Genomic DNA, 70,861 nt, shown 5'->3' with positions numbered 1-70,861 from the left:
CAGAGGCAGTCCACTTTCTATAAAAGAAGGGATGGCTTGTTTAAAAAAGCCAGGGAGCTCTCCATTCTCTGCGACGCCGACCTCCTCCTCCTCCTCTTTTCCTCTTCCGGAAAGCTCTACGAGTATCACACCCCTTCTGTGCCCAGGTTATCTATATATTAAGCTTAGCTTAAGCTCACAATGCTTCAATAATTCCTTCATTTCTTACATTATTTGTTGATCCAGTGCCGAGGAGCTTGTCAAGAGGTACGAGGTTGCCACCCAAAATAAGATTTGGAGGGACCTCCACTTGGTACATACACACACACTCTCTCTCTCACACACACATTCTTGTTCTCTGTCTGCCTACGCCATCTTAGTTTTCTTGTATATAATCTTTTTCATGCAGGAACGAAATGCTGAGATGGAGAAGGTCCAGAAGTTGTGCGAGCTCTTAGAAAGAGATCTAAGGTAACCACCAACCACTGACTTGTGCTCTTATTTAGCGTTCCTGAGTTCCCCTAATGTAGTTATTATTGTCTGTAGATTCATGAAGGTTGACGCAAGCCAACACTACTCGCTGCCAGTTCTCGACGTTTTAGAGGGCAATCTGGAGGCAGCCATCAACAAGGTCCGGTCGGAGAAGGATCGGAAGATAGTAGGAGAGATCAACCACTTGGAAAACATGGTTTGATATCTCAAACAATAATAAAGAATATATAGTTTTCATCATTTCTTTGACTAATTTGTCAAACTTTTGGATTTTTATACATTGGCTGATGCGTTTTGCTCTTTGCATGTGTTATTGAAGGTAAGAGATCGCCAGCAAGAGAGGTACGATTTGGGCGACAAGGTAAGATTTCCGTATCCAAAACTCAAATGATGGCTAGCTCAAATGGTTCCTTGAACGCTGGGTGTTAATTTGCACCACTTTCGACCTCCAATGAGTGTTTTCTCTGAGAAGAGTGGCACATAGCAGTCATGTGTTGTGGATTTTAGTGTTGGAAACGGCACAGGCCTCTGTGCCGACTTGTCTGCGGCTCAGTTGATGGAGATAAGATGGATCTCAAGTCATTTTTAGTATGATGGACCCTGACATTAGGACTGTAGAAGCTGCAGCCACAAAGACTACTCATGGCCCAGCCTATGCTTCATGGTGTAGGGGGAAACAGTTAACAGCTAGAGGTTCATCAGACTTAGCTGATTTCATTATGTGTGCAGGTTGCCCGTGCACAGGGTCTTAAAGACATGGCAGTACCACTCAACCGACTGGATCTGAAATTGGGTACTTGTGTTTCCTAAGTATAGCATCTTGTTAGGCTTTTAGTTGAGAAAGGTTGGTCATTGTTTCACCCTCTGCTCACTCTTAATGCAGGGTTCAGTTGATCATGGACACCATTGCTGACATCTGCATGCTGAAACAAGTGGGAGAAAGCAATAGGGATTGTGTGCTATGAATGTTCATGTGTTTCTTTATATTTTAAGAGCAGAATGTAATGCCTACCAGTACAATCAATGTACCAGAACGAGATCTTTTCTAGCACTTGAAAGCCCTGTTTGACAGCATTATGTTCATGTTTTCCTAATCCTCAAGCATTCCCAAACTTTGATCCGCAGTTCAATATGAACTTTGCTCGCAATGTTCCTGCAGAAGTTTGAATTAATTAGAAAGAAAGGGAGATTACAATTTGAAGCTAGATATTGTCGTCCACTTAAGCCGTAGTCTCAATCCAGCTTCAGAAGTAGAACTCCTAGGTCCCAAGTTCCCACCCCATCTCTGCCCTGCTTTCAGTAATGACCTCATCTCAGCCTATTGGAGTATCAGCAAAAAACTGACAACTACCGGCATTATTGCATCTCAGTACGAGCTAAATCCTTAACCTCCCTTCAGAACTTACACCGAGAATAAACTGTGCCAACTCCTTGCGTGTGCATTCCGAGCTCGCCAAGGATAAATAGTTTTAACATGAACAAAGTTCGATTTTTCTCATATAAGAAAAACTTTCCAACCACATTTTTATTCACAATATTTTCACAAGTAATGACGGCCAAAGACAAATCTTGCTCATTATTTGTGCAAGAAACTATTTTGGCCAGCTAATTCCAACCCAAAAATCATTTAAAGAGACCTATCCGGTTCATAGACCTTTTAACATCATTTTTTGCCCCAAAACAGATATAAGAACTTCTTTAATAACTTACGATTGGGTCTACCCAAAAAAAAAAAAAACTTACGATTAGGTATATACCAGTGACATCTGGACTGTCAAAAGAATTTGGGCGAAACGGCCTCCTATTTCCTTGAAGAAAATAAAAGAGGTTTTTGGGAAAAGAAACTCAATCTTCAAACAGATCAAGGCCAAATCGGGACTAATGGAATAAAGAAAAGATTAAAAAGGGAGGGGTTAAACATAGCGATCCCAGAGATAAAACAAAAGCTATGGATGTTTCCGCAGCTAATTTGATATATTGAAAGAAAAAAAAGAAGAGAAGCAATGGTTTACATGCATAAAAAAAGATGATAACAGGAGATATTGGAGAGGAAATTTTAAAACCAAAAAGCGATAAGAGGGGACTCAGAAAGAACGTAGCGATGATTCGTTAAATAATAATCATAAGACAAACCACATCATTTCAACTAATATCACTTCATCATCGCCCCCTCTGATCAGAGAATAGTCTATTAACAGGAGAACAATAAACAAGAAAAGCCAGTTTTTTTGAAGAGGTTGGATGGTAGAGAAGTCTTGGTAGCACAAAATATACATCGACGCCGCGCAGGATTGGGAAAGCCAGCTCCCAAGCGTGTCAATTTATAAAAGAGTCAAAAGGGAGAAGGAAAACCCTAGAATTCGGATGAAACCTAAACCGTCCGATCACAGGTGCCACGGTCCAAGCAGACCCGAGCCCAATCAGTCTGGTAGGGCTATGCGGGCCTTCCGTTCCAATTTGATCCACGGGGTGGGAAATTGGGTGTGTCACGTTTGTGAATCTAAACCAGTTACCTGTCAGTGAGTCGGGGCATGAGACTCGGTTTGGAGCTCCTTTATCGGGTTTGTCTATTTTTATTGCCCACAGTTTGTATTGATAGTTTTAGTAATTGCAGAATAGTTATGTGCCCTCCTAAGATAACAAATTTAGTCGCGAGCTTCTTAGTCCATGCGCTAACATTTTAATTGGATGTTAAACCATGTGCCTAAGTAGTAGGCTCCCTGGAAATTTCAGATGGACTATACAATACGTATTGAGGATTGGTTGTAAGAGTAGCTTAATGGCATGTCCATCTGCAGCTAACCATCGTTCAGTTCAATAGTATGAGTGGTTCGAGTGATTCATGCTTGGATCTTGCAAAGGAGATTTTGATCTAAGCTCAACTTCGAAAACATAAGTAAAAGGCTGAAATTGGATCGGACCAACCTGATTTTAGATCAGACTTCGGAGTAGGCCCAAAACAATTCAAATTAAACTTGGGCCTAATTATAGGACATGTTTGTCTTGTGGATTAAGCTGGGATATACATTTGATTGGACAGGAATTCGACCTATTCATGGCTCAAACATAAGCCCAATTAGAGGCCCAAATCTAGGCACGTTCAATTCCACTCAACTCCCCTTCATCCTTTTTGGGTGAAGCCCTTCTTTAACTTAGCTCCTTTGCTCTGCTCCTCTTATCACTCTTATCAAATCATTAAGAGAGGGCTCAAAGGCTTGAGATGATGGAGTTGCCATCGGCATCACCTCTTGGTTCTCTGATCTTCTTTGATAGGAGCTAGCAATCGCATTGACATCGCCACCGTCCGTTCTCCCATTGTCTTTAAAAAGTTCTGGAAGATCGAAATCATCCCCCTAGATGGTATGCCGGAAGAAGGCTCGTGCATTGTCGATGGTCATCGCTGGAGACTCAGTAAGCCCGAACAAAGTCGTCCATCGAAGAGGGAGCACCAAATCAGAGGTTGGAAATCAGGTGATGGTAGCTTTGGAAATGGAGATGGCCAGTTGGGTTAGGATTAGGGGTTTAGAATTTTTTTTTCTTAAAAAAATTTTTAAAATATGAGAGAGAGCCTATGTGGTTGAAAATCTAATTGAGGTAGTCCAATTGGGTTCAAAGCAGGCTCAAGTTAAGCTCGAGCTTAAGTCTTTTAAAAAACTTTGCAATTTAAGTCCAATCCAAAATTCGAAAAAAATTTTAGGTTGGAATTGAGAAAGGGTGTAGGGCAACCCTTCCAGCCTCACATGGATAATTTTACTATTTACGGACTTAGAAGGTTGTCTACACTCTTTTTATATATTCAATCGATTAGTTTATGATAATCGATGTAGCAAAAAATATTGTATATCACCAATAAAAGCAAAAAGAATGCACGGTTCAAACGTTGATGATGGTATGGTGTCACCATACTACTCTTTAAAGAGGGAAAAAAAAAACGTTCATAGGGCCAAGACTGTGAGAAATGTCTTCCTTTTCTTTTTTTGGGAACAAGAGAAATGTCTTCCTTTAAGATATGGTACGTTACAAATCTAGGTTCTGGGGTCAAAACCAAACGGCCGTCCAAGTTGCACAAGAAAAACCCCATTCCATGCCTAATCAGCAACTCCATCGGTCTCTCAATATCCGTGAGATGAGATGTACTTCCAGAAATAATATTTGACGATCTTACCAAAAGAAAATAATAATAATATTTTAGGACTCTACGGTCAATAAGAATAGTCTTTAGAGCAGTTGGGACATGTTCATGAGATTTGGGAGGATTTGCTAGACCACGTGATAATTGGATCCAGTAATAGTTCGGCCGAAACCTTCTGTTTGGCGAGATTTAAGACATCTTTGATGGCCCATGCTTCAGTCATAAGGGAGGAGGATGTCAGCATCGGTGCTATTTTGACTAATAGTATCCTTCTTAAAGCAACTCTAACTATATGTCTCTGAGAAATTATTAGGTAGACCAGTTTTATCATGGAGTTAGGATGAAATTAGTTTAGGTGGATTCATTTCATCTTAGCATGAAACTATCAAGTGGATTAATTTCATCTTAGGTTCACGATGGATCTGAACCATCTAATAATTTTATGAGACCATGTGGTGGGAAGATGAGAGTGGTTGAAGGGCTGTGATGTGAGCCATACATTTTTATTTCTATCTTTTACCATCTTTCCTTTGAAACCCTTTGTCAATGGCAAGTAACTTAGTTAATTCTAGTTCAAATGGACGTGGGCTTGTGAACTCGACCCAATTGCTAGGTGGGTCACTACAAATTAGACGGGTTGGGCTTCTAAAGCTGAACCTATGTGGTTTAATAAATTAGTTGTACATGTCAACCAATTTGCTACATGAACCTATAAAATCCAAGCTGATCCTATTTATTTTATGTTGGTTGTGGATGGGGTCAAGTATTTCAATCCTTATATGAGACTGCATGCCATTTTGGTTATAACATCATCGTAAGCATATGATCTCATTGTCTCCGGACCTAAATGAAAGATGTAAATGTGGAATAACTAATATTATTTTTACCATAAGCATAGGTGTAAATTGTCATGTCAAAATGTACCAGTTCAAGAATGGTAACAGGCTTCGATATAATTTTGAAATGATGTTCTGTTAAATATTTCTCCAGGCGCCACCAAGACAGAGCAAACCGGGAAACGGAACGCATCCGGTAAAAAAGCGGCTTTTCAAACGAGACGCGCCTGTCGACCGAAACCGGCTACTCCGGGTTCCAAAGGAGAACGGCTATTTCTCCCTCCGCTCTCCGCTCTCCGCTCTTTCAAATTCCAAATCTCTCAATCTCGCTCTCTCTGTTTTTCTCCCTCTCTCTCATGGCGAGCTCGACCCCCGTGAAGACTCCAAACACTAAGACCCAGTCCTCCTCCGCTCCTAGAAGAGCACCGCTGCCCAACGCGATCGATTCCTCCGCCACCGCCGCTGCGGCACCCGATTTCAAGTCCCGATTCGAGGCCTACAACCGCCTCCAGGCCGCCGCAGTCGCTTTCGGGGAGAAGCTCCCAATCCCGGAGATCGTCGCCCTTGGTGGTCAATCCGATGGCAAAAGCTCGCTTCTCGAAGCCCTCCTCGGCTTCCGATTCAACGTCCGAGAGGTCGAGATGGGCACCCGGAGGCCCCTCGTACTCCAGATGGTGCACGATCCATCCGCCCTCGAGCCCCGCTGCCGGTTCCAGGTGCTCTTTCCTCAGATCTTGAAGTCCATTACCTCATTAGGCTTGATCTGCTAGGTTTTTCTTTATAGGATTAGATTGTAGATTGATGCTTGAATCTGATGTTAAATGAAACCCTAGTGTATCAGTTGATCTATGATTTTACCTGTTATGGTTTTCCTGTGAGTGCGTTATAGTAGTTGTGATCAGAATCTCACTTTTACTTGTCTTAAATGATAAATGTGGATGTTTAATTTCGTAGTTTTTGCATTGCAGTCATCGTCGTATCGATGCTCTATCCATAAAGATAGCATTTTTGTATAATTGTTATGGTAGGTTTATATACAAATTGCTTTAAATCACAGGAGGAAGATTCGGAGGAGTATGGGAGTCCAATGGTATCGGCTTCTGCCATTGCTGATCTTATTAGATCGAGGACAGATGCGCATCTAAGAAAGATTCAGGCTGCTGTTTCTTCAAAGCCGATTGTGATGAGAGCAGAATATGCACATTGTCCTAATCTCACGATCATTGACACCCCTGGTTTTGTTCTCAAGGTGCTTTTCTTGGTTGAAGTCAAGAAATTAAAGATATATCAGCAACATATCTATCTTATTTAGAATATATTGGGTTACTTCACAATCCCCTCTATGCAGGCAAAAAAGGGTGAACCAGAGTGCACACCGAATGAGATTCTGTCAATGGTGAAGTCATTAGCAAGCCCGCCTCATCGCCTTCTCTTGTTCCTCCAGCAAAGTAGTGTGGAGTGGTGCTCTTCACTTTGGCTAGATGCTATTCGTGACATTGATCCCGCTTTTAGACGGACAATTATCGTCATCTCTAAGTTTGACAATCGGTTGAAGGTATCACTGAATTGCTTCTTACAGATCCATGCCCATCTCTGTATGGGAAATTGTTGTTTTTCCATTTATTATTCATTTCTGTGTGGGTATGCCTGTTTTCTTGGGTTATTATCCTTACAAATTGGTGTCAATATATTGATCTAAAAATGAAAATTAACAAATGCTTGCAGGAATTTACTGAACGGTGGGAAGTGGATGGTTATTTGAGTGCTGGTGGATACCTTGGAGAGAACACCCACCCTTTTTTCGTGGCTCTGCCTAAAGATCGGGGCAGCATCACTAATGAAGAATTCCGCAGGCAGATCTCTCAGGTAGATGTGGATGTCGTGCGCTATTTGCGTGAGAACATCAAAGGAGGATTCGATGAAGAAAAATATGCTCGCTATATTGGTTTCAGCTGTCTCAGAGAATACTTGGAAGCCGAGCTTCAGAAACGATACAAAGAAGCAGCTCCAGCAACACTTGCCTTACTAGAACAACGCTGCAGTGAAGTGTCCACAGAGCTAGCTCGGATGGAATCAAAGTTAAAGGCGACTTCTGATGTCGCCTATCTTCGGAGGTCAGCCATGTTACATGCAGCTTCTATTTGCAGTCATGTGGTATGCAATAAAGTGACCTTCCTTTTGTTTATCATTTTCTGCTTAGGCTTAACACAGTTCATCAATGTTCTTTTGAAAATATTATTAAACTTCGTTGTTGAAGGGGGCATTAATTGATGGAGCAGCAGATCCTGCTCCAGAGCAATGGGGAAAAACCACCGTTGAGGAGCAATCAGAGAGTGGTACTGGGAGCTGGCCTGGTGTGACTATGGCTGTAAAGCCTCCTAACCATGCCCTCAAACTCTATGGTGGTGCAGCATTTGAGAGGGTAATGCATGAGTTTCGTTGTGCTACATACTCAATTGAATGCCCACAAGTGTCTAGAGAGAAGGTAGAAATGAACCTCCCATTGCTGAATACTAGTAAGTTTTACAGCAACTGTCTATTGGTCAAAGGTTGATATATAATTTCTGTCTTTTTTGTATCAGGTTGCAAACATACTACTTGCTCATGCTGGCAGGGGTGGGGGTGGTGGAGTTACAGAGGCAGCTGCTGAGATAGCTCGTGCAACCGCACGGGCATGGATTGCTCCTCTTCTTGATACTGCTTGTGAACGACTTGCATTTGTTCTAAAAAGCCTTTTGATCTTGCTATGGAGCGCAACCGCAGTCAGGACTCAAACTGTAAGTAGGCATTTTGCGCTTAATATTATATGATTTGGTTAAAATATCAAAAATTTGCTTCCCATCTAAAATATTAGTTGTTTTTATGTGGATCACATACATAATTCCATCTTTTTGAGAGATCATGGCCGTCTTTGTTTTCTGAATAATGTTGGGGGGAATTAAAAAAAAGGTTATATGAGTTCTGTAGAAGGGATGGGCTTATTCCCTCCCCTTCCTTGGGATAAGTAGCTTTTGGAGTTTGGTTGAAGGAATAACTGGGGGGGGCTTAGGGGAGGAAAGAGAATGCATTAGATGCGCTTCGGATTCCGTGATGATTGGATTTTTGTCGTAGCGACAAAATTATCTTCTACTTTTTTTGTACTTGAGTGGATAGAAAAGTGAAGGGGTAATATGGTAATCGTATTATGATGTAAGAGAGAATAAGCTATTCCATTACTTCCCACGGATAGACTTATCCTGTACCTGGGAGGGATATCCCCTCAAACGTTATAGCGAGGTTGTGGACTATCCCCTTGGGCCAAGAAGGCTGTTTGGCAGGATAAGGGAGACAATAGGGGGTTATTCCCCACTTAGTCCCCATAAAAACATGGCCTATGGGACTTGGAATTTTATCAAAGGAGTGAAGGCTGGAAGTTTATAAATGATGAGGGACACCTGTACAATAGAAATTTCGGATCCACCTCATCCTAAACAGAGGGCTACTACTATTGCTTGTGCTTCTGCTCACATACCCGGTCCTAATTAGATGAACTAACTCTCGTCTTTCGCTCTCTCTCCTTCTCGACATCCATAAAATAGGTGAATGATGGATTCTTCAAGGTACCCTTCCCCATGGTGCAAAATGTACCACTACGTGGTTTATTGGTGATCTGATGTATGGATTTCAATATTATAGTTTGTATATAGTTGAATTTTGCTGGAACTTAGAGTTCAAACTTAGCCACCTACATTTGTTGGAGTATTTACTAAAAGAGTGCAGGTTTATTATTTTTACTCTTTTGTTTCTGTTTATTTGGACACATCTTTTTTTTCCTTTGATTGATCTAAAAACACATTTTTATGTTTGAGTGTAGATCGGCAAATGAATGGTGACATGGATGGTTATGTCGGATTTCATGCTGCACTGAGGCGCTCGTACAATAACTTCATCCAAGATCTCTCCACACAATGCAAGCAATTGGTGCGGCATCACCTTGATTCAGTCACTAGCCCCTATTCCCAAGTGTGCTATGGAAATGATTTCCTAGCTGACAGAGGCAGATTTATCCGGTTTCCCTCCGCATCATTTTTTCTTGACCTATCGGATGGTTCAATGGCACAAGATGAAATATCTGGTATGGATCAGGAGAATGTACCACCAAAAGATCAACAACATACAACACCTGGTAAAGCATCTGAATCCAAGGAAGTGCTCAGAGAAAGCCAAATGACAGTTCCTGAGACACCTTCCCCTGATCAACCAGGTGATGTTTATGGGGTTAACAAGAAGGAAAATGGGAACTTAATGGATATTGGTGGAAGAAAGCGACAGGCAAGAATAGCAAATGGTGGAAGAAATTTAGATGCCAACCGAAATCAAAGTAGTGGTCTTTTGTTTAGTGCAAATGATGTTGGTTCAAAAGGAGGGTCATCATACTCTGAAATCTGTTCTATGTCTGCGCAACATTTTTCTAGAATACGTGAAGTCCTCATTGAGAGAAATGTGCCGTCAGCCTTGAATGCTGGATTTTTAACACCATGGTAGGCTTCTCAAGCCATTTTTGTAGTCACAAAATAATAATACATGCACCTCATCTAGCAACTGTCTGCTACTTCTCTTCCCCTCTCATTATCAATCATTCATTTATATGTCATTAGGAACCGTTTGATGGCACTGGGTTATGCATTCTGCCGCTTATTAGAAGCAGAATAAATCACCATGCTTGAAACGTCATTTGTATTCTCTACTTGTCTGCATTATTCTTTGTGCTGATTTTCATAATCTTCCATTCTTGCAGTCGAGAGAGGCTATTTGTGGCAATTGGCCTGGATTTATTTGCTGTGAATGATGAAAAATTTATGGACATGTTTGTGGCACCTGGTGCAATTGATGCCCTTCAGAGCGAACGACAGTTTCTTCATAAGCGCCAGAAGATTTTGCAATCTTGTTTGAATGAGTTCAAAAATATAGCTCGGGCACTGTGATGGAGTTCTTTTTGATTGGAACACGGAGGATGTATGTGATCTGCTTGCAAGGTTTCACCTATGCTAAACTAAGCGATTTGGCAATTAAACCCATTAACGTGTCGGTTATTTCACGGAAATGTCATCTTTCATGACTAGTGGGGATGTTTCTTCTTTTGATTACCGAAACCTTGCAAATTAGAAAATTGCATACATAACAAAGATATGGAAATGCATCTTTACAAAGGTCCTGTCTTGTTAATATATTAAGTCTCAATGGATGGATTTATCATTCTCTTATTGGTTCTGGAGAGGAGAATTCAGTAATAGCAAATGTAGATCTGATATGTAGGATGTAATCCCCATGGCAATAAAAGTTTCACCTGACGTTATATTTCTGGTGACATATAGCAAACCTTGTCAATAGGTTTCTAATCTATCACATGCTAATTATAGATGGTATGCATGGTAAACAAAAGAGAACCCTAAGCATGATATTCTAGCAGAAGACTTGACACATCGAATGTGAGGCAAACAACTACGGTTCTATTTTCTTCATTGCTTATGGTAATCTGTTGTTTTTCACTGATTCAGTTCATCGCAATTTTCAGAACTTGAAATTTGAAATCGTACTTTCTGGTGAATTGGCAATGGTGCAGCATACAAAATAGAATCGGGAGATCAAAATTTATGTTTGCCCAGAAATTTGAAGATGATTTTAGCTGTCTTGAACAGGGCCTACGTTGAAAACACTCTCTAAATAGTCTGGCCACCTTTACATTCGGACTTCATGATGGTGGGAGGGGTGTCAACTTGTAGTATTGCTTTCATCATCCTTTTGGAAACAGTCTCTCAGGGGAACTTCTCAGAAAAACTGTGATTTAAGAGAATAGTTTTTTCATGGAGAATTTGAATGTCTCTTTCATATCAGGCTTAAGGCATCTGAAACAGTGTCAGATGTAGGACTTGTTTCAAATTTAAATCCAACAATAATAAGTGGATATGCAATGGTCAGTCTTTAGGAGACCATTATGATTGCTATAATAGTTTCAGTAACAGAAATATACAATATAATATGAAAAGTTAGAAAATAAGATAGGGTGCCATTGCATAACAATGCTCATTCATTGCTCGAGTGAAAAAGTTTTCTCATATCATTTAATTATTAAACATTTGAAACAGTAATTAGAAAGTAGTTATGTAAATTGGAATCCGATACCACTATGTAGATTATACGACAATCAGTTGAATATGAAATAATTAATGTTTGGAAGAACAGAAATTTACAATAATATGAAAAATCAGACTGGTGATGGGGTTTGGTTCCACAAAAGTGTGCAATCATCACCAGGAAGATTCTGTCCTCCCCACTCTGTGTTTATCACATTTTCCAAGCCAAAAGAAACATGTATTTACATATGTTTTTTGAAGAAACCTCATAGTTCTTGGTTTTTTCAATAATTTTTTTTTGAATTATACGAACAATATTTTCCTTTTACTTGGAAGTAAATTGAGATATCCATTATTTTTCCTTCTAGTCAATTATGTGGGTGGTGTTGGACTTAGATTCTTCAGTTTAACATTTTGCAACGTTTACAACAACATTTTTCCAGATAATATTCCAGGAAATCAATAAATGGAGGGGAAAGAATTGCAATATGTTGATCCAAGAAGCCAGGATTGTTTAGTTGCTGTTTTATGATGTACATTGATGTAGGATTCATCTTTCCAACCATTTAGATTGGAGTATAGTGGTGAAGAGATTTAATGGTTCCTGGAACTTACAATGTGGTTAATTAAGTTGAGATTACTTGGCTAGCTGTCAAGCCCTTAATGCCTCAATCTGTTTTGATGATTTCTCAAATATACTATTCTGATGAAATGGAATTAGAAGGTGAGGGTATTGGTGCAACGGTTTGGTTGCTCTATTATGACTTAGGTGCTATGGTTTAGAAACATGAAAACAATCTCTTCATATACGAGGGTAAGGCTGCATTCACCCTTCCCGGACCCAAACCCACAATGGTGAAAGCCTCATGCACTGGCCTGCCCTACTATTCTGATGGAATTATGTTCTGATAACATAGATTTACTATAGGATCAGATGACATTGAAAAAGTTCCAAAGAAGTCTTCCAACTTCCAATAAAGGAACCTAATCTTTGAGAATAATGGTTTCGCACAGACATGGGCACATATGAAAAGAAAAGGTGGTTAGACTTGTACATTGTTATTTAAGTTGCCTAGGGTTAAGTTTGTCTCAAGTATATTTAGCGTTATCTGATTGTTTGATGGCATTTGCTCCATTAGCTGCTTTATGTTTCTGCTCTATTAATAAAGGCTGGGTGGCAGTTTTCTAGGCCTACCTTATAATAATAATAAAAAAAAAGTTTTTGTCAGCTTAATTTGCTGCAGAAAGACAGAAATTTATCTTCTATCAGCTTAGTAGATGTTCTTGGCCCAAGATTTTATGCTGGTAACTTTGAGACCTTATCAAACTATTTATGCTTTTCCAGATAGAGTTCTGACTTCTGAGCTACCTGATGTTCCGGAATATTTGAACAACCGCTAGCATCATGCTTGTTATTATTTAAACTGGTAATGAAATTCACTTGCTTGCTTGCTGCTTTATACTTTTATTCTTGGCTGCGTTCACAGGAATTGCAACCAAAGTATTGTTTTCTAATCCTTGGTGCATCAGGTTAATGTTATACATAGACATGGGCAACGGGCCGTGCCTCCCATTACGCGGCCCGGTCTGGCACGAAACAGGCTGTGCCTGGCATGGCTTGTTAACTACAATAAAAGGCTGTGCCAGGCACGGCCCATTAGAAGGGGCCGGGCTGTGCCAGGGGTTTGTGGCCCGCAGGCTAGGCACGGCCCGCGAAAGGTTTTTTTTTGAAATTTTTTATTAAAATAGATGTGGGATATTTTTTGTAAAAATAAAAAACTATCTTGTAATGGTGGAGGGTTTGACATAGACCCCTACCGATCTATTAATATTAATCAAAATGGTACAAAGGAAGGAGGAGAACTAGGCCTTACCTTCAAATATAATGAGGAAGAGAGAAGAAATTGAGGTGACTCACCTCAATAATTAAAAAATAAAATTAAAAAGTTATAAATATGAGAAATTAATAATTGAAAATCTTACTAATCGTCATACATTATAAGTAGTGTTTGTTTCGTCATTATCATTGGGTGTTATCTTATGTCCACCTTTATCTTGACGTCTCGCTTCGGCATCCAACAAATCTTTGAAGCAGAGCAGCATCTCAATTATTTCGCCGATCATCCTACTCCTCTTTTCATCCAGAATTCATCGAGCTATACTAAAAGCAGATTCTGATGCTACTGTGGACATCGGCACAACTAAAATGTCACGTATAATGACGGACATTACAGAATATTGATTTTTAATATTTTTCTATTATGCTCGCACATCAAGATTTTCTATTTGATTTTCATCATATGCAGATTAAAAATTATTTCGTAAATAAAATTCAAGTTTACTACTTAAAGATGAAGATGAACTTGAAGAAATATGCGTATGTCTCCTATGTGCAATAAATGAGAAAACAGATGATGAACGAGAAGCACTAGAAGAAGAGGCGTAGGTTTGTGAACGAGAAGCACTAGATCTATGAATCTTATCATCATACAAAACATAAATATTATGAAAAAGTTGGTTTACTTCAGCTCTAGCGGGTTCAGGACTTAATTAATGTTTTCACAATATGCATTAAGTAAAATCAAAACACCACTTAATTTAATACGTGGATCAAATATCACAGTTAAGTTATACATAGGACATATCCTATTCCAATACTCATTCTATTTAAATTCTATTTCATAAATAATAGGCTTTAAAATGTCATCATGTCTATGTTGTGTAAATTTTTGACTAATAAGATATGTTTGTTGTAAAAATGAAAAAAGATTGGATAATAAACATCAGAAAAAATTTCAATGGTATTATAAAAACTAACTAAATTTTTTTTCAAAATTTTACCTTTATTCTAATCAGTTTCAGTCAATATAAAACCTAATCCACGATCATTAATATATACACTTAATAAACTTTTATATGGATATGCATCATGTATCATTGTATATGTCGAGTTTCAATGAGTAACTACATCAAGTTTAAATTTTTTAAAATATTTACCATGATCTATACACATTTGCTTAAATTTTTGAAGTTTTACTCTTGAAGTTTGAATAAAAAAACTGTATTTTTAGTTTTCATAATAACATCTTGAATCATACCCATACCAGATTGAATAGAGAGATTTAAAATATGATATACACATTTAATATGTAATAAATTTTTATTTAAAATGGGATGCAATGAGTCTTTCAATAATCTAATAGCAGAATTATTATTAGATGTATTATCATAAGTAATAGACATAATTTTATCATTAATACCATATGTACATGCAGTTTGATAAATAGCTTAGAAATTTATTGTCTAAAATATGAAAAATCAAAAGTACAAAAAGCAAAAATATATTTATTTAATAGCCAATCATTATCAGTGAGCAGTAACAGCAATAAAATAATAACTACCAATAGATGTTATCCAAATATCAGAAGTTAATAATATTTTTGAATTTAAGACTGAGAGAGTTCCAATTAAACTTTATTTCATTACTAAAAAATTAGTCATAATTACTCTTCTAAATATACGTCTCCTAGTTTTTCTGTAAGCGGATTGTAGGACTAATTGAACATACTCTTCAAAATTAAGAATCACATAAGCTAAAAGGTAATTTATCCTTAACTATCCATTTGACCAATGCTTTTCTTTAATTTTTATGATTATATGCAAAACTATCTATAAGACTACCCTTTTGTATATTAAGGATGCTTTGAAGACGAGAATCACTCATAATATGGCTCTCTTGATGTCTGTTCAAATGGCCAGTTCCCTTACTACTAGCACAACTATATAATTTGGTACATTTTTTACATTTTGCTTTTAAAACTCCATCTACCATAACTCTTTAAAAGTCATTCCATACGGCACTAGTCCTCTTACAGAAAGAAGAGGCAGAGCCTTGACCTTCAGTATTGATTTCAAAGGGTGTAGGAATAATAGTTTTTTCTTCCTCTGAAATCAAAAAAATGTCAAAATGACTCTCATCGAAGGATGCCATATCTAACTATAAGTTATGCAAATAAAAAAAATTTATCAAATAAAAAAATTGAGTAGAGGTAGGCCATAGGCAGAAACTTGTGAGCTTCCTTTTGTATTCATTCCTCCTTAGGACCTCAATAAAAATCTCCAAGGCTCCAATAGATGGACTAATCCTCCTTTTGTATAGCACTTGATCACTTGCTAATTGTTAATTGAACACTTGCTAATATTGCCAGAAGAGAAGTAGTAGTAGAGAAAGAGAGGAGAGTTGATTTGGTGTAGTGAAAATGGAAGGAGAGAGGTATTTATAGGAATTTAATATTTTTATTTTTCCAAAATATCTCTCAAATTAGCCGTTTTATGGCTGTTGGATGGGTTAAAATAGTCATTTTTTTAAAAATAGCTGTTATCAATCCAAAAAAAAAAAAGAGGATTTAGCCGTTACGGGCCAGGCTTGGCCCGTAACGGCATTAAATGGACCATGCCAGGCATGGCCCATTTGGGCTGATTTTTTTAAAAAAAAGAAAAAAATAAAAGGGCCGCCCATTAGACCCGTGGGTCTGACGAGCCACGGGCCATGCCAGCTACAGCCCGTTAGACCCCGGGCCTAGGGCCGTGCCAGGCCGGGGTTCGGGGTAAATAGATTGTGCCAGGCACGATCTGTTTGGATCCTGGTCTGATGGGTTTGGGCCTAAGCTTGGCCCAATGGGCCTGCCCTATTATTTTGATGGAATTATGTTCTGATAACATAGATTTACTACAGGATCAGATGACACTGAAAAAGTTCCAAAGAAGTCTTCCAACTTCTAGTAAAGAAACCTAAACTTTGAGAATAATAGTTTTGCACAGACATGGGCACACATGAAAAGAAAAGATGGTTAGACTTGTGCATTGTTATTTAAGTTGCGTAGGGTTAAGCTTGTCTCCAGTGTATTTAGCGTTATCTAACTGTTTGATAGCATTTGCTCCATTAGCTGCTTTATTTTTCTCCTCTATGAATAAAGGCTGGGCAGCAGTTCTCTGGGCCTACCTTATAATAATAATAAAATAGGTTTTTGTTGTCTTAATTTGTTGTAGAAAGACAGAAATTTGTCTATTCTTTGGTTTGTCTCTAAATTTGCTTTGCTTTGGACTTGGATGAGAAGTTTGGGTCTGGATTCTGTTATATATCTAACGAAGCTGTTCATTTCCAGAAGGATAAGCATGTGAACATTTCAGCAGCCATGCAATTTTCCTAGTTAGTTCTTTCTGAAGTTTGATGTATCATGACCTATATCAATTTTTTTTGCTTCTGAATTCAAGAGGTTGTTGATTGCCTTTTCAAAACTTGATTGTTGAGGAAGGAAGATGGCCATCCCCATGTATCTCGTCATGTAAATGTTTTTCTTTATGTATAGCTGCAGCTGAAGCACTATCAAGGATTGATACTGGTTTGATGCAAACATATGGTAGTCCTGAAAAAGGGTCTACTTCCATAATCTATCAGCTTAGTAGATGTTCTTGGCCATAGATTTTATGCTAGTAACCTTGCGAGCTTATCAAACTATTTATGCTTCTCCAGATAGAGTTCTGACTTCTGAGCTACCTGATATTCGGGAATATTTGAACAACCGCTAGCATCATGCTTGTTATTATTTAAACTGGTGATGAAATATCATTCATTTGCTTGCTTGCTGTTTTATAGTTTTATTGTTGGCTGCGTTCACAGGAATTGCAACCGAAGTATTGTTTTCTAATCCTTGGTGCATCATGTTAATGTTGTACAATGGACTCCAGAAAGAGCCTTGGCTCCTGGTGATAGATTGCATGTCTTGGAAGAATTTACCCGTTGCTCTGAACTTTAAATATCATGTTTTTGACTAAGATTTCGTCATTATTTATGACTTTTCTCAACCATTTGTTTCTTTGAAGATTGTGACTGCGGAACATTATAACATCATGATTCGCCACATTTTTTTGATTACCTTGCAGGATAACCCAGAGGTCCATATGATTTGACTTTCTATGCAATTATCGGCATCAACTTTCCGATTAGAGAATCACATTCCCCACTTCTTACTTCACCAATGTTGGCAGAGGTGACTCCTGAGTGCGATATTGACAGGATTCCAGAAATGAGTATATGGATGGCAATTGGATTTGGGCAGTGGATCATCCATTAGAACCAAGCCTAGTGTTTTTTGTCGCCTTGCCATTCCCCAAAAGATCCTAAGATGATGGGTTCAGGACCATATCATGGTTGTTTGACATGCCTAGGTGCAACTTTAAGATCATGGGACGGAACCTTTTTTCTCCATCGTTAAAATTGAGATTCTTGAATAAAATGTTTAAGTGTTAGTTGATTAAATTACTTGCTTATCCGTTCTTTTTCTTGTCATCTTAAACACATAATGGATAGCACAGTGGACATTTGATTGCACCTTTCATGTTGAGGGATTGAAGTTAGCTTGCACATCAAATCAGGTTTTTATAGGTTATTGAGACCGACAGACTGGTCATACAGTTCGCTGAATTATTTGATGCAATCAGTCCCACGGAATCATACAACTTTTCTTTTTTTTTTTAAAAAAAAATTAAGGACAACTAGTTTTGTGACTTCAACTTGAAGGCTCCATATTGTTTTCAATTTAGATGTAAACATTAAATTAAGTCCAACTATTCCGTTTGTAGAAAATGCTCAGAAATTCACGAATAATTAATTCAAAACTAAGATATAAATACGCGACAGGAGTTGATGATTACTTTTTCACAAGAGACGGCGGTTGTTGCCGCTTTATTTGACTTCGGCGTGTTCAGAGCTCGCATGGGCCTTTCAATCTGGCAACAGGTTTGTGACATTGGATTCTCCCATTAGGATGCATTATAAATGAGAGAATAGCTTAATCCAACCAAAACGAGCACAAGGAAAAGACACGTAGTGTCTCCACCAGTTCTGAGCATCAAGATTCTTCACCTATTTGCATGGTCCCAATTGCCGCACTAAAAGGAGGGAGGAATTTACCACCACAGTCTACAGAGGATGGATCTTTTGTAAAACATAGAAAGGATAAATTTGGGGGAAATTTTAAAGATGGTGTACGTAAAATATTGTGTTATTGAGGATAAAAATCAAGTGCCTGTTGAACTTTTCTAAGATTGTGGCCAAATAATAAGTATGCAAGACCAACATTGTGCTGTAAAAAAATAGCTGGTGTGTGTGTGTGCTTACATTTATGATAGTAGGAATTGGTACTGCAATTAGTTGTTTCCGGGGGAGGACTGGCGCTCCTTTTTTTTTTTTTTTAAAAAAAAATATTTTTTAAAAATCTTTAATTCATACATCGATATAGTTGTATCCGTATAGCTTGCTAAATTCCTGCTGGTTGATTTTCTTTTTTTTTTTTTTTTTTGGTAAGAAACTGCTAGTTGATTTTCTTCGGATGTCACCAACTGTAGGAACCATCCAAGTACTTACATCCCTCTTGTAAAATAGAAAAAAAAATAAAAATAATGCACTTTATGGTACAGCATTCTGATAGCGTGTTGTGGGTTGATTATATGATTGTGTCATTCTCTTTCCTTGATATTTTATTTTCTAATTTTATTGGATATATTTATATTAAATTTATATATCTGGCCTGTTAATAATAGTATCAATGAGTTAAGAATTATAGAGAAACACTGCTTCCTTTCATAATGCCATCTTGGCTGAGGTGAGCTTGAATTGATTTGATGAATATCTGGTCCATTCTATACCTGATATTTTGTCCACAGAGCTCAGCTTTTGGTAGGGTTGGTTGTGTACTTCTTGTCCGGGCTGGTGATGATTTAGTCAAAGATGATTTGTTGGTGGAAGGAGTAAGCTAGGTTATGAAGACAGGCTTTTACAAGTAAGCATCTTTAACACCACTTCCATGGGTCAGGAATACTAATCAATGGGACTTGGTCTGAGAGAGAGAGAGAGAGAGAGAGAGAGAGAGAGAGGAGGACCTACAAGTGATAGAATGACTAGAAACAAACATACCGGGTCCAGGACAGGGAGGATTTGGTAATGAGGACCATTGGAGGGTTGCCAAAATTCAAAGTCTAGGCAACCCGACAGTGTTGGGTGGCTGGTGGTGTGACTCTTAGCATGCAAAGGTCTCCCTCCTTTAGGTGCACAGCAGCCCCACATCAAATTGACTGGTTGACCTAATAGTGTTGAATACGATTATAGAGAGAATAGGCTGAAAAAAAGGAAAGAGATCCATTCTAGTGTGGACCCTCCCTTTGATTGGGAGGAGTTGGGTTTCATAACTGAGTTGGCTGATAAGGGTAGGATATTTTTTTAGTATTTCTCAGAAAAAATGAGTTTGAACTCGCCTTACACTCTAGGCAGGGGAATAGTACAAAATTTTTCTAACGAACAGCATCTTATCAAAGCTTTCACAAGGTCCTTAGTTTGCTTAGGGTGTTGGCTTGGTTATGATTTGGTCAGGAAGTACCCGTCTAATGTGCCTTAAAGAAACTGTTCTTTTATTAAAGAGACAAGAAAATTATCCTTTGATTTCGTAACGGTAGAGAAATACTCAACTTTTCTTTTCTTTTCTTTTTTTATATGTTTTAGAATTATGGTGGGATTGTCGACAATCAGTTAATAGAAATATTAAAGAAATTAATCATTATGGTCGAACAGTTGAGAAGAAAATTATGTTAAAATAAGCCAAGTATTTTTTGCCCTATTCTAGAAGGGAAAAGAAAATATTGATGATAATTGATTTAGTTTAAAAATTTGACTTTGATATCCAATAGCATATGATTTGGCTTTTCTTTGATATAGATGCTAGCAAACTAGTCATCCAATTTGCAACGTTTACTGGTCTGACGGCTAGACACATTTTTTTCCATGCTTTTTTCCTTTAAGAGTGCAAGTATAGGACCTAGTCTTCCACACTCATGTTGGCCCAATTTTCTCAAATTATATTACATGCATAAATCATATGGTCCAACATGCATAAATATATTCTGTATACATGCGTGCACGCTTGTACGTCTGATACTTTGTTTCAGTCTTTTAGTGCAAAAAAAATTCGACCAAGCTATTGTTTTTTATTGCCTCTTTTTGTTCCCCTCTCTTGTCCATGGATGGTGTCTTAAATTCTTATGATGAGCAATTATATTTTTGCTTTTATGATATTTTGTTGACCTTGTGTTGACAGTTCTTGTTTTCCAACTAGATGCATGCATGCTTTTAAAATAATGATTGTGGATTTATCTTTACATCTATGTAATCATGAGTGGTTAAGATTACCTGAGAATCCCATATGTCGCTACCCATCTCTTACTAGAATAAATGCACAAAGGGACATTTGGATCACAATCCTATATTAAGAAGATTTGTTACATGGAGAGATGGCAAGGGTGTCGCATCAACCATGATTTAAATTATGAAAATAAGCCAAAGGCCTCCTTATTAAGAATTGCCAACATCAAATTACCATGGTTGTTAACCACAAGACTCATAAATATGTTGATTGGATTGGCATAATATTTTGATGCTAGTTCTAAGAAAGAAATAATTAAATGTGCTATCATTTATAATGTTCTAAATGATCCTTCCTTCTTCAGAAGCAAAATGCTTGTTTTTTTCTAACAAAACTCAAATATTTTGTGAAACAAGCAATGGGATTTAATATTTTTCGGCATGGAGATGATTTATGAAGACCAGCTTTCGAATTTTATCAAAAAAAAAAAAAGACCAGCTTTTGAAACTTACGCTTAGCTATTACTTTTGCATAACAATATTACAGTGAATAACGGGTGAAATTAAAAAAAAAAAGGATAAGAAAGGCAAGAATGTTAATCAACAGCGAGTGTCTTTTTCGTTTGAGCGTCCAAATTTTTCTAATAATAAAATAACAATGCGGGTCACCCGACGAAGTTGGACGGTCCCTACAACTATTAACAGCGAGTTGAATGTCTTGGGCTTTTGTACGCTATAACAAGAAATAACAGACCATAGCATTACAAGACAACATAAATATTCAAATAATATTTGTTATCTATTTAAAAATTGAAGCTACGATGGGTAGGAAGAAAATAAAGAGATTAAATAATAAGTTGTGGTTCACATTCTCTTGTGTTATAATAGCTAGGTCAGTGACGGGAAAAATAAGATGAGAGAAAATCCGTTAGTTACTTTTGAGATATATTTATTGAAGAGAATTGGATTTTAAAATAAAAATAAAAATGGATGATCTTTATTTCAGATATTTCGTTAGCAGAAATCTTATTTTTATTTTAATTACAAAAAAAATAATAATATTTTAATTATTTAAAATTTAATCTAAATTTTTATCTAATATTTAAATCTTATTTGAATTTCGATTACGAAGCAGATACATTAGAGAGTACGTTCATTTCAATTTTTATTGCAATCAATTACAATTGTAATTCCACTCATCAATCAAATACATTTTTAATTTGAAAATCCTTTTATATACCTGTTGGCATGCTTTAATTTATTTTTTTTCAAATCATTAGAGATAAAAATTGGGCAATAAAGTTTTTTTTACCGTCCACCTGTACATGCATACTCCGTATTTTGAGCGTGGATGCAGAAAAACAGAGAAGGAGAAAATAAGAATTTAGTAATTGGATAATAATGAGAGTTGTGAGAAAACAATAATGCGCTGCCGGGTCCTGATGTAACAAGTCCTCCAACACTGTCTGATCCCTGAGGGCGAGGACTTTGGTCCTCCACCCCCACCCCCCCCCATCCATAAACTATTATTTAGTACATAAATATTCCATCCATTTGTTCCCTTGCTCAAAAAAAAAAAAAAAAAAGAGAGAGAGAGAAAAAAAAAAAAAAAAGGAAGCATCAAACCAGAGTCGGCCCAGCGGAACTTTTGGTAATTAGCTTAGGGTACGAGTCTTCATCATTGATAATTAATACTATATGAGGTGGAATGGGTTAAAATAGATGTGTAATATTTTCTACCAAAAAAGTTTATGTTTGTTCAAAGGGAAGCTGGTAGACATACATGGGCATGTTTGCCCACGCACCATGGGAGTCACATACCACCCTTTACATGGGTCCTCTATCCATTTATGGGGCGCAATGTCTTGAAGAGAGAAAGCTGTGGTATTAAGAGGGCGAGCATCTCTCTCTTTACCTCGCAAATAGTTATCATGTCTGGGTACAAGTTTAACTATTTTTGTAAGATTGATGGTGTTGCTTGAGGGGTTGTCGTAAAAATCATGTTTGATCTTCTTTGCATCATTTCTCAAAGCATTTTAATCTTTTTTTCTCCATCTGTTTGTACTGATGTTGAAGTAGTTATTGCACGATCTAACATTTGACGTTGCAAAATAAGGTAAACATTCTTTAACACGAAAGATGCAACACAGACCCTTGCTTGAGAGACTTCACTTAAGCCCTCATTGAGTGATGACTCTAGATTATTTCATCTTGAGAGGTGGCCTGATTAAAATTCCAGGGAAAGAATAGGCAAAAAAGGAATAGAACAAGTGGTCGGTTGGATACTTGCCCAGAGTCATGTTTAAGGCAATTGTACTTTAGAGTTTCGTAAGATGTTCTGAAATTTCGAAATGGGCAAACACATTAATGTCTTGATTTTTTGGTAAGGTATTCTGAAGCTTCAACGTGAGCAAATACAATAATGGGTTGGGTATTTTGTAAGATATTCTGAAGTTTCAAGATGGGCAAATACATTAATGGCTTGGTTCTTTGAATTAGGCAAGATTTGGGCATGGTTGGGTTGGTCTGCATGCAATAGCCTACAAAGTCATGTAAAAGAAAAAAATGGAAACTGAGGAACCTCCACTCTTCAGGAATAATAAGTGGACCAGTAATCATGACATGCAACATCTGCTGTTGTTAAGAATTCCATAAATGCTCATAGATGCCTTCAAACTTTCGACTTACTGATTGATTCATATGTTCCTGATCCTTCGATGTAGAAATCGAATTCACTTGGTTGGAGAGAGAAATGTTTCTCCCATTAGTACTGACAAAGATTGGATGCTCTTTTCCTTTCTCCATCCTATCCTTCCCATAGTTGCGATTTCAGTTGATATACTTGTAAAGCCCCTGATGAATTTTCTCAGCGACCAAAGTGCTTTGGCAGTGCATCAATTGCAGACCCTCAGAATCAGTTAATCATTTATCCGCAAGATGCCCATTCACTAAAAGCATTTGATCCACTATCGAAACACAGTTGAATTTTAGGGACTGGCTGGCAAATTTTCATGATCTATGGATCCAACGGAGAGCTAAAAATAAAAATTGTCAACAATTAGATAGAAGAGCAAGTGATCTATTTCTTGCAGCCATTTGTTGAAAAATATGGCAATGCATGGATGTTTTTTTTTTTTCAAGGAATGATCGAATTCAATCAATCCTTCAAATGGTAATTCAGACATTGCATAGTGTCTTGTACCAGGAAAACAGCTTTGAAGGGGTCTTGTATCTTTGGCACCATCTATGTCATATTTTCTTATTCTCTTCCTCGTCTCTCCTGTGTTCTTTCTTATCTTAATAAAATCAAGGGAAGCCGCTGGCTACATCCATTCAGATGAAAAAGACATGGACACACTGTGAACTATATTTTTTTTCCCCCCCAAGATCTGCTGGTCTTCCATGACCGTTGCATAGCAATATTTACCACCACGACCCCCATGATTACCTTCGGAGTTCGGAACACACATACTGCAAAAAAAAGAGGGGCAGAGTAGGGAATCCAAATTGAAGCTACCATACAATTACAGTACACTCCCCCACCCCCAAAACCAACCGAGGAAGCGGCTCTGAAGTCAATGGCCCTCAGCCTTTTTGGAACGGCCATAAATTTCCAATACACCCATTAGCCTGGAACCATAACTCTCCTCCAAGAGAGAGAAAATAAAAAAACAAGAGGGTGGAAATAGAGAGAGAGAGACTGCCATTCTTTTCATCTCATGCTATGCAGCTCTAATTCCTTTCCTTCTCTGTCTTCTTTCCTTCTTTTCCTCACTTCAACCCAACTCCATCCCCACCCCCCCTCTTTTATTCCTCCTCTCCTCCATCTCCTCATCACCCTGACCTTTTTTTTCGCCGTCTTAACACCACAACCAATGGAAAACCACCACCGAAATCCCCAACAAAAAGATAACCCACCATCCCACTCCACCTCCCCAAATACCTCCACCAGCAGCAGCAGCAGCAGCAGCAATGGAGCAGCAGCCACCGCTACGGCAACGGCGGCGGCGGCAGCAGCAGCGCAGGTTCCATCTCCTTCGATTCCACAACCCCCAACGCCGAAATCCATGCCGAGATCCATCGAATCCAACCCATACCCCACCACCTTCATCCAGGCCGACACCTCGTCCTTCAAACAGGTCGTCCAGATGCTCACCGGCTCCGCCGAGACCGCCGCCAAGCACGCAGCTGCCGCCGCCAACCCTACCCCCCGCAACCCAAGAATCCGATCCCTCCCGCCGTCAAGGCCACCGGCCCCAAGAAACCGGCCTTCAAGCTCTACGAACGCCGCAGCGGCCTCAAGAATCTCAAAATGATCAGCCCGCTCATCCCCACCTTCCTCAATTCCACCCCCATCTCGCCGGCCGGCGGCTCCGCCTTCTCCCCCCGGAAGCAGCCGGAGATCCTCTCGCCGAGCATGCTGGATCTTCCCTCCCTGGCTCTCAGCCCGGTCACACCGCTGATCCCGGATCCCTTCAACCGTTCGCCGCACCCGAACTCGACGCCGTCCTCGGCGATGTCCGCCGAGGAGCGGGCGATCGCCGAGAAGGGTTTCTACTTGCATCCGTCGCCGAGGACCACTCCGAGGGACGCCGAGCCGCCCCGGCTGCTTCCGCTCTTCCCGGTGACGTCGCCGCGAATCTCCTCCTCGGCTTCCTCTCCATGAGATCTCTGGATCCTTGTCGAGTATATTATGGTATCGTGGTACAATTTGAATTTTACCTCTTCTTTCTTCTGCTGGAGAGAGAGAGAGAGAGAGTTGGGGCTGTCCATTATTATCGAGCCGCTGGCTAGCGGAGATCTCTGCTTCAATTGTATACAATTTAGTCTCTCTTTCTCCCTCTCTCTGATTCACTCCTCTGGTATTCTCTCTGTGATGCAAACCAACCAGCGTGGTCTCAGAAGGCAAATCCCTCGGTATCTTTCAGTCTGGTATCAGATTTTCTTTAGCTATGGCCCCAATGAGAAATTTTACCTTCTTATTTCTCTAGCGTTGTTCCATGTTCGTGTGTACTAATTTCTTTCAGGAGTTGCATACTGTTTGCAGAGAGAAAAGAGGAGAAAAAAAGATTTTAATGTTTAGCAACTGTGTGACATTTAATTTCACATGATGGGCGGACAAAAGTTGTTTTTTTCTTTCTTTTTTTTTTTTTTTTCTTTTCATCCTGCTGCGTTTGCTTTTGCTTTCCATATCTGTGTCAATCTGCGTGCTGGTTTACCATGGGCTGCTTTGTGGATGGAGAAAATGGTGAGCTCAGAGAAGAATTAGGCATTACTCTTCCCTAACCTTTCTCTAAAGAAAGTCACTAGAGAAAAACGCTGGTTTTTATTAAATTATAAAGTGAAAGAAGACCTGTTGTTGCCTGTCAGAAGCTGATTGGAAGGAGTGCCAAAGAAAAATTCCCTCTTTCACTCACCTCCATGAGTAAATGCTGCGAGCCAGGTAGGCACAGGCTTTTTTGGGCTGGGTCCTCTCGAACCCAATGCAGATGGGCAGGGCTATGGAATTGTAGGGAGAAATTTTGTTCCATGGGGGCAGTGAAAGACTTTTCCAAAACTTGGAAGTGGCTTGAAGGTGCTGCCCTTTTTGTGTGTGTGAATACTTTGGAGGTGGCATCATGGCTCAGTCAACTTTGTGAGTGTGTGATGGTGGCAGGAGAGGAAAAAGTGTTGGCTGAGGATGGCAGCTGTTGATGTCCCCAAAGCACTTTGCTTGTGCTCAGAGCCCATCATGTCCCCTTCCTTATGATGGTTGAGAAGAGCTTTTCTACGGTACAGTAAACATTTTGGTGTTCTTCCTTTTTGATAGTTGTGATGAAAGGTCTTCCAAATGGGACATGATCCAGTTTGTTGGGACCATCCATCCATGTGAGACATATCAAACCATTTGAGTAGTCAATTAAGGCTGCAGTCAGGAAATAGGACCGAGCTGGTTGGGTTGGATGGGATTACCTGAAATGCGCCTAATAACTTTGCAATTAATTGAACCAATCACCAGATGTCATGTCAGCACGATCACATGGCTCTCCTGGACCATCTTGCTTTGACTTCGGGTCCCCTTGAAGAACAGCTTTCATGTGATTTCCACTTACAAGACCAGTTGATGTGGGAGATGAGACGCTGTACCAATTTGTTTGCTCTGCAATGGTATATTGGCATCTCATTTCTGTCCATCTACTCATGTCAAAAGTAGGTCGAATATAATGAGTTTAGATCCCCCCAACTCACATGCACATCTAGACTTGAATTTTTTTTTTTTAAAAAAAAAAAAATCTTGTCCTAAAAAGTTATCTTCTATTTATTCCATCAGATCCTGCTAATCAACCATTGGTGATTAAAGAGACTAGCATAGATACTAAAACAGTTTTTTTTTTCCCCCTTGTATCTGTTCTTGATTAATAGAATCCACTTAAATGTACGTGAGGTAATCCCAATCCATCCATAAACTATGCAAGCTTTACATATGAATCTCTTTTGCTGAGAAATATAGCAGCTATGTCACCATTAGGTTTGAACCCTGGATCCCTTCTAAAAAGAATACCAACAAGTTTGTAATCTACTTTGAAACTCATGATTAGAAAAGCTTAAAAATGCCAATGGCTATTTAATCATTCCTCACAAACCTAAATTGGCTGGCCTAATCAATCCTATGCAAGCAAAGGTATAGAGAAGTCCGCGAAGCATATGGCCAAAGCCAGACGAATCAGTCGCTGGCCGGGCAGGTTGAGGAAAAAGGCCCCGTGGGCCAGGAATTAAATAAAACAACCAGGAGTGGACCACAGCCAGATTTTTTTTTTCTTTACAAGAAAACAAATAAAAAGTCTTGACCCAGTCTTTCACGCCAGGATCATGAGCCCCATAGCTCCATTTCTTCTATATTTTTCTAATTATACTTTTCTGTCTCCAAGCCCGTGCCATCCCATCACAAGTGCAAGAGGGAAAAATAAAAGAAAGCAAACAAATAACCCTCCTTGTGATCAAATTTCCAGCCTATAAATATATTTGAAGAGGTCAATTTAATTCCAGTTAGCTAGATTGGCCTGGCACAGTAAATTGACCACTTGATTTGTTTAATAGGGACCGGAGAGGAAGCCACAAACATTGTGACGGGGAAAAGCAAAACCTACCCCCATTGTGAGGTGCGAGAGCTTTGACATCTCCCGAAGGGCAAGAAGGTGGTAACTCTCAAGGCCTCAATCCTTGGTTGGCCCCGGCCAATGAGGTGCTGCGTCGCCAAGCTGCTCCACCCGTTTTAAAGTACAAGAAGATGGACGATACGTAGCAAACTCCCATGTGACTCCAACTTGTATCAAACTCATTGATTTTGGAGCGTGGGAGGAGAGCTCCATGCAAAGGCCAATATAACCGAATGGATACAAAGCTAGGTGCACCGGCCAGGATCCACCGAGGTAGGCATCGTATTTAGTTAGTCCGTCCTTTTCCAGGGGTTCTCTTTGGCTAGGAGAGAAGGGAGATGGCTCAAGATCAAAGCATGCTTTATAATAATACAAACATACTTGTAACTTGGGGCAGCTGTTCTTCTTTACCAAATTTGTAACAGCCGTTCTATCATTGCTTATCTAAACAAAAAATCAGAATTGTCTATGAATCTGATTAAAATAATATTGTCAAATTGAAATGTTTTTGTCAGTCATGAAAATAATATGTTATTAAGTGAATGGTGGTGCAATTCACATTTTCTATTATAATGACCTATACATAACAACTACTCTTTCTATTATAATGTTGCTCCGTTCTCAGTCCAACTAAGCCCGTCCTAGCAATAGTAGCCGAAGCTTGTCTCGATCAATAGAGGTGAGCGAGACAGCTGGGTTCAACCATGGGTGTTGCGAAGGACTACATGGTAGGAGATACTGCTTATGAAAAAAAAAAAAAAAAATCATAGGCTTCCAGTCTTGCTATTTTTTCTTATTTTGTTATGCATGGTCTAGCACGTACGTGGGTCATCTCCGTGGACTTTTCATGACAGTACATCATATATTCATATCATTCGTTACAACTACGGCGATACTTAAGTAATTTATACAATAAGGAGTTACTAACTACTTTTATAACAATTACTAATTACTTGGACAGCACATCCAGCAAGAGTGGGTTAGCCCTCTTCCCACCCAAAAAGGAAATAAAGGTTGGAGAGAAACTTTACTCCAGAGGCCCCTGCCTTTTTATTTTTTTATTTATTTTTAAGTTGTTCTCTTACCCGAATCTTTTCTGATCGGCGGTCATCTCTGCTTTACATACGGTCAACCTTTCTAGGGCGGCTAATTTCCACTTTCCAGCCAATCTACGCTTGAACAGTGGGTGCTTTAGTTTACCGACACAATATACCTTAACAAGTAGCACCTAACTATATGACCAAAAAGAAGGTAGCACCTAGCCAGAAATAAGATGCAAGTGGTATCGTAGTAGAAAAGAGTGATACCTTTTGCAACCATGTTTGCCTTACAATCCAAGTCAGTTTATGGGAACACCATCATTTGCCTCTTATAGAGTTTTCCTATAGATGAGCCACGAATCAATTCACAATATATAAATGGTCCAAGCCTTTTGATCACAAGTAAGAAGATTTAAGAAGTAAAGGACAAATTCATCACGCAAATCCCCCATGGCCCATGTGATGAAGGATTGAAGGCAAAAATACTCCATGAGCAAATAGGAAGCCATAAAATTGGAATGCAAGATTTGATGATGACTGCTTTATAGTTGCAAAGATTCTCATGAACAGAATGAGTCTGAAAGCATTGCGCACTGGTCAAAAACTGAAGTCTAGCTGAAAGAACTCATTCCGATTAGCCCACAGAAACAACCTACTGTTCCTTGAACATACTCACTCACGCTCTTAATATTGCGTAAGATATCAGTGAGAAAAATCACAACCAAGCAAAAGAAAGTTTAGCTGTTTGCGCCTTGGAAAGTTTATATGGGGAAGCCATAGTTCTTCTGTTGCTGCAGGACTTCCTTCGAGCAACCAATGTTTCTCCTAAAGAAAATAATGTTCATTGAATATGACACCTCTACAAATATCGAATCAACTCAACTGCATATTTTCCTTTTCTTGTTGTTGTGATCTCCCCAATCTGAAACAAGTAATCAAATATGATGTGCATGTACAGTTATAAAATAAGTTATTAATTGATAGCAAAAGGCATCTTCCTCGTAATATAAGCTTTACAGCAATATATTCTGGCATTCTAGATATCTACTTTGAACATTCATGCAGAAAAACAACATATTTAATGCAGCAAATTGAAAACGAGAGGTTGCATTAGTATGAAAGTGGACTCAATACTGGAGAATATAATCATGCTGCAATCGAATAAATTCACATAAACAACTCATGTCTAATAAGGAGTGGAAGCTGATGCCTAAATAGGTATGTGACTTGCCTTCAACCGCCCTTTCCCATTGATGGAAACAATATCTCCTGTCTTGAGCACCGTTCCATTTTTTATCACCGGCGACCAATTGACTCGCACATCCCCAGCACTGAAACAAGAAAAGTTGCATTGATCACGTTATCGATGGACCAATAAAACCACAAAGACCGGCAGAGATATTTTTCCCTGATGAGCAAAACAAGGTATTCAATTCCCAGAAGCTCCAAGACCTGTGCATCAGCGGTTCTTTGAGAAAAGTGTTGGTGCAAGCAGTGGGCGCCATGCAGAATGAACCCAAGGACCACACCAAGCCTTTTCAAGGAAAATTAAACTAAACAAGATCTGTGGTAACAACATCAATGCCATTCCCACGCAAGATGAAGGTGCAGGCCACGTGTCTGTCAGATGATTGTGCATATCCCAATGTTATACACAAAGGATGTATCCCTTCAGAGGAACATATAGGACACATAAAGCTGACACCAAAGACCTTGGAATAAACTCATCATGGTAACAATGGTCATAGTTGTGGTTCTTCAAAGTTCAAACAATGTGTACTTTTGAAATTCTGGGAGTTTCACTCTTTTGCAAGAGATTATTGGATGTAAAGGATCTTATTCACTTACAACAGACATCAATAGATGGACAGCCAACCTGATCCACAATAGTTGTGTCTCAAATAATCAACAGAATTAAATAGTGATATCGATTGTTGCAATATGGTAAAACTGTATAATTTGCATGAACAAGAAAACTCTTCATGCACTAGTGAGAGCTAAAATTCTATAAACGATATAGAAAAGCTGGTTACTATTAGGCACATATCATGCGCAGCTTTTACAAAAATTCCTAACACCGGTGGTGGTTTCTAAAGCAATGTGGTTAGAACTTAAGTGTCAAAGAATAGCGAAGGAAGCATGATTGCATATGCAATGCGAGGAGACTTGCCACCTTCAGTAGCAACTGAAGTTTATCGAACTTGAAATTTGCATTTGATTGATTCAGGGAAGACAGGCTTGTGTGTAAAGTGAAGTATTTATTATTTACTAGTAAGACTGCTGATTTCCATGATTTCTGGGCTCTAGCAAAGGGTGGGCTTACCTGATACTTTTACACCCATTGAAGCTGCATTCGGTAAGAATAATCAGGAGGCAGCTCAACTTCATAAGGGATTTACAGATGAAGCAAATGAAACATCAACACACTAGATAATCATAAAAAAACTAAGGCAGCAAACTTATCATCATTATAATTTGAGCTAATCACATTAAATAAGCCACTATGAAGCAGAATCTAAGTAGAGGAGACTCCATGGAAGGTAGTACATCTCTCACATATAAGATCCCAAAAAGTCGTTAGACCATAATAGGGTAATTAACATGAATTACTAACTAGAGCACTTACTGAAAAATGAGGGGCCCAACAGAACTGGGGGGTAAGATGCACTAGAGTGACTAAATCTGTCTTCAAATTATTCAGAACATATACAGAGGATTTCAATAAAGCATGATTTGTGGGGGGAATATAAGAGTCCTTCTCCAGTATCAAGGTTAGATTTTGGGAAAGCTCTGTACAGATGATCATTTGGAGCATCAAAGAGGATGCAGATTCATAAAGTTAGATTTTGGATAGCTCTGCTGTGGCATATCATCAGATACAGAGCTAGAAAAAAAGTACAACTATTAAAACACAGATTAGCTACTTGTTATGAATGAATTGCAAAGATTTGTGAATCAAACAGGATCTAACACTTTATATGAACAGATTATAGCAATAATTCATTGTATGAGCCTACTAGATATATAACAAGGCTTGCGGGCAAATGTTACTGGATATCTCCATTTCTGAAAAAGTGGGCTGAAGAGGGTTAAGGGGTCAAGTCTTAAACACCTATGACTTTCCTTACAAGAAAATTGTCCAAATTTAAAATTCTAAGGATCCTATGAAAATCTATGTCACAAGTCGCCTTATTAGATATTTGATCCGATCATGGAGAAAGGAAGGAATTCCTTTGACCTGCCCAACTGAATCTCTAGAATAGAAGAATGGAGAATTGACAAAAGAAGGATCTAAATCTCCTTCCTTTTATTTATGATTAATAAAACTGAGTTACAAGGCCTTTATTTATGCTAGAGAGGTCCATCCTTACAAAATCCGGATTAGATTTCTCTTCTAGTCGGAAATGCTCATAGCTTTCTCAAAACAGACATAACTAGTGGAAATAATCATAAGAAGCTAAAATCATAGTAGAGATAGATCTGGACTCTTATATCTACTTCGTCTCCAATTGCATCACACAATTCTTCCCAGATTGTGTGATATTCCTGATCAAAGTGCTTCTCAAAAAGGAAAATTACTTAGATCAACCTATTTTGAGGCCCAAACAAAGAAAATTGCCCCCAATATCTGCATGTCAAACCCTTTATGGGTGAATGCAGCATCATATATCTTGAAAAATTACCTAAAATAAAAAAAAAAAAGAGCATCTCAATTAGATGACTAGATGCCATATCGGATAGCTATGGCTTCCAGAAATTTTGATGCGCAATTCAACTTTTGATGTGCTGCATAGATGTGTAGGGATGACACACCACGTAAAGGTGGCATAACAAAACAGAACTTCAACTAAAGTTAGAAGGTTTGTTTGGACATAAGGGAGATGCAGAAGGTTTGTTCAGACTTGAAGAAGAGGAAGCCCAAACACACAAAGAAGATCAAGATTTTCGCACTAACCAATAACAGCTCACCTGGCCTATGTGGTTACTTTCCAGGTCAGGGTCAGGAGGGCACGTTCCCCTGCCCCCCATCTCCCTTCCTCCACCTCTGGGCTGGCCCAGTTACCAATTCAGTGATTATAGCAATGCCAGGGGATTTGGGACTAGAGAATGCAGCATTAAGAATGCCAGAAATAAGGGCCTTTGTTCATCGTGAAGGTCTTTTGCAAGATAAAATTAAGATAGCAGATAGTGGTCAGGGACTGGTTTCAGGGTGAAGGATTGTGGTCGGTGTTAAGCTTTAACAGCAAGCCTCAAAATACTTTAAAGTTGAAAGGGTTTTGAGTACTATGTCGAGTTTCATAATCTTCAAAAGCTCAGGCCTAGTTTATTAACAAAAATCAGAAAATTCTATTATCTCAAACCGTGCAAGCAGGGACAAGCAGATGCAAATTCCTAGAAACTTCATTTAACATGATTTAAAATGTTCTCTGAATTACAACAGTTCTTTCATCAAATAAGAAAAAAATAGTATCTCTAAATATAGGTCGTCAATTTCATTTAGTGCTATTTTAGTTAATCAAAATTGTTCTGATGGTATCAAAGTTTTTACCCACTATGAAGGACATGTCTGCAGCACTGAATTTTGGTAACCATTTATGAGGCCAAAAGGTAACCATACATTATGGGAAGACATTTATTGTCAGCTCATCTAGGAATTTCATATTATGAAGTCATGGTCAGTGGATCTACTGAAGAAATAACTAAAACACAAGAACCTAAAGTGCAGCTAATTATGTTTTTTACCACTATATTGTCTCCACCATATGAAAGCCTATGAAAGCATGTTTAGAGAGTTTACAGGGGTTTGTGCAGAATTTTTACAGACTTTATAGCTTGTTTTCTTCATCAATGGGGTAGAATTATTAATAAAGTTTGGAGGATAATCAGGTCCTTCTTATGTCTCTACTGGTTGTCAAAACCCACACTGAGCATCATTACCAACAGGGAAGAATTGAAGGTGAACTTTCCATTCAAATGAAACTAGTTTCACACATTTCTACAGAACGATTTTTCATAAAATTTTGGTCTTAGAGAACATCTCCATAAGCATCCTAGCCAATTAAATGTAATGACTGGAAAAGAAACAACAAACACCTCAGAATCACTTATCTCCTTACTCTCTAGAAAATGGATCCAACAAACAGTACCTTGTTGGACTAGTCAGCCATCAATTTTGATTAGGGCAGCCTTTTCATATCTGATCTTCACACCTACTATTCATCCCACACCTCCAATTTAACAACAATTTAGAATCAAAAAGCCTTAGTTTTGTCCCTAAATCCTTTCTATTAGCTATATCAAACCATACTCTCATGGAGAAGAAAAAACTTGCCGAGATCATCCTCACCACTTTTCCAAAGGAACTCCCTCTAGAAGGCTTTATGCTTTTTTAGGATCCTCATTAGGACAGCAAAATGAAAACAGGTGGAAAGGCACAGAGGGCTGTATAAAAGGTTATTCTAAACCTAGGATATCATTTCTCATCAATGGTTCCTCAAAATGCAGTAGTCTTCCAGGAACAAAGAGCCCAAACCTGAAATTTCATGTATTCCACTGCTGTGCTGTCCATTCCAGCACTTGATCTGACTAGGAGACAAAAGCAATTTGCTTACACAACATAAGCAGTCATAAAGATAGCATGATGTGAAAAATAAGATCAAACAAAGAATACTGGGTTATGTAGCATCATTTTTAATAAACATCACATATTGTACCTGATCAAATTAACAAGTTTCGAACGTGATATCTTGAATCCTGCACTAGCTAGTGCATCAACCCTTAATGAAGCTTCAACAGTTTTAAATGACTTAGTCCTACAATTAGTTACATAGAAATATATAAGTTACACCAAGAATCAAAAGGATTAAAGCAACCATAAAAAAAGAAATAAGAAACCAATATACACTTTGAAAGATATCGCTGACCTTGGTGGCTCATACTCTAAAGCAAGCAATGGTATTTGTTTGCAGGTGACAGGAACATTACGAACCTACAAGAAAAAATATACTTAGTGACAAGCTCTGTTTGTTATGGTTCTTAGAGAGAAAACTTGCTGGCTTCAAGAAATTTATTTTCATCTTCCTGAGTTAATGATCATTGTTAACAGATTTTTGTTATGATGTAATCATGCTTTAATGGTATCATCATGAATGTTAAGAACTAAAAACATATGCTTTACATAATTGATACTTAGTCTTGCTTCCTTACTGATCGTCTATTATCAGTGACAATAGGAAATAAAACAACTGCAAGTCAATGCATTCTTCTCCATCCAAAAAGTATAAATTACCAACCTATAAATTATCTATAACAGATGCTGATTTTTTGGTTACTTTTAGAAGACGAATTAATTATCAAGCTTTCTTCAGATTTTTTTTTTTTGTTTAAAAAAAAAAAGAAGAAAAAACATCTTGCCAAATGTAGATAACTCTCACCACCTAAATGTAGCTTTCACCATGTTTTCAAGCCAACTAAATAACTTCATAGCTGTAATGATATACCTCCCACCTTATCCAGTGCTGATATAAGAAATTCGGTGAGTTCTGGAACAACAAGGACCTGAGCCCCCTTTTCTCCCTGGATAAAAGTGAACAAGAATCTACTTATAAGTTCACCAAGACGTTAACACTAGATGGAATAAAAGATTAACCATGCTCACAGACATATACCTGCAACAATATATCTCCAATCTTCTCTCTTACAATCCCAGTGCCAAGAATCGCGCCGAGGAAGTCACCATGAGAACAAGCCTCAAACCCAAAATTTCCTGAAATACTGGACACATCATGCATTTAGCCCAACCTTAGAAAGATACAGATATTTCGCACAACTGAGTCGAGAAGACCTCAAAGCAGCCACCACATCTGGGTCTGTCGTCATGGCGTCCGAATGTCCAACAGAAATGCGACATCGTTCAGCCTACATAAATCAATAAAAGACTTCAGCACCAAATTATAAATTGAGTTCAAAGTTGTCAAGTACCAAGAGTTCTCATTCCAACCTGTGGGTAACCACCCTGAGCTACTGCTCTGATATCAGATAACTTTTCTAGTGCCGACATCGACTCTTTCACTGCCGGCGGAGGAAGAAAGTCTGTATGGAGAATTTCTCTTCTTGATGAAGCCCGTCTTGCCTATTACAATCAGAAAAAAATAAATATATATATATATATCTATATATTGAGAAATTTTTATGATAGTTGAAATGGCCATTGAACCTATGCTAATAAGAATTCAAAATATAATCACATAGAAGAAGGATACCATATCAAGAATGTTCTTCACGGCCTCGGCGACATTTTTGTCACCAACCCCTTGAAGCAACGAGTCCGCTCCGGGCTTGAGTGCATGAGCTATCTGGCATATCCCTGCGATGCCAAGTCAGCCCTGCTATTCTATATATGTATGGTGTTTATCTAATTCCGGATAACGTGCTGGGTACTCTAGGGGGAGGGATGGGGGAGATAGAAGAGGGGGTACCTCGGGAGGGTGAGCGGGCGAGAGTAGCAAGAGGAAAGGGCTCTCGTGTTTGCAGGAGGAGAGGGCAGGCGAGTAGTCGCTGGGCGGCTCTGGCCAGAGAACGCCCACGGGAGATTGGGACTACGGCGGCGGCGGCGTAGCTCCCGGCGACCATGGCCATTGTGCGGGTAGCGCTGGGCCGGAATGGTGAAACGGGGAACAAATAAAGGATGCCTTTTCTTGGGGCTGAACGACCAATTATCCACGATAGCTTGGGAGAGACCGGGTCGGCCCACAATTCATGCCCATCCATGGCACTGTTGTGTATGGATCCAGGTTGGCTGCAAGACTGTTGGGTTAGGTCCATACCTACGTGAACTAATTGGCTCTGGGTACAGGATTTAGATTGGACCTAAAATCAAGTTGGGTATGGATCAGGGAGAAATTCTTTATGCACCGCATGCGGTGCTATAAAAATGCACCGTCCCTTTCCATTGGACCACATAGCCATGCGTCCCAACACCTATTAAATGTCTCCAAATCCCTTTCCATTGGACCACATAGCCATGCTTTCCAACACCCATTAAATGTCTCCCAACATCCATTAAATACCTGCATATCTATTTTTTTGTTTGAAATTTAGAATGACAAAAATACCTTTCTATTCTAAAAAATTATAACTTCCCATGACTTGATATGACATCGTGAAAATATATTATAATTTTCTAAAAATAGAAAGCCATAAGAAGGGAAGGTCCATACCCACATGATCATGTCCGCAAGTCCCCCTTATGACTTCTTATTTTTAGAAAATCATAATATGCTCTCAGAATGTCATAACAGACCACAAGATGTCACAGCAGATCATGAGAAATCATCATTTTTTCAAAATAAAAAAATATTTTTATCATTCAAAATTTTAAACAAAAAATAAATCTGTAGGTATTTAATAAGTATTGAAAAATGGAGGCTATGTGGTCTAATGGGATGGCACGGTGCACTCCACGTCAATTTATTGCATCGCATGCGGTGCATAAAGAATTTCTCATGGATCAGATCTCGATTTTTGAGCCTGGACCTTGATCTTTGAACTTGTTGCTAGTCAATTTGATTGTTGCTAGGTTTCATTGGGTAGAATCAAATATAACAGCACCCATATCTGAGCCAATTTCAAAGTCAAGACTTACTATTGGAGTCCGATTTATGAGCTTTTAACTTTTAGCATGGTTCAAGTTCAAAGCTAGTCAAGTAGTTCTGGTTTGGAAACCACGTTGTTTACCAAACGAAGCGGGTGGGGAAATCCATGAGTTGATAACCATACATATTTAATGTATGAAGAATGTACCATTTTATTTTATTGAACCACGATGATCATCATTCTTCAATATATATTTAATATTTATAATTTTATTTTTTTATTTTAAATTTTAAATGATGAAAAAACTATCATCAATTTTTCAATGACGAAAATACTCTTTCTTCTTTATGATATCATGTAAAATAATTATGATATCCTGTATAGGAAGTCATAATTTCAATGCAGGATATTATAATATCAGCACAGAATGTCATAATTTTTTTAGAAGGAAACAAATATTTTCATCATTCAAAATTTCAAATGAAAAAGTAGAACTGCGGGCATTAAATGTGTATTGGAAAGCGATAGTTATATAGTCCAATAGGGAGAAACGGTGTGCTCCACATCAGATTTTCTACACCGCAGGTGGTGCATAAAGAATTTCTTCGATAATCATACATAAGAAGAACCTGGTTTGACTTGAACCCACTTTCGGCCCAAACCATAGTAATAGAAATGTGATCCAAAGGGAAATTCTTTGTGCACCACGGGTGGTGTAGAAAGTCCGACATAGAGTGCACCGCCTTATCCGATTGGCTCATATAGTCACTCTTTTCAATACATTTAATGTCTGCAGTTTTACTTTTTTGTTTAAAATTTTGAATGACGAAAATATTTCTGCTCTTTGAAAAAATTATAACATTCAATATCCATATTATGACAGCCTATGTCGAAAAGTCATAATTTTTATCCACATGATATCATAATATAATGCAGGATGTCATAATATGCATAGGATGTCACAATTTTTTTTCAAAAAATAGGATTATTTTCATCATTCAAAATTTTTAAACGAAAAAGTAAAGCTACAGATATTAAATACGCATTGAAAAGTAGCTGAACAAAAATGCTCCTTCTATATTATGATATCCTGAGTCATATTATGATATCCTGTGTATAGTAAGTCATAATATGTCACGAGAGGTTATAATTTTTTTCAAAGGATAGGGATATTTTTGTCATATAAAATTTTTAAACGAAAAAATAAAATTACAGGCATTAAATATGTAATAACCCAGATTAAAAAAAAAAAAAAGAAAACAGAGGATATCGGGAGGAAGAAGACTCCCGTTGAGAGTCTTCTTCCCACCGTGAAAAGGAGTGGGGAATCCGAGTAAAAAATGGATTCCTCCTCTATAAAACCCCCTTTCCCCTCCCTTTAGGTCTTTATCACGGGATTTTGAGAGATTATTAAGAGTTTAGAGGGATTTTTCCAAGATTTTTTGTTGCGAGTTGTTTGAACAGGAAGAAAAGGGGTTCGTCGGAGCTCTTCTCAACCGCCGGAGCAAGGTAAGCCCCTCCCATTCTTCTTCTCCCTCTTCCCTTTCTCCCCTGGCCCAAAGCCTCGCCGCCGGCCACCGTCTTCGTCAGAAAATTCATGAACAAGAAATTCTCTGTTTTTCGATCTCTTTTTGATTCTCGTCGGCCGAACCTTGCCACCGGCCGTCTCTTGCTCCACCGCCGCCTCCACCTGTTGCCGAATCTCCGGCCAAGCCGACGGAGCCCGAGCCTCTAAGGGGGACCTCACGGTCTTCCCTATTTCAGCCAAGGGAGGCCGCGGGAAGAAAAGAAGAAGGAAGAAGAAGAAAAGAAGAAGGAAAAGAAAAGAAAAACGAAAAAGAAAAAGAAAAGAAAAAGGAAAAAGAAAAAGAAAAGAAAAAAAAGAAAAAGGAAAAAGAGAAAGAGAAAAATAAAAATAAAAATAAAATAAAATAAAATAAAAAGAAGAAGAAGAGAGAAAAATTTTCTCTCTTCTCTCTCTACCTTCTCTCTCCAATTTCTCTCTCTAGATTCTCTCTCTATTTTCTCTTTCTAGATCTTTCTCTCTTTTTGTGGATTTTATCTCTCTAGAATCTTTCTACTCTCTCTCTGATTACATCACAGACCCTAGGATAAATTTGAAATAAAAATATGATGATTTGAGATTACTCCAAAATTCGTGCGGTAGATCTGATCCCAGTCCGATTCTATTTGAAATTTGTAATACTTGATTCATATTGAGTCACCCTGATAGGACCTTTGATGATCTCGATCATGATTGCCTCATCGAAAGAATACGAAGATTTCTCTCTCCACTTTCTCTCTCTAAAATTTTCTTTCTCTTCATGGATTTTCTCTCTCTAGAAGTCTTATGGATCAGTGGAGGATCCAGATACTTAGATAAATCTTAATTTTGATTAATCCTAAGAGAGGTCCTCGATTTGTGTTATTAAGATCGGTTATTGGTAATTTTTTCTATATATGATTTTTATATTTGATCAGGGTTATGAAGAGATGATTGTCTGCATATAATATCGAGGGGAATATTTTGTTAAAGAAATTCATAAGTCAAAAAAAAAAGAACATTGATTTCTGTGCTTGGATCAGTCACCGGTAAAGGTAAGAATCTCTGTACATGATCATCATTATATATGTTATTTTATCATTGGTTTTATTTCATTGATTTTGCATCGTTGGATTTGAGATCGATGAATTTGTTATATCTGAGACACTGTTATCTATTTATGTGATTTTGAGCATGAGTATGTTATATCAATACATATGTATCAGTGATCGATGGCATGATTATATGTGTATGACATATTTATTACACTGCAAAAGTTGAATTGATTAATGAAGTCAAATATTTTAATTTTATGAAAATGAAAAGAAAGAGAAATATGATTTGGACTGGTCTTGTCATGTGGAATAACTTGTCAGGAGCTTATGCCTGGGACAGCCCCCACAGGCTTATGTGTGGAAGAATATGATCCGAGAAAGATCATGAAGAATCTGATCCGAGAAAGATCATGAATGATTTGATCCGAGAAAAATCATGGCCACTTTGATCCGAGAAAGATCATGAATATTTCGATCCGAGGAAGATCACAGAAATCGATCCGAATAAAAGATCGTCGCATGATCCTGGTAGTCCAAAGCCAAAGCCAAAGCTTAAGCTAAAGCCAAAAAGAAAGGATTAAAGATGATGTGATAATAGAAGAAAATAGAAAGATAAGATATGAAACAATCGTTGAATAAAATTGTTTCACTTATTTAATATATGATGATGCATCTCTTTGATAAAACAGATAATCTATAATGTTTGCAGTATTCTGGACAGTGAACATCGACTTTTATATGATATTGCCTATCATTATTTTCAAATTATATTATTATATTGATGTGATATGGAATTCTTACTGGGCTGTAAAGCTCACACCCCTTCATTTTCTTTTTCTTCTCAGAGTTACAAGATGTCTATGGTTGGCTATGGTATGGATTTGTGAGTGAGCGGATGCATAGATAGAGTACCATTGATACCTGATCAGAGGATTGAAGAAATGTTAATTGTAATTATGCAAGTTTTATGAATTATTATTAAAATTAAATATTATGGTTGTTAAGATTGTAATGATTTAATTTGGCCTTGCATATTCTTTACGGTTTGCTCTAAGGAGTGTGCGGCCATCACATATCCGACCCGAGTGTTGGGTTCGGGGCGTGACAAAATATATGTTGGAAAGTGGTAGCTACGTGGATCAATTATATAAAGTGGTATACTCCACATCAAATTTTCTATACTGCTCACGGTGCACAAAGAATTTCTCGTGATCCAAATATAATCTTGTTTTGGAAGTCCATGAAAAGGAGCCAAAATTGTAATTTTTTGTCCACCACATCCGATGGAAAAAAGTATACCACTTCATCGGATTGGATCATATAGCGTAATTAATAAGGAGATGAGCATTTAATGTAATTCAACTTTTTTTCTAAAATTTTTTCTAACTAAAATACTCTTTCCTATTAAATACTATGACAACTCGAATAATGTTATGACTTCCTATTATTTTTTCATATAATACAATAGGATGTCATATCATTAATATGATATCTTGTTATTTTTTCTGATATCTCGATAATTATTTATACTATACAACAGAATGTCATATTATTATTATAATATCTTATTATTTTTTATGATATTTCAATAACTATTTATAGCATATAACAGGATGTTATATTATTATTATAATATCCTATCATTCTTTATAATATCTCGATAATTGTTTATAGGATGTAATAGGATGTCATACCATTATTATGACACTTTGTTATTATCTATCATATCTTGATCAAACATGAATAAAATAGAATAAAATGAGGAAAAAGATATTTGGATTAGAAAAAATTTGAGAAAAAAGTTGAACTACACTAATGCCCTGTTTGGCTAAGCTTTTAGAATGTCAGAAAGTATTTTTGACCTTCAGAAAATACTTTTGGATGGTACAATGATGTTTGATAAAAAATCAGAAAGCTATTTAGCTTGTCAGAAAGCTGAAAAGATGTACTTGAGAAAAGTCGTATTTTGAAATTTTTTTCAAAAATACTTTTTGACTAATGTCGAAAAACTGTTTTGATTTAAATAAAATTTTTTAATAACCAAAATATCTACTAATAATCTCATAATTATATTTTATTATATCATATTATATTATTATACTATAAATATAATATAAAATAAATTAATATTATGATATATGTAAATATATAATATAATATATTATAATATTATTACATTGTAATAATATAATATAATATATTATAATTTATTATTTGATTATAATCCATTACATTATATTACATTATATATTACATCATAATTATAATAATATTATATTACAATATATATTATATTATATTATAATATTAATTATATGATAATAATATTATATAATAAAATAATATTTTGAAATGTAATAATATTTATGTTATAGACATATAATACAATCTATATAATATTATTGTACTATAATAATACAATATAACATAATAATATTTTAACAATAATATAATATAATCATATTATAATAATCTTTTATTATATTATATTATATTACATTATAAATTATTTATAATTATAATAAATTATTATATGATAATAATATTATATTAATTATAATATTTAAATATATTATATTATTCTTCACTATACAATACTATGCAATATTTTTTATTGTCATTTTATAATATCAAAAATATTTTTTTATTTTAATTACTAAATATATATTAATGTTTCAAAGTACTTTATAAATATGTTTATCAAGCAACAAATAATTTTTTATAAAAATTTATTTTCAAAAGTTCTACTCTTAAAAGTATCAAAAATTTTAATCCCAAACAAATAGGGCTAATTTGATGAAGCGGTACATTTTTTTCTCCATCGGGAGTGGTGGATAAAAAATTTCTCAAGCCAAAATTAGTATGGGTTGGCCTAGCAAAATCGATATATTACTGGGTTAAAGGCAAGAACCCTTTTTAGATATCCAGTTATATAAAAAGTGATAGAAATTAGCACGGATTCGTTCAATAATAGAGAACCTGAATATGAATGGGAGACGTGCATGTCAGTGCTCATCATCGAGCAGTTCATTTCAAACTCTAGCGACAAATAAAGGGCCGTGCGTGAATATTTTGCGCAAGCTAAGACCCTTAATAGTGGGCGTCTACTCAACTATAGTGGAGTTTCAGGATAATCAAAATTACTATCATTATTAGGTCCCTTTCAGATAGTATGCTTGACTCAGGTGATGTCTCCATCCAACAAGTTGTGCCTTGTTCTTCTAAACAAATTGATGAAACTTGGGAATTATTTGGACTCCTACAACTCAATCCCCTTCCCCGTCCCTTGGATGAGAATTTTGGTCAACATAGTTAAAGTAATATCACTAGCCAAAAAAAAGCCTTCCGAAAAAGAAGCAAAGTATAAATAAATTGAGAGTTGTGACCCCGTATATGTTACTTTTATCTCCAACGAAATCATGGTGTCTCATTCAACTTGATCCGTATTTTACAATATTTTATTTTTGCATTTTATTAGTAACAGTAGAGGCGAGGCCGTGTCAGATATGATTAATCCTCATGCCACGTTGGATATGATAAAATTTTGGATAAATTATGTTTGTAGTTCCTAAACTAAATCAATTTTTTAATGGTCTCTAAACTATAAAATTCAAAACTTAAGTCTTTTAACCATCTAAACCTCTTTAATGTTGCCCCCGAATAGATTCGATCATTTTTTCTCATCAAAAATCTGATGTTGCAAAATCCGATGCTGACGTGGCAAAATTCGAGATAGATATGATAAAAAATAATATTTTATTATTATTTTTAATTTTTTTCATTCTTCTTCCTCTCCCTGTCTTCAACCCTCACACCGGCTCGCCACCCGCACAATCCCCCTACCAGCCCCCCTCTTCGTGCTTGAGGCTTCTACCCACCTCAAACATGCCCGCCTGCTCCGACATTGATGGGTTATGCACTAGCACCCCCCCCCCACCCAATCCCCTTCCAAGTCAGCTGCCCCTCACCTTCCATTGTCGCCCCCCTTTTCTCCTCCCTCACCTCCTGTCGAGCCCCTTTTCCGTCACGCCAACATCCCTATCGACAAAACCCCCCTGCCCTCGCTCCCTCGACCGCACACCTCCTTTCTCCGACCCTGCTGCCCATCTCTGCTCTCCTCGCCATCACCTCCCATCGATCTGCGCTTTCACCCTCCTCTCCATTGTCATCCGTGTCGACCTTCTCTTCCACCTTCCTCAGTGCTTTCCTTCCATAGATCTTAGGAAAAAAGAAATAAAAAAAAAAAATCCAACACAAAAACTCAGTAGTCATCTAAGCTTCCATGTTTTGTTGCTCCAAGCCTCCACCCTGTTGAGTTGGTGGGGGTGGTGCAGAATCCACCGACGGTGACAGGGGTAGGCGGAGTGCGTCGGAGAGTGGAACCGCAGGGGCACATGGGGGCAGGGGCACCTGCACACAATTCATTGGCGCTGGCGCTGGGATGGGGGGGGTGCGACCGAAGGAGTCGGTCGAGAGGAAGGAGAAGATTCTTACAGAAGTCTTTTTCATTTTTTTTTGGGTGTTTTGCAATCATGCAAGGCAGAGAAAAAAAAATAAAAAAAGATAAAAATAATAATAAAATATTATTTCTGTATCGGATTTTGTCCAGTCAGTACTGAATTTTGTAACATCAAATTTTGATAAGAAAAACTGTCGGAATCCATCTGGGCACATTAAAAGAGTTTAGATAGTTGGAAGATTTAAGTTTAAGATTTTATAGTGTAGAAACTATTAAAAAAATTGACTTAATTTAGAGATTACAAATATAATTAATCATAAAATTTTTGATGCACAGATTATAGATCATTTATCTTCATAGAATAAACCGTTTTGTTTTTTGAATTTTTAGCTTATATCTTGTTAACCGGTGCGTGTGGTTAATAGAGAGTTTAAAAAATCGTTGTAGGAAAGATTAGTATAGCCTCTTCTTATAATGTTCCTGTTGTACTGATGACTCCAGACATTCCTGACAAGGAAACGTTGTACTAAAAATAATTTTATCTCCTCTGCATGTTTAAAATGCTATTTTCTATTAAATTTATGGATGTCATAATAACAAAAAGGATCATGCCATACCATACCACTTGTTACATTTTAGATCCATACACTGATTTCACTGACAAAATCTACGTGGTTTATGGCAGGTTGCCATTCTATCTTGGCCATCAGGATATATTCCTTTCTGTTATTGCTGATAATGGCTGCTGACCCTCCATTACTTTTCACAAAGCTTTTAACCAAGCCGTTAACATCTTTGGTGCGAAAGAATTATAGATCTTTTTTCTTAAACATCAATCGTTGGATGATGTATTACATAATTTTTAAAATATTTTGAACTATTTTTTTCGTCTGTTTGTATAGCTCTTAGAGTGGCTATTGTGCGATCCAAGGGTATACATCGCCCAAACAAAAGAAAAAATATTCTTCCGCGCGGGAGATACAACCCGAACCGTTAATAATTCCGTTGAGCCGCGAAGTTTTGCCCGCCTGTCCACCTAACGGTGATCGTAAAACGAATGCAGCGGTAGAAGAGCCGTAGGCGATGCTTCATTCTCCAAATCCAACATCCACGTTGCTCTCAAACCGGGGAAACTGGCTGGCGTTGACGTCGAGCCGGTGATACCGCGAAGCCATTTCTAGCTGTTTCTTTTCATAAACCGTTTCCATTACCAATTTGACGGATACCATGGGACGCACGTTTAGGGCACACAAACCTCCTCCCACGTGGCGCGAAATGATTGCTGCGATTGGCGCACATCTCGTCCAGTATCCGGTTGCCACGTCATCGTCAGTGCGCCCTAGGCTTTGCATGTGATATACTGGAGTCTGGTGCCCAGGCAGATTTCAGTATTTTATCGTCCATCCGTTTCGGGGGAATATCATCAAGATTCGTGTCACTGCCTTCCATTCACGTGGCAAAGGACTAGAAAGCCTCGTCTCCGCCGTGTGGACCGGTTTACGCTGGTGGACAGAATAGAAAAGCCCAACGGAACGGAGGGGGAGCCAGAGACCGCAGTCGGCATCGGTCTCCTACCTCGAGGAAAACGGGCGAAAGGTTTCTCCACCGGATCCTCTCACCCCTGACCAAAATCCATAATAAGAAAATTCTCCCCTCCTATAACCTAGCTTCCATATATAGCTCTCCGCCCTTCGCTTTGAAAGGGGAAGGCGACCCCTTTCTCCTGCCGATCTCCTCACCGCGGATAGATTTCTCTCTCCGCCGTGCGATCTTGGACCCCAGGTCAGGATCCGCGCGCCTCAGCCTCTCATTCGATCGTCCGATCTCTTTCAGGGATTCTTTTCGTTTTTTCTGGGCGAATTTTACATTAGATCGAGTTTTCCGAAGTCGAAGTCGGAGATGGTACTTAATCTCGGGATCCTTGCTGGGTTTGATTCGAAGTAGTTTTAGATCTGTTGATGATCGCAGTTTCTTGGAGATAGGGACGCGGATTGTGTTCTCGATGTGCTTGTTTTGGTTTCTTATTGTTTTAGTCTTTATCGTAATCTATTTGATGATATCTGTAGGTTTGAATTCTTTTGGCTCGTTTTTTTTTTTTTTTGGGTATATTGATGCCTTTTGATCGCTATATTGGTTCTTTCTTTGTTGTTGTGCTTCTTTCTTGCTAATGATCTCGTGGATTGTGAGATTTTTTTTCTTTTTCTTTTTTTTTTTTTTTTTTGGAACAAGCTTGTGAGAATAATTGTTTATAGTCAAATTGCATTCTTGCTTCTAATCTTTTGGTCGGAATGCATGTCCTTGGAGAAAAACAAAGATGGGGTCCTTGGGTTTCTGCTTTCGTAGGAGGAATACGAGAGGAAGAAAGTAGAGAGTGGTCTATTCTACGGATTTTTGTGGTCGGAAATCTTGAAGATGGGATTAGCCTGACTGCCCATAATTTGACTATCCACATCACAGGACAGATGTGAGACGTTATTAATTGAATTATGATAAGTGCAACGACAGATTTGAATTACATTTTTTTCTCTATACGTTATATAGCAATATATGTGTGATTTGGCACGCCCAAAAACTAGTTTAATTTAAGGGATGAAGGTTGATAGGTGGAAAACTGGACATTATATTGGTTGATTGCACAGGGATTTAACATAATGTTTAGGCATCTGGTGATGACTTAAGCAACCATAAGCCCCCAAAGAGTCATTCAAGGAGTGAAGAATAGAGGTAAATTCTAGGGTTTCCTTGAGAAAACAGAAAACTTAGAAGTTACGACTTAGCACTCTTAAGTATTAACCATTGGATTTTTCAGGGTAAGTGATATGTTTGCATCTTACTTATCTGATTAAAATTCCATTACTGACTTGAGATTCATGGAATATGTGGCTTATAGTAAAGTTAATGACTATGACCATTTTAACATGCCAAAAACTTAAGCTTCCTATGGCCTAGGCAATTAGATCTGTTTTTGGTCTGAAGGTGTGCACAACCAAAGCAAACTCCTTTTCTTTCTCTCTTTTTTTTTTTTTTTTTTTTTTTTGTGTGTGTGTGTGTTTTTTTTTTTGGCCAGGGTGGGGGGAGAGGGGGGGGGGGGGGTCGATTCTCGATTTTAACTAGCCTTTATTTTACAAAAGAAAAGAGAGGTCGATTCTTGCAAGAATCCTTCATTCACAGTTCGTTATTTACCCCTCATGCTTTCTACATGCAGATTTAGATCTGTCATCTAAATGGTGCCTATTCAATTACATCTTTCACTGTAATTTGAGTCAAGTATAGAAAAGTAGTTGTTTTCTATGTGCCGATAAAGAGGATTGTGAATTAAATTGTGCTTATTTGACAATGTGCTGGGCATGTATCAAATGAAAAACTGATGGATGACAGCCCATTCAGTGACTTGATTTCTGAAGGACATCGGGGGATAGTTTAGTCAGGAATGAACTTCCAGTGCTTATTCTTCTGTTAAGCCGGAATGCCTAAATCTTGCAAAATTCCGGTGATGTGCAGAAGCTGATGGAATGAAGGTAATTCCAACTGCTTATGTGGCAAAAATAAGATATCGAACATGAAGGATGCTTTGATATAATTTGTTAGCATCAGACATTGAATGTGCATGGACCTATAGACTAGTTAATATTGACATAGACATGACAGCTTAGTGAATCTTTAAGCAACCATCAGCCCTTCGATTCTAATTTACTAAAGGAGGATTTGCATTCTTAATATATAAAATTTAAAAAACGGTGCTGAGTAAATGGTACAATTAATTATGCAAATAGTCTTCAGTTGCAGGAGGCCTTCCTGACTGTGGGTTTCTAGGTTATGAGTCAGTCCCTCTGGAACCAAATCGAAGGTAGTCAATACTATGTGATTTTATATGATGATTTAGCGTAACCATATAGGTACTTGAGTTGTCTTCATTTTGGACTCTGCATATATGGTAAAATTGTGGATGCAACTGCATTATTATCTAAAGTATTAAGTTTTATAGCTCAGAAGTAGAGGGCAACTCATTATTCTTAAGCCATGTGGCTTTTAACATCTGTTTCGAAGTTCATCTAGTATTAATATTTTTGATAGTTAGTGCTGACAAATCATTTAGATGTGTATGGTATTCATGTGTGCATGGACACATACACAAGGTTGTGGGGACAACACGAGCACATGTTAAAAAATTTGGATGAATATTTCTTTTAAATATCTGGCTTCACTATAGAAAATCTTGACTTGGTTTTGTCTTTCTTATTTCCTTTAAATAAATAGCTGTTCAAATCTAACTATCAGTTTAAGTGGATCCATTTGTTTTCTGTAATTTATGAGGACTAAATCCAACTACTACAGTCTTTCTTAAACTTTTTGCAGAAGCCATGGGTGTGGAAGTAGTGGGAGCTGATGTTACATCAGGCCAGGTTAAAGGTATTGAAGGGAATGACACCTTTCTTGCTGAGATGGACAGTAAGACAGAGACAAATCTTGGTCAGGAAGCTGGGGAACCAATTAAATCTGGTCTGGGTGATAACTCACATGGAACAAAAGAAGAGACAAAGGAAGCAGATCATGTCACAAATGCCAATTTCCCAAAGGATGCTGTGGATGAGTGGCCTGCTCCACAACAATTCCATACGTTTTATTTTGTTAAATTCAGGTCATATGAAGACCCTAAGCTGAAAGCAAAAATTGAGCAAACTGACAAAGACATTCAGAAAAAGAATCAAACACGATTTCAGATAACTGAAGCATTAAAGGCGAAAAGGGTAAGCCAAACCATAATGGATTTTATGCAACACTTGCAATTCCTTTTTTTAAATTAGTTATAAATGTGAGAGATAAGTATCTTTCGAGCTTCACTCTTTTAATCATGATAGTCTGGTTCATTTGTCATGTTTGTGACTATAGGAACAGATTAAATCAGTGACAGCTAGTTGCTGATCTGATACAAACCTTCTTATTTTTTGTGCAGTCTGAAAGAGCAAATGTGATTTCACAGCTAAAGCCTTTGACTACAGAGGACAAACAATACAGAGCAGTTATGGATGAGAAGAGAAAGGAAATAAAACCACTGCAGACTGCTTTGGGCAAGCTCAACAGTGCAAATAATGTGGTGAGAGAGAAGGGCTTGGGTCTATGCTCTTCAGAGGAAGAACTTAATGATCTTGTAAGCTTGAGATATCTCATTGCGCTGGTACATTATTGCTACTCTTGGAATGTTGTGACACTTTCTTCTCTGTGACCAATACAGATTAAGAGTCTGCAATATCGTATCAGTCATGAAAGCATTTCCTTAGATGAGGAGAAACAATTGATGAGGGAAATCAAACAGCTTGAAGGAACAAGAGGGAAAGTGATTGCTAATGCTGCTATGAGGGCTAAGATTCAGGATACGTTAGGTCAAAAAGAAGCTATACAAGACCAGGTTAAGGTAAGCTCGCATGCTCCTATATTTAGTGTATGTTTCCTTTTGAACCTGAGTATATTTAAAGTATTTTATATAATCTCAAAATCTGCCAGTTTCAATAACTTTTAAAAACTTTGTTGCAGGTAATAGGTGGTGATATTGATGGAGTCAGAAAGGAGCAACAATCCGTTAGGGCAAAAATTAAGCAACTGGAGGAAGAACTGAAGGCCATAGATGAGGAGATAAGTTCCCTGCAGGAGGAATTGACTTCAGTGACTGAAAAAAGGAACAAGGCATTCGAAACCCTGACTGAACTGAGAAAAGCACGTGATGAAGCGGTAAGTAGATGGATTTAAGCTTAACTTCATATGGCAGCATGGTACTGTACCTATTCAAAACATTGTGGGTACGGATTTTGTTTTTTTTTTTTATGAATTAGATTCATGGGTGTAGATATTCTTCTTTTTTTCCTGTTATTTTTACATAGGCCTGATATATGCATGGCTCCAATCTTTTACTGATATATATTCTTACTGGTAACTGAACCTTTGTCTGGTTTTGAAAGTAAATGCATGCACCCTTTTTCTGATTTTTGATAGGGGATAATTGTGTTGGTTCCCAAAGTCAGAGAAAATATTGGTGTATCCAGTATACTGCTATTTCAATACGATGAAGCTCTTAGAAATATGAGGGATCTAGTATGGTATCGTCAATTCACTTTTGGGAGGTTCCCTAATAATATTGCACATTGACAACCTTGAAGATAGGCTTCGGAAGATAGAACCCCAAACCACTTGAAGAAAATGTAAAGCTTCTTTGTAAAAAGCAAAATATCTAAGAGAAGAAAACACCAAATATGGGTCAAATTGTCATGAATCTTATGCATAAACAAGTTGCATCAGGTTACAGCATTTTTATCTCCCTAATTTCTAGAGATTATTTAATTTTCATTTCTTATTGGAAGAATTTTCATTGAGTTAAGGGTCTTAGCTGCAAACACCAAAGATTGCTATGCCTAACAGTGAAGATTGTCCTTAATCAGTAATCATGACCAAGGGACATGTGATGGATCAATGCTCCTGCTTGATTATGTGATTCTTAATCTTTTCTCCGTTAGTTGCTGTGCTCACATATCTACTGTCCTTATACTGGGTAAAGCAATTATCTCCTTGCATTATACAATCTGGGAGAAGGAAGTTATTTCTTTATTCGACTCAACTTGAATCTCCTGAATAAAATAATAATCAATAAGAATTTTAGAAAGTGTGGCTTTGGGCCCTTTAGTTTTATTAATATTTTATGATCCATATAAATTATGATAAATATCATGGTTGGAAAGTAGAATCTATATTCTTTGTTTTTATTTTCTTATTAGGGCTAGTTTTATACTATTTGCTTTCACTCCCTTTATTCCCATTCTCCAAAATCATGACATACATACTCTGTTATACAAGTGACATCCTTATCTGAGCCGGAATCTTCTTTTAGCTAAAAGAGGAAAAGTGCAACTTCTCTACTACTCTGTAGAGGTCTACCATCTTTATTTGAGTCTTCTCTAGCTAGACAAGGATGAAAATTTTCCTCTTTTCATGCTAGTGAAGTCCAATCCAAATCAGGTTGGATTTCTCTCCTAACTGAAAGCAAATATAAATAACCAAAAATAATAAACTATTTTAAAATTTTTAAATTTGGGTAGAGCTTGATCTTGTCTCTTGTATGAACTTCGTCTGTATTCGCATCACTAAATTCTTACACTAAATTCTCAACGGATTAGAAATTATGACTTTCCAAAGCTTCAATACTTGATGGAGTCTTGGATGATGTGGATCTTGCTTCTGAAGCTTATTTAGATCTATCTAAAGTGGCTAGATTGCTTCACGGTAGTTTAGATGATTTTCCTGGAACTGCCCTCCCTGTTTGGGAAATTGATGTCATACTACATAGAAGTGGAGCTGAAGAAACATCTGCTTTCCCATTTTATGGCTGAACTTTTTAGCCTTTTAATTTGAATTCATCCTTTACCATGGCATATCCACATGTTTCAGCATTAGTAGAGCAAACTTCTGTGTCTTCGGATGTGGGAGCCTATTTTATGACAACAATTACAGGTGTTGAAATTGAAGGTATCAGTTGAGTCACAAGCTTTATGAGTTGTGTGATCTTCTCCTCCGATTGGTCGAATCAAGACAACACATCATCATCTGCTTATCCTTCAATGTATTTGGAGAACCAAAAGCGTTCTTCCATTTACTTACACTACTCACATGTTTATATGATATACTAGAACTTTATAGAATAGGGATCCTAGGCTCTGATATCAACTTGATGCGAACAGGAAGCAAGAAATTCCTTCAAACCACTCAACCTGAATCTCTTTAAGAAATTTAGAAAATAGGAAAAATAGTGAAAGTAGAGTCTAGGTACTGGGATTCCTCTTCTAGTTTAAAAATGTTACAGCTTTTCTGAAATGGATATGATTAGAAGAAATAATCATGACAAATTAAGATCTTACAAATGTAAATTTTTACTAATATGTAGGTTGTCTTTAGCCGCATTTTGTAATTCTTCCTATATCAAGAGATGTCTGATCAAAGTCTTCTCTGAAAAGAAAATTTTTGCCTTTGTCGACTAGTTTTGTGAGGCTCAAATGATGTAATTTGGTCCTGAAGCTCGGTGCACTGTACCCTTACGAGATGGCACCACATAGTAAAGCTTTAAAAGTTATCTGACTTGAAAAAAAAAAAAAAAACCTCAACTAGATGGTGTACAAGAAAGTTAGGGCTTGTGAAAGTTTGGTGCATGATTTCGATTTTCTGATGTAGTGGATCTCACTCCGGAGCTATATTCTGTCCTCCCCATAGTAGCTAGAGAGGTTCACCTCGAATGTAATGATCATCTTGGAGCAGGTTTCCCTCTGTTTGAGGGATTTAGCTCTTGCTAAATGAGCATTAGTGATGTAAAATACCTCTTGGTTGGACCTTGCTAGGAAGTTGAGCCTTCTGATTGATTGAAAAAGATTGGATCCTCTCATGCTTCGGTCCTGGGACCTTTGTCTCAATAACAAAGTCCTTGTCCGATGGCCTTTCTTGCTTCACCTATAGAGCATTCATAGTTTGTGGCACTGTCTTTTTGTCCTTGGTCCTCACCGAACATAGAAGGGCTCAAATAGTCTCAAGGGATTCGAGTTAGGCGGATTGAAGGAATCCCTTCTCTCATATTGAATCAAGTTGGTATGAAAGCTCTCTTTGTTAGGTTTGTAGTGGATGAAAACTATAGTCAATGCTCTTTATTTTCACTCACTTTATTCTCATTCTCAAAAACCATGATGTATGTCGTTTATTTATAATTGTGAGGTCCTCATTTGAATCAGAATTTTCTTCTAGCTAAAAGAGAAGAAGTAGAAGAGAAGAAGATGCAACTTTTCTACTAAGGTTTACCTTTTCTATTTGAGTTGAATTTCTTCTAGCTAGAAGAGAATGAAAACTTCCCTCTTTTCATATTAGTGAAGTCTAGCTTAAATCAGGTTGCATCGTCAAATTCTTCCCGGACTAGATATTATGACTTTCCAAAATTTTGGTACTCGACTAACTCCTAGATATGGCAGATCTTGCAACTGAAGCTTGTCCAGACCTACATGAAAGAGCTAGCCTGGTCTTGAACAGGTTGGATGATCCTCGTAGATCATCTCGACTCCAACAATCTCTTTCTTTGATTAAGATAGACAACTTTGCAGGAATATATTTATTCTATGTGGTACTGCTAAACTTTTATCACTATAATCTCTTCGCATAACTTCTTCATGATTGTAGCTGCAAACATTATGTGATCTTGAACAATGAAACACAATTCTCATTTGAACTCTGGTTGTCGATGAAGTTTCACCCCATATCTAATAATTTTTGTCGAGGATTCATGCAAGATCAATCTCTATACTGTAATTTCTCTTCTAAACCTTGCATGGTAGTCGCTCACTATGTGACCTAATTCAAGAAGGTCAATAAGTTAAGGGGGGAAAGGATTAGGTTTAAGAAAATACAGGGCATATAAAAGACCAAAAAGCAAAAAGTTATAAAAATTGATAAATTCTTAAATGTCATGCACAAGATAATTATATTGAAGTACTCACCTCCACTTGACATGAAATGCAGAGATTGACAATGGTTATTTGGTTCTTTTGACAACTGGAGATATTATTGTTAAGACCTATTATACTTACATATTTCCATGTGCCGTTTATGGTGCTTGAGTTTTGGTGATGTCAATGCATGCATCTTGTACAGGCACCTTTGGTTGCGGAAATGCTTAATATGAAAGCCTACAGCTTATAGGCTTCAGTATATGTGAAGAACTAAGACAAAGTCTACAACAAGGGAGCAGAGAGCCTCTCATTATAGTTTGCAAATCTATTTGGTTCATGCTGGGGAGTGGGCTTTAGTGATGCTTTTCTGCATGTTTTTGTATTTTTTGATGCTTGACGGTGCTGTCTTGTTCCTTAATTCCACTTAGGCATCACAGATGCAAAAATGCATGTTGCCTAAGTTAGGCTGCGGCTAATAATTGTCTTGATACATGTTCGTTTGATTCAGAATGCATGTTATTATCAAAACCGTTCACTCTTGAACAATGCCAAGGAACTCGCTGCAAAGAAGGACTTAGCAGCATTGGAGGGGCTTTCTCACAGTGAGGTCAGCCTCATTAATATGTTCATATGTCATTGAGTTAATTCATATTTTTTTTAGCAGGGTAATAACTTCTCTTTCCTTTGATGATAGGTTGAAAAATTCATGTCACAATGGAGCAGTAATAAATCCTTCAGAGAGGATTATGAGAGGAGAATATTGCCATCACTTGATATTCGACAGTTGAGCAGGGATGGCCGAATGAGAAATCCTGATGAAAAGCCCATTATTTTGGAGGCCACACCACCCACTGAATCAGAGACAATGACTCCACTGAAAGCAAATGCAAAACGAGCAAAGGAGGCTGTCAAGTCTGCTGCACGGCCTGATGCTGCCTCTACTCAGAAGGCCCACAATGAAAAAATCATCGAACCAATCCAGGTAGAACCAAGAGGAAAGGTGGGTGATCTGGAGGACATAAAAGATAATGATGGTACTGAAAAATCCCAGAAAGAGCTGTCAAAGTCTTATGAAATTGATGCTGCAAAGTTGAAGGAGATGAAAAGAGAAGAGGAGATTGCAAAAGCTAAGTTAGCCATGGAACGGAAGAAGAAGTTAGCAGAGAAAGCAGCAGCAAGGGCAGCAGCCAGAGCTCATAAGGAAGCCGAAAAAAAGCTCAAGGCAAGTAGTCTCTCTCTCTCTCTTACTATCTGCGTGTATGTATGTATGTGTGTGTCAAGTACTAGTAAGGTTGTTACCTGGAAGGAACTTAATAGCTGACACAGCTGATATCTGTTGAAAAAATACTAGGAGAAGGAGAAGAAAGCTAAAAAGAAGGTTGGACCATCAGTACCTGCCACATCTGATGAGCAGATTGAGATGGATGCAGAGCTTGTGGAACCAGAAGAAGCTGATGTAAAAGAAGATGACCCCATTCCAGTGAAAGCTAAAGAGCAAAAGCAGAATGTTAGGTACAGGAATTTAGCAAAAAGTCAGAATAGGCTTCCAAAGGTCATCCTCAAAAGAAAAAAATCACAATCATATTGGTCATGGGCTGTTCCTGCCACCATATTAGCTCTGGTGCTCTTGATGCTTGCGTGCTACTTTACTTTTTGGAGAAACTGATGTGCTAGATGAATTAGTGCTGATGGACCAATTTTGCAGTCGGGGCAATCAGATAGCAATGAACTTATCTTTTTAGTTTGCTGGTAGATGTACCAGGCACTTTTTATTTTGAGGCAATTCTGGTGTGTTTTTGTAGAAACTGAAGGAGCGTGCGATGGTTCTGTATGAGAAATCAGCTGGTCTCAGTTACCTTTTTGAGGCTTGCACACTATTTATGGGGTCCGATTTTAAACGGATGTCTGGAGAACTGGAATAAGATGTTTAGGGATATTGTCATTAGAATATAATATCTATTCATATAGTTATCAGTGAGAGTTATTTGTATTTTTATGGATAATGAATAATCTCATTGTGAACATCAGTAATTTCAGCCATGACACCAAGGGCAACCGCAGTTGTTTTATCCCATGTCGATCATTGTGCTGATTCTTGTCATGTGCATGCTTCTCTCTTGTTATTTGTGTCAATATTTGATTCTCATAATGATCTATTCCTGCATAAGCCCGGCAAGAAATATGTACCGAATGTGGACTTCCTGTTTATTTATACTTCTTTTATCCATGCAAGTTTGAATCTGAAGGCATAAACAATGTTATTAATAGCTTTCCTGCTGCTGGAACTTTCATTGGAGTACCATTGGGCGGAAGAAATCCAAGCTCTTGCTCTCCGCCACTCTGTTTTACACCAGATGCAGCCTGCTGGAACTTCATCTGTTATCGGTACTAGGGTCTGTGATGCGCTAGTGCTCAGGCTGTGAGGATCTTCTCTTTGCTTGCCCTCTTTTGAACTGTGAGGGATAATTTTCTGCTTGTAGTGGGAGCTCTTCCGGCAGAAGTCTTCTGTATCATTTCATCTGATAAACTGGTGGTGATTATGTCACCGTTCAGCTAAAAAAAAACCTATATCTCAATCCAAAAAGCAACGATCAAATCTACAATGAAATAAAACATAATTGAATTTAATTAAGCTATTATATTGTACGGTTATACATCAACATGTGACTGGTCTAAAATGCTTTGCACAAACCTTATGAAGAGACGTTGGCTTGTCAGCTTCACATACTCGGCGAACCGAGCTCTTATCAGCTGACCGACAGTTTGCTTGTCAGATTCACAAATCAAGCTTGGAGTATGATGATCAAACCAGGCAAAGGAGAGGCATTGATGGACTTGTCATAGCCCGGAAGCATGCATGACTTGCAGTAGATAACGCCTTCTACGGCCAGGGGCGGTGAGGCGTTGATGGACTTGTCATAGCCCGGAAGCATGCATGACTTGCAGTAGATGACGCCTTCTACGGCCAGGGGCGGTGGACGGGAAAGAGCCGAAGTTAAGACACGAATCCACGCGAATCCTTCGCTGCAACCTATGAAGTGCGCAAAAATGCTTTAGATATTCTATATTTGGGTACGCAAAAATGCTTTAGATATTGGTGCCACAAACGGTAGTTGCAGAAATATTACCAATCTACTGTATTATTGTTGTGTCGCCTGCATATAGACCATGGTGCTATGGGAGGGTTCGGGTTGCAAGCCCAACTATTTGGTAGCAGATCGTGCTTTGGGATCTGTAAAGAAGAGTTAGATCTAAACTGCTGCGCTCAAATTTATTGGGTTTTTTTTCCACGTCCGATTTTTAAATGCAATGAAAGAGAAGCCTTTCTTCTCCATCCCATCGGCCACCGTTTGCTGCCCTCCCATCCCTGCAACCCTCTTCCATCCCCGCCGTCCTCCCGTTACTCTTCTCCATGCTACAGTGCGCAGCTCTATCAACTGCCTTCCTCCGCTCATGCCGTGTGCCGTCTTTCTCTCGAAAATTGTTTGACAGGAGGTGGAGATCAATCGACGGCGGGAAGGGCGGCGTACATCGTGAACGGAGGAAGACAGCAGATAGGGCTGCGCACTGCAGGATAGAGAAGAGCAACAGGAGGATAGTGGACGATGGGGATGGGAGAGGGCCGCCCCATATGATGAAAGGTTTGCGACTTGGCTCCGAAATGGGATGGCGGCCCTTCCCACGCACTCTCCTTTATGGCCATCACAATGCATTCAGGGGCTGTTTGGTTCGCAATGCGGATAGAAATTGAAATAGGTTGGTATCGAAATTAAAATAGTTAAATTTTTAAAATATTAGATTTATATATAAATTTAGATTCGAAATTGAATTTAAAATAAAAATTTGAATATTCAGAAGAGCGTAGAGATTAAGTTTTAGATAAATTAAACTATTTAAATTCGAAAATCAAAATTAGAATGGCACTGCTCCCAATCAAACGATAGGAATGAGAGTTGTTGCAGGAGTTTAGTTCTACATTGGTTATGAGTCAAGAGTAATTCTGACTGATATAGTTGGACTCTATTCCCTCTCTTGAGACGTCTTTTGGATCTTAGTCCAAAGAGACAAAATTGTGAGGCTCAAAACGACCTGTTCAGTAAAAAACTACGGAATCATCGGGCTAGAGGAAGAGATCCTCCAATAGACAGAGCTTCTCTTGACTGGGGGGCTATTATTGTGGGGGGAGGGTGTTTAGTCCCACATCAATTGTAAGTCAAATGTAACTCTAGTTTATATGGTTGGGCTCTACTCCTTCTCTTGAGGTGCCTTTTAGGCCCAGCCTAAAGAGACAGAATCGTGAGGCCTAAAGCAATCCATTCAGCAGAAAACTATGGGATCATCGGAGGATCGTATAGCCAAAGCAAACAATACCTCACAAAGGGTCAATGTTTCTCAAGCCATCCAAACCAAGAGAAGGTTCGAGAGAATTACATGTTCATGCATCAATTTTTTTTAATTTATTGTTGGAAATTAATTGTAGTCCAACCATCCAAGGTTTATGAACCCTATGATCTCTACTTACGGCTCTAGTGATGCCCATATATTTTTATTTACTAATCTGCATATGGTTTCCCTTTCTAGGATCCATCCCCCGGACTTCATATGGACTTGAGATGAGGTGCAAAGGAATGAGTTCATATCCTCTCCAAACTATAGTTGGACTCAAGAGAGCCGGTCAATCACAGGTGCATGTTTATGGCATGATAGAGGTCACTCGATCATGACAATTGTTGTGGATTTGTATCTGGACCTCGGTTGCAACATTTTCGACTTTGGCTGAGCTATGGAAGATGGGTGCCCATCAGATATGCGCATATACGACAGAGATGAAGATCGCTGGACATATCCCATCAGCGGAGATTCTCAACCCCTCGGCCTTGGATGATCCATTTGCCTGAAACCAATGTGCACTCCACTGTCTCCACGACCTCGACCTTGGACGATCTACTATAGCTCATCCATGCTCGAGCTATGTTCTCCACCGACAGATCCGTCTCTTCCTCTCCTAAATTGAGAAAGTTTAGATAGAATGAAATTCCTCCACAATCGAGTCTCTCGTAAAAAAAAAATATCTCATCCGAATCAATTTGCACGACAAATCCGAAAGATTATCAGAATTTCGAGACAGAAACGACTCCAATTTCTCCTTTATAAATAAAAGGGCTTTGGGACCCTTAAAGTAAGTTCTCCAATCCCCATTCTTTCCTTCCATTATTTTTCATCTCCTAATTTGAGCGTCGGAGGGTCTTCATAGGAGAACACTTTGGAGAACTTTTTACAGATATTCGGATGAAGCTCCAGCAGCAATTTCTTCCTTGGCCATCTCCATCTCGGCAACCGAACTTAGGTGGAGAGATCAGGAGCAACAACAATCATACCATACAAGATGGCTATAATTAGCACACTAGTCCTCTCCATTCCAATCTAAAGGAGAGGATCCTGACTCGAAGAATAGCCCCACACCCGTTAGAATAGGACTTATCTAGTCTTATGTACTCATGTCAATTGTTTGTGCTAAAGTTTAAATTGGGGAGGTTGCCTACAAAGCAACTGCTTACTCATATGCGACTTTATCTTTTTACTTGCAGAATTGTGATTTGTGTCCTTCCAACTCTTAAGGATTGTTCCCATGTTATTATTTCCTGCATTTTTGCTAAAGAATTTGGCAGCCTCTATGCAATTTGTGCCAATTACAATTTTGCTTCGATGACTTGCCGGCACTAATCCATTTTATGGAGGATGCTTTGGTGTGTCAGGAGCAAAAGGTGATTGTGCCGTATCTTGCATGGTTGCTACGGTAGAATCGTAATGATTGCATTTTTAAAATGAATATAATAGACCTATGCAGCTAATTAGGCGTGCCACTGACTTATCAAATTCAGTGACTTCGTTCAGGCACTGGGGTAGTTCTCCTCCTCCTGTTAATTATTCTTCATCTATTCTAGTTTCATGGCTACCTCCTCTCTTAAGGGTTGTTAAGGTTAACTTTGATGATTCGGTCATATCTCAAAAGGCAGCGGCAGGATATCTCATTCGAGATCATCAAGGTAGATTGATCCAAGCTGGTAGTAAGCTTCTTTTGCATTCATCTGTGCCATTTGCAGAGTTAATTGCTGCCTGGCTTGGGCTTAGTGTGGCAGTGCACAAATACCACTTTTCTCATGTCATATTGGAAGGGGACTCTGAAACTGTGGTTTCTTGGCTTAATTCTCCATCTAAATATTCTATCAATCATATACCTTTTATACAAGCTATATTTCAGTAGAAGCAATCTCTCTCATCTTTTGGTGTCATGCATATATTTCAGGAAGCTAATTAGATTGCTGACCACATGGCTCATATGGCGCTTGATGGTGATTTTTACTATAATTCCCCTGCAAATTTGGACTTACACAGGAAAATACTCTTATCTGCAGATGCTTCTAATGTTCGGTACATTAGACATTTATATCACGGGTCATGCTTACAGAGGTTATGTCTCGAGCAGTGGTGGCTTTTACTATAATTCTGGTTGCTTCTTGATGACCGTTACATGCCAATGTTGTTATATGTGTTCTGCCTTTTTGCTGTTCAAGGCCCTAGGGAAGATGCAAATTTCCTTCTTCTTATTTCATTATCAGCTGATAGATCTATTCACAGGTCTTGGTATGAAATCATTGCCAAAATTTTTTCAGTTATGTATCTTAACATGGGGCTTTAATGTTCCACTTATTGGCTGCTCCGGTTCTCATCTCATATCTCTCATTTATATTTCTCAGAGTTACAGCTTTATTCTTCTGTTATTTCTTCCGATGATAATTCTATATTCTACAGGACTATATGATCTTTACACCCGTTATGGTAATCCCTCTGTTTATATAACCTCTTGGTGCTGCATTCGTTTGCATTTACCCAGATATTATGCTCTACATATTTTTGGGTTGCTGCCTACTGGGCTTGTACTGGTTCCTTTTGGATGTTCTTCTTATTTTGTACAAGTTATATGTATAGTGTAAGCTTGAGTCTCTTCATGTACCTATATACATTCAGTGCTTTGGTGGTCTCGTTGTAATATTTTAGACTCGGGTCTTGTATTACCTGAAAAATAAAAAATAAAAGTTCAGTCCTGTGACTTTACACCTTGGAACGGTCGTCAACTCTAGTTGGTCCACCATATCATAGACCTCCCAATTCAATAGCTTAAACAAAGAATTTAATCATACTGCCAATAGCGTATTTGTTTGATACATGCTGATATATGCTTAATATCTATTTACTAAACAAAAAAAAATTCATCAGTATGAATAAATTAATACAGAAAGTAATGATGTTATTAACAACTAAATTTACTTATTACATGTTAATATTAATGAAAAATATTTTTTTATGAATATTGTATCCTGCCAATATTTCGGACAGGTTATTAGGATGTACTAATATTTTATTAATTTTGATATATTTTATCATCATGAAAAAAATGATCTCATTGGATTATATTTAGATATCCATAGATCCAATACTTTTTATTTTTTATTGTAAATATGTTGAATACTGATCTTATTATTTTATTATATTGATAAATACGTATATTATTAGAATCCGATATAATGATAGTATATCATAATATTAAAATAAATTTTAGAAAATAATAGGCTCTCATATTTGTTATATTCTATTATATTTTTGTTATTTTTTCTATTATATCTATACTATATTGTACTCTAGAGCAGTTAGAAAAAGAGAAAAAAAAAAAAACAGCGTGCTATAGATCGTGTAGATACTAGCCAATGGTACCTGCAATTAGGGATGCATACGATTAGCGGGCTATCAATATCCCAATTTTTGCTTTCTAGATCTTAAACAATCTCCATCTCTCTTCCTTATTCTAATCCATGCGTAACATCCAAGGAAATTAGACCTGCAATCAGGGATGCATGTGACAAGGGGTGAGCATAGTCCGATTTGGACCGATTTCATGCTCAAATTTAAACCAAATCAATTCTAAATGGTTTGGCATTTTTAAAAATCAAATTGGACTAATAAAAAATTGAAATCAAACCAAATCAATATGTTTTAAATGGTCTGATTTGATTTATTTTTTCAGGTTTTTTTTAATGTTTCATGAAGACTTGTTTTTTTTCACATAAAAGTACTATCAAGAGGATTTATCAAGTAAAATAATTTAAATTGACATAAGATATTGTCACTCAATAAAATAAAATTTTTAAATAAATTTTATTATTAAAGATTAAGATAAAAATTCTTAACGCATTGCAATAAAAATAAATAATTCAGTAAGCCAATCATTTAGAATTTAAGATTAATCAATACAAAATCAAATTGATAAATAACATTATAAATCTAGAATAATTTTTTAATATATTAATACTTCAATATAAATAATATTTTAATCAAAATGTCGTCATTTTATCAAAATCGGTTCGATCTAATTTAAGAATAATTTTATTTATCGATAAATTTAAATCAATTTAAATTTATTTTTTATATATTAAAAATTAATCAAAATAAATTAAAATAAAATTTTAAATTAAATTAAATCTATAATTTGATTCAATTTTATTAATTTAATCGATTCAGATTCAATTTTTACTCATCCCTGTATGTGACCACTGAGCCATCGATATTCCAAATTTTGCTTTCTAGATCTAAACCATCTCCATCTCTCTTCTTTATTGCAGGTGCACTGGTCACGTTAAAATGTGGCGGGCTATCGATGAGCGAGGGGAAGACGGACACCATCGGTCAGTCCTTGCTCGAGGCCAATTTCCTCTCTCGCAGGTAAGCGTGATGGATAGGCTTAGCTGCCAAGGTATTTTTTTTTTTCCCTCCTTAACAACACGCATTACCATATATTTAATACTTTTCGCTTCTTACAATAGGCGCCATGATGTATTTAAAATGCCTTCTAACTAATAAATTATCTCTGGCTCCCTGTACACTAACTTTAAGGTGGCTGCTGAATAGACAAAAGCACCATTATAATCTCTTCTTCTCTGGATGTATTTTAATCAACTCTACTTGATGATCGCAATCATTTTTTTTTTAATTTTCATATGCATATATATGTAGATCGAGCACTGATCTCTTATGATGTACATGTGGCACTGCAAGATAGATGGATCGATGGATGGTGTCTATCATAAGATGGACAATCACGCACAAGCATAAATCGTGGATGTATGATATGTACATTATTTAATGTCATCTATTCTGTAATAGACACCATCCATGGATGCATCGATCCTACGGTGCGGTATATGTATTGTAGGGGATCGGCACTCCTATGAGTTCAAGTTATATCTTTCATGAGAAAGAATAATTGGTCTTCTTTTATAATGCTAACGTTGGATCATGCTTTATGCAATTTTCAATGAGTATATTGTGGATGGAAGAGAGAAGTTTATTATACTTTATAAGTTATACAAAATACGATCTAATAGTTGATATTGTGAAAAAAAATTTGCTATTCTTTCATGCAAAAGATACAATCTGAATCCTATACATGTAAAAGTCTGCATGGAACGAGTTTCCTATCTACAACCTAATCGTTATGCTTGGAGCATCCAACAAATGCTAGATTATTGGAGCAACAGATAAGAATATTTTTTGATTCTGATAATTGAAATAAAAAAGAATAATACGTCAACTCTAAGATCAGATTTAATATACAAATAGTGAATCATGAGGTTGTTAAAGCGTCACCTTATTTTTTTTGTTATTAAAAAAAAAAAAAATGATCTGATAGCAATGTCTTCTGATATCAAAATTTATTTTCATCGAAGAATATTCAATTTGAATGATTTTTACCCTATAACTAATTCATCCGAGTCATAAAACTCTACCGCAAGTACTTAAAGTAACCGATTCTCTTCATCGAATCGAGGGGATTTCTCTTTTCCGTATAAGTATTGTCACTTTGATGCCAGTCGGACCACCAAATAGACTAGATAGCATTTTTGTACGATGGATCAGGACACAGGATATCCACTCCCTCATTTAATCATTGCGCACGCATTTCAAACCCGGATCCAGATATTTCGAACCAGCGTAGCAACCTTTTTGGCGTGACCACAAGCGTCATCCTTATTTAGCCTAGCCTAGCATTGATATTCTGAGGAGATAGCTGAATTATTATTATTATTATTTTAGTTCACAAACTTGAGTGGCGTCTACGACTGATTTATTTGTTCAGACTTCAGATTTACTTGGATAACTGGTCAGGTGGAGTTATACCAGAATGGCCTTAACGAGGAGAAACGTGAGCGGGGAGGTGGAGTAAATTAACCATGGGCTGGGACAAGCTATCTTACCTCGGAACTATTATGTATGAACTATTATAAACAAGTGTAATTAGTATTTACAATTCTTACATTGTCCTACAATGAATTTATCGCAGTTGATTTCGCCCAAAATTGGTCGACTAAGATTGATAAAATTCCTACTTGTCTGTGATAAAAATACACCACACTAGGCCTAAAAGAGCAGTTAATTAAAGCTGCTAGGGTTTAAATATGAGACCTATTGTGGTTTGGACGAAAGTAGCGTGCAAGCACATGGTGATTGCTGTCACACACATGTATCAGACAGGAACTTTAGATCGCATGGTATCCTTTTTTTTTTTCTTCTGGTAAAACGAGCATTGTATTACTGAAGAAGATCATATTGAACAAAATGACCGCTGAGAGGAAAAAAAAAAACAGAAGACATATACAATGTAACATTAAACAAAGTTAACTTTACAGTAGATATAAGATACAAAGAAGAAGAAGCATGAGCGTAGAATCCCAAGTAGCCTGCTGGTGAAACCTCATTAGTATAACATGAAAAGCATCCAAATAGAACCAATAATCCTACAGATCTGAAATCTAATATCTGCAATGGTATCTTGAGGCCGCATCAGTAAACGAAGGACGGCCATGTGACTTGGGCATCTTTTTTATCCCTCGGGTGCAGATCAGCATGCCTAGAGACCTTCCAAATTAATTAATTCGAATCCTGATGCATTCGTCAAAGTAGTACAACATACATACGGAAATAAATCCGGTCGACATGGGAAATATCCTACCCTTATCTGTCCTCATGATAGAGCAGGATGAGTAGAATTAAAGAGAATAGGTTGGATGGAATATGTTGCAATCAAGGTTAGATGGCTTGGATAATTGGATCAGTCTCCGTTTCTTCTTTTGACTCACAACCGATACGAGATTAAAAGTGCCCTCCCCCTGCAACAGTTGCCCCCAGTCAAGAGAGACTTTGTATGCTAGGGGTGGATCCTCTTCTAGCATCATTTTGTTAATGTCAAGGGTTGGATGGCTCGAATGGTTGCATCGGTCTTCGCTCCCACATACGTGAGATATTGTTCGCTTGGGTTTAGCCGTCTCAGGTTTTAGTGGGTCCTGTGGCTACAATAGGTCACCTATAGCTATAATGAGCCGCATTGACGGCTACGGTGGATCTTGACCATTTCAAGTCTTATGATTTTATCTTTTGAAAAGTAACTTACGAGGGAGAGAAAATTTAATTTTATACAAGTTAGAGTTTTTCTCGACTCACGAGATTAAAAATGCCCTCCTACAACAGAGCGGATTGGATAAAAACTACAAAATCAAAATTTTCTTTCGTTGAAGGGGAGATTTATATATTCTGGTTCAGAGTAGGTTTTAGCATAAGCTTTATCTACTCTAGATCCGCTGCAGATCGGGCGTCCTGAAGAGAGGGATAAAATTGCTTCCCCTACTGGTAGCTTTTCTAACCAGTCATAACCTGCGAGCGATTGTCCGAAAAGCTTCCATCATTTTCAGAGCGTAGCCATGCATGCTGCACACCAATCATTGAATGGCCAACCAATGGTCGGTAGCTAGCTGTAATCTCTTATGGCTAGTAGAATTTTCACTTGAAACTGTTTGCAGTCTTTTGAGAAGACCTCTCAGCTTTCTGTGCTAAGACAATTGTCCAAGGAACTTAACTAGTTATCACATATAATCAAGGATAAAAGAAGGCCCTTCTGATCTGGAACCTGCCTGAGATCGCATCGAACAAGGAGCAGTGAACCGGCCAATGCACGCACTCACTTCCCTGATCAGAAGACAGACACAATTTTCTTGAAAAAAATAAATAGTCGATCCGTATGCAGCCACTTGCCCTCTCTTTATTAAGCAATGGCCCGTCCAAAGCCCGAACACCGACCTCTATGTGAAAGTCTTATGATAATGGTATAGTATCGTTATCCACGACGAGGATAGCGGAGTTTGTGACAGCATCTGGACCAAGACGAGACCAACCGCCGAGAATCCTGCTAGAGCTCGGTATAAGTAATAATGCTCAGATCGGGACTTTCCCAGTCTCATATCTCTATTTTTTGCTTTGCTTTGCTTTGCTTTGTAGTAGAAGAGTACTCAGGGTAACGAGGAAGATGGTTGGCTTTAAGAGCTTCGTAGCGCGTCTTATATTTGCAGTGTTCTTTCTAGCCTCTCTCCCTTCGCCAACCAACGGCTCGGTTGACACCGGCAGGCTACGACCGCTCCCCTGGATGCGACCTGAGTACATCGTCGCAGTAGAGGGTGTTGTCTACTGCAAGTGCCAACTCCCAGGCTATCTCGAGTCTCTAAATGCTTCCCCTCTTCCTGGTTTGTTCTTAATTACTAAAAAAATTTGCTTTGAATATAGCCCATCTAAAACAATAAATTTTTCCCTTTTAATTAACTAAAAAGATCATCTTTAGGCAATGAGCTGCAAAAGTAAATGTAATCATCTGTAAATACCCCAAACCTCCTAGAACTTGTTGATGACATGATTTGGATTAATTCGATGGAGAGGCTTGACCAACTTAATTAGTAAGGAGACACCTTCGAAATCAGTACCATAGTTAAACCATTCATACGTAATACATGTATCATATTTGTAGCAACGGCAGAAAAATTATTTGTGTCTCAAAGTATTATTCCCCCCCAAAAAATAAACAAAAATACACTAGGTATATTTCAATATCTTTATATGTACGAGTATAAAACTTCTCTATGATTTGCATTCACTTTTCTATGTTCTCTCCAATTTCTTTTGGTTACAGGTGCGGTGGCCAAGTTGCTGTGCTACAATGGCAAGCAGAGGGTATCGACGAGGGGAATTACGGATGTTAGAGGATATTTTCTGATCCGAACAACCAACGTGTCAAGCTCTATGATCCCTACCTGCAGGCTTTTCCTGGTTAAGTCGCCGTTGCCGGGCTGCGATGTGCCAGCACCAGGCAAATGGAGGGGATTTCCTCTCAGATTCGAGAGAAACATTACGGTGGGTTCCACTCAACAAGCCCTCTACACCGCAGGCTTATTTAAGGTGGGTCCGGCTACAGCTGCCTCGTGTCCCCACCACCCTTGATGTCCTGGTCTCTAAGCCTTTGAGATGTGTCCCACAGCTTAGTTTGCGAATTAGTGTCGTTGCATGAGTTCTTCTTTGTATGTGCTATGAACATTCTAGTCTAAGTTGTTGCTGCATTATTATGGGGACTAACAGCTAGCTCAGTTACCCTTAATCAACCTTTCTCTTGTTAATTATTGCAATATGTTCCTACGGTTCTGATTACCGTGCTGATGTTTTGATTATTTTAAACTTTTTATTGAGAATTATTGGCGTGAGCCAACACTATATATGGACCAGAACTACTAGCCTGACACAGGAATATGGGGCAAAAAGTTGGATAGCTGATTTACAACTTGTTCTACCATCATGTAATCTTTTAAAGTGAGATTTTTATCTTTATATTGCTCATTTTCAGCAATGGATCTAGCATCTTTGGTTGCCAAATAAAGGATGGGATTATTGGGATGACTTTGTTAGTGGAAAAATCTAAGCTATAACAATTTCGATAAGGGTCTAATAAGTGAAATGTGTACTTGTTAAAGTTCAATTCAAAATCTTAAGCTAGTAGGTGGAGAGGAGAGTCCGTAACCAATCCAATGTGTAGAGCCTGGAGATGGAACAGAAAAGGTCTCAATAGACAAGAAAAATATCTAGCTTTGATATATATTAGAGTCCAACCCAAAAACTTGACTAGTTGCTGAATGGGCTCATAACTATGTGGGACTAAGTAGTTTCCATTTATTCGACATAGGACTATTCCTTAAGAATTAGAATCCTCTCCCTTCCAAATGTTGGACTTGAGAGAGAACTAATATACCAATCACAGCCATTCATGTTTGGCACGATAATCATGATTGAGTGGGCTTAACATATATAAGGGCATCAATAGGCAAGAAGGACAATTGGCATTGATAATATATTGAGCTTTATAGGTAGAGGTCATGAGGTTCACGAACTTTCACAGCTGGACTAAATTAATTTTAAACGACTAGAACCTTGGATGCATGAACATATAACTCTCTCGGACCTTCTATATTAGTGAAATGATTTGAATTCAGAAGATGGTCAATGAATCGAGACAACCTTGAATGTATTGGGATGGCTATAAATTTAAGGAGATCATATGGGAAGGGCCACCATCCCACTCCAAAGCAATCCTTTCATCACAACTAGGTATTAAAATCCGTGCGATACATGAGGTAACAAAAAAAGAGGAGAGTATATGAAAAAAATTATATATTTTATTAAAGCTAAACAGAATAATAATTGAAACTAATAAATTGATCTAATATGAAAAATGATTAATAAATAATTTTTTTCTAATGATTTATATAAATTTTTTTATTAAATTGTAATAAATAATACTAAACACTTATAATGCTATTTGTCAAACATTCAGAATGTCACTTGTCCAAAGATCACCAATCTTATCCTTCCTATTAAATTATAATAAATCATGTTAAACACTCAGAATGCTATTTGTCAAAAACTCACCAACATGATCCTTTCTTTTATATATTATATTAGATATCAGATTAGATGATACCACAACCTCCCGATCCCATGCCTCCATGGGCATCAACATGCTCACAAACCAAAGTCATTTATCATTATAGCCTCTGATCTCTCCAAATATATCCCAAACCATCCACACCTAACAAAAAAGTCCAGCAAAACATCCAGGATGCCTTGTAGAGTCCACAATGGGGCTCTCATCCAATTCGAGAATGGTGGAAGAAGATGAGAATTAATCAGGGATCCTCACGGGTCGCTCAAGCACCTGCGTTGAAGGATTCCTTTGTCACTCCAGAAGATAGTGGTCCAAGTGCCCAACGGCCAATTAGAGGTATACATTCCCACCAACCAGGCAAGAAGATGTTTGCTACTTCACAAGCAGCAAGACTAAATCCTTTTATGTTAACATTTTCTTTTTTTGTAAGCAAGTCTTTATTTTTCTCGGTATACACACTTATCATTTTTTAATAGGATGCTATTATATATGTCGACCGAAGGTCTCTCCAAAAGAAAAGGGATCCTCTACGGTATTCAAAAAGTACCGCAGGATGCTGTGCATACTTTTAGACATCCATCAAAAAGTAAATGGTTATGTGATGTTTATCTAAACTATTCAAATACTTTTAAGGTTTATTCATCCTTATTTTCTTAGTATTTTGAACCTTATTTAACCACCCCCCTTCCTTTTTACTCTAAGCAAGACAGATAGGTGGTTTAATAAGGTTCAAAATGCCAACTTTGCCCTGTGATTCAAAGCGAAGCATTTTCATTTTAATATTAGTAAAACTTGAATTATGATGAATTAAAATAAAAAATTTAATTTGGCATTCAAGTTTTGCCCTTCTGCTATCTGCTCTTTTGAAGATTTTGTTTTTTTCTTCTTCTGTTACTCTCTGCAATCCAACCACGGTATGTGTAAGGTCCAATATTAAGTTATACTTAATTATATCAGATTGCTTCGAGATCGTGTCGAATCATGCGGAACCATGCTAATCCGTGCCATCTGAATTCTGGGACAAGTGTTTGCTTTGAGCACTATGGTATGGTAATTCCATGCACCAAAATCGTGGAACACCGACTTGCCCTATCTATGTCCAGCTCAGGCCCAAGTCTCTAAAATCCTGTCGTAATACCGTGCTCTGTATGCCAGCGATACAAACAGTAATGCAGTAGATTGGTAGTATTGCTGCTCCTCCGGTTTGCGGCGCCATTGTCAGTGGGGACTCAAATGTAGATTATCTAAAGCAGTTTTGCTTTATTTTATAGGTGGTAGCGAACACCGGGAGATGGCTCATGGCAGAAATTCTTTTTTTTTTTGATGTAAATGAGTTAGACATAATCTAACTCAGGGGGTATTATATTAGCATATTTGAGTTACATATGAGTAGATGGATCATGGCTGAAATTCGTCTTAACTTCAGCTGTTTTTGGTCTCTCTTCCTCGTCCATACCAAAGGCATGGGCGCGGCATCAATCCCTCCCACTGCCCATCGCTGTAGAAGGCATTATCTACTTCAAGTCATGCGCGCTCCCATAGTATGACAACTCCATCGATGCCACTTCTTTGTTTATTGTTTATTTTAGAGTGTATTCCTTTGTTTTTGGTCTACTTTCATCCTTACCAAATCCATAGATACTGATTGCCTGTATATGTCAACAAAGTACATGAGTTGCATTAATCCTTTTATCACAAATGGTAAGATAATTTTTCATGTGTACATAATGGGAGCCCGAAGCATAACTCATTTAGAAAAAGAATTAAAAAAAAAAAAAAAACAATCTAAGAATTAGTTTATTGCCTGGCTTACTGTGTTCTTCTTCTTTCGTTGGATGTATTGCAGTACATCCTTGTCATGGTTGACCCATTTCTATCTCATTAAATTGTTCATGGATGAATCAGATTGTGTAGAATTGCATTAACCTATGGTCCTGTGCCGTCTGAAAGAAACT

At 37.8% G+C, this 70,861-nt stretch overlaps 7 protein-coding genes and 1 long non-coding RNA gene across 11 annotated transcripts in view; 6 read left to right on the top strand and 2 right to left on the bottom strand.

The window, feature by feature from the left end:
* LOC105041020 (MADS-box transcription factor 32) overlaps positions 1-1,560 on the top strand; it is a 1,839-nt gene extending 279 nt beyond the window's left edge. The window contains exons 1-7 of the mRNA XM_010917809.4: positions 1-146; positions 226-292; positions 389-450; positions 526-667; positions 791-832; positions 1,201-1,264; positions 1,355-1,560. The exon at positions 1-146 is cut by the window's left edge and continues 279 nt beyond it. Coding sequence (XP_010916111.1) covers positions 1-146; positions 226-292; positions 389-450; positions 526-667; positions 791-832; positions 1,201-1,264; positions 1,355-1,365 — 534 coding nt within the window. The 3' untranslated portion in view covers positions 1,366-1,560. The remainder of the gene's footprint in view (positions 147-225; positions 293-388; positions 451-525; positions 668-790; positions 833-1,200; positions 1,265-1,354) is intronic.
* Positions 1,561-5,762: 4,202 nt separating this feature from the next.
* LOC105041012 (dynamin-related protein 5A) lies at positions 5,763-10,752 on the top strand. The gene is given in 9 exon segments (XM_010917797.4): positions 5,763-6,155; positions 6,497-6,688; positions 6,788-6,994; positions 7,165-7,593; positions 7,697-7,924; positions 8,022-8,169; positions 8,172-8,216; positions 9,293-9,959; positions 10,217-10,752. Coding segments are annotated over 9 exon segments (2,463 nt in total). The 5' UTR covers positions 5,763-5,795; the 3' UTR covers positions 10,404-10,752.
* A 13,614-nt stretch (positions 10,753-24,366) lies between these two features.
* LOC105041003 (VQ motif-containing protein 4-like) lies at positions 24,367-25,851 on the top strand. Its single transcript, XM_019846859.3, is given in 2 exon segments — positions 24,367-24,962; positions 24,965-25,851. Coding segments are annotated over 2 exon segments (945 nt in total). The 5' UTR covers positions 24,367-24,464; the 3' UTR covers positions 25,412-25,851.
* A 3,583-nt stretch (positions 25,852-29,434) lies between these two features.
* Positions 29,435-36,719, bottom strand: LOC105040991 (uncharacterized). Its single transcript, XM_010917767.4, has 10 exons — positions 36,400-36,719; positions 36,184-36,287; positions 35,922-36,053; positions 35,766-35,839; positions 35,590-35,695; positions 35,429-35,497; positions 34,846-34,910; positions 34,636-34,734; positions 30,153-30,252; positions 29,435-29,843 (listed from the first exon to the last, which is right to left on the bottom strand). Exons 1-10 carry the CDS (start codon positions 36,689-36,691, stop codon positions 29,781-29,783), a joined length of 1,104 nt encoding a protein of 367 aa, XP_010916069.3. The 5' UTR covers positions 36,692-36,719; the 3' UTR covers positions 29,435-29,780.
* Positions 36,720-46,073: 9,354 nt separating this feature from the next.
* Positions 46,074-56,114, top strand: LOC105040982 (proton pump-interactor BIP131). 4 transcript variants are annotated; one of them, XM_073252922.1, is made up of 9 exons: positions 46,074-46,355; positions 47,952-48,091; positions 48,930-49,321; positions 49,528-49,722; positions 49,807-49,986; positions 50,106-50,300; positions 54,549-54,647; positions 54,735-55,262; positions 55,392-56,114. In XM_073252922.1, exons 3-9 carry the CDS (start codon positions 48,935-48,937, stop codon positions 55,704-55,706), a joined length of 1,899 nt encoding a protein of 632 aa, XP_073109023.1. In that variant the 5' UTR covers positions 46,074-46,355; positions 47,952-48,091; positions 48,930-48,934; the 3' UTR covers positions 55,707-56,114. The 4 variants fall into 4 exon arrangements, with proteins under 4 accessions (XP_073109023.1, XP_073109021.1, XP_073109022.1 ...); XM_073252920.1 differs by lacking the exon at positions 47,952-48,091; XM_073252921.1 differs by lacking the exon at positions 47,952-48,091 and having other exon boundaries at positions 48,909-49,321.
* A 90-nt stretch (positions 56,115-56,204) lies between these two features.
* Positions 56,205-57,746, bottom strand: LOC114914125 (uncharacterized). Its single transcript, XR_003800751.2, has 3 exons — positions 57,169-57,746; positions 56,733-57,071; positions 56,205-56,605 (listed from the first exon to the last, which is right to left on the bottom strand). It is a non-coding gene; the product is annotated as an uncharacterized lncRNA (long non-coding RNA).
* Positions 57,747-66,313: 8,567 nt separating this feature from the next.
* On the top strand, positions 66,314-67,728 carry LOC109506287 (non-classical arabinogalactan protein 31-like). The gene is made up of 2 exons (XM_019852946.3): positions 66,314-66,666; positions 67,107-67,728. The coding sequence occupies exons 1-2, from the start codon at positions 66,453-66,455 to the stop codon at positions 67,412-67,414; spliced, it is 522 nt and encodes a 173-aa protein (XP_019708505.2). The 5' UTR covers positions 66,314-66,452; the 3' UTR covers positions 67,415-67,728.
* A 2,159-nt stretch (positions 67,729-69,887) lies between these two features.
* The window catches only part of LOC105037420 (non-classical arabinogalactan protein 31-like), a 2,085-nt gene continuing 1,111 nt past the window's right edge, over positions 69,888-70,861 (top strand). The window contains exon 1 of the mRNA XM_010913087.3: positions 69,888-69,956. Coding sequence (XP_010911389.2) covers positions 69,888-69,956 — 69 coding nt within the window. The remainder of the gene's footprint in view (positions 69,957-70,861) is intronic.

Source organism: Elaeis guineensis, chromosome 2 (genome assembly GCF_000442705.2).
Source record: "Elaeis guineensis isolate ETL-2024a chromosome 2, EG11, whole genome shotgun sequence".
In the NCBI taxonomy this organism is placed as follows: domain Eukaryota; kingdom Viridiplantae; phylum Streptophyta; class Magnoliopsida; order Arecales; family Arecaceae; genus Elaeis; species Elaeis guineensis.
This window is presented reverse-complemented; position numbering and strand designations above follow the sequence as displayed.

What these genes read in the sequence shown, in the direction of transcription:
- LOC105040991 (XM_010917767.4), bottom strand. Translation starts at nt 36,691, where the DNA reads ATGGATGGGCATGAATTGTGGGCCGACCCGGTCTCTCCCAAGCTATCG. An exon ending in GATGTGGTGGCTGCTTTGAG is followed by an intron (nt 35,696 to 35,765) that starts GTCTTCTCGACT and finishes TGATGTGTCCAG; the next exon opens with TATTTCAGGAAATTTTGGGT. An exon ending in TTGGAGATATATTGTTGCAG is followed by an intron (nt 35,498 to 35,589) that starts GTATATGTCTGT and finishes ACTTTTATCCAG; the next exon opens with GGAGAAAAGGGGGCTCAGGT.
- LOC105040982 (XM_073252920.1), top strand. Translation starts at nt 48,935, where the DNA reads ATGGGTGTGGAAGTAGTGGGAGCTGATGTTACATCAGGCCAGGTTAAA. An exon ending in CTATACAAGACCAGGTTAAG is followed by an intron (nt 49,987 to 50,105) that starts GTAAGCTCGCAT and finishes ACTTTGTTGCAG; the next exon opens with GTAATAGGTGGTGATATTGA. An exon ending in GAAAAGCACGTGATGAAGCG is followed by an intron (nt 50,301 to 54,548) that starts GTAAGTAGATGG and finishes CGTTTGATTCAG; the next exon opens with AATGCATGTTATTATCAAAA.
- LOC109506287 (XM_019852946.3), top strand. Translation starts at nt 66,453, where the DNA reads ATGGTTGGCTTTAAGAGCTTCGTAGCGCGTCTTATATTTGCAGTGTTC. An exon ending in AAATGCTTCCCCTCTTCCTG is followed by an intron (nt 66,667 to 67,106) that starts GTTTGTTCTTAA and finishes TTTTGGTTACAG; the next exon opens with GTGCGGTGGCCAAGTTGCTG.